The sequence below is a fragment of the Magnolia sinica genome, chromosome 7 (genome assembly GCF_029962835.1).
Source record: "Magnolia sinica isolate HGM2019 chromosome 7, MsV1, whole genome shotgun sequence".
Lineage (NCBI taxonomy): Eukaryota > Viridiplantae > Streptophyta > Magnoliopsida > Magnoliales > Magnoliaceae > Magnolia > Magnolia sinica.
Genome location: NC_080579.1, coordinates 80804670 through 80876758, shown reverse-complemented (window position 1 = coordinate 80876758; position 72089 = coordinate 80804670). Strand labels below are relative to the sequence as shown.

The window sequence follows — 72089 nt, the reverse complement described above, 5'->3', positions numbered from 1 at the left end:
CACATTGCAAGTATAGTGTGGTTAAATGTCCGCATTCTGACATTCCCTAAGGCCCATTGTTAGGCTCGTGCGTAGGCCGTCTAGGCCCACCTTCGTTATGTACATCATCCATCCTATATAGCATGTTTAATTTCATGATTCATGATCATATGCATCATACGTATGCTTGATATGAGAAATGACTGATCATAGCATAGCCTTCGGGCAGATTGTTTAGGGGCTCCCGTACAGGGGGTGTTGCCCTACATGAGCGCACGATACGCGCATGATTGCTGTATGACTGGATAGTGTGATTCATGCATTTGCATTGTGTGATATTGTTACTGTACGCCCTAGCGACATCAGGGCCATAGCCTCCACAGACGCATCGTGGTTGGCAGGATTGGATACCGGAAATACTGTTCTACATGGGGTGTGATAGATATCCCTGGGTGAAAGTCCCTAAACCCTTATGGTACCAGGAGGTTGCTCCAACGTCTAGACCGAGTGGATGCATGAGCGCTGAGTGCCGATTACCAGACGGTTGCGCTTTCCACTGTGTCGTGGTCGGTTGGAAGGGGGTGCGGCCTTACCCGCCCGAGAGTAGGGGGCAATGCTAGGCTGAGTCTGACCAGCTCGAGGAATGGGTCCGCTATTGACGAGCCGAGCCCGATATTGGCAGGCGGATAGTGAGGTCTTTTCCACTCACCTTATTGCGCGCGATGGGGCGGCAATCTGGCTTGGAGTGTACTAGACCCCGGTGATATTCCAGACTTGAGCCGTATTGACATGTGGACTTAGATGAGGATTTGTATGCTTGACTTTGCATTGCATGGCCTTGGTATGGCCGACATCATTCTTTGCACCGCATGGCCTTGGTACGGCTAATGGGATTCTTAGCATTCATCAGCATGTTCCGCATTACTCTGATACTGCATGACTACATTATCACCTTGAGCATACACTTTCACCACCCTCTAAGCTTTCTATAAGCTTATGCATGACCGTTGTGTGCAGGTGACGTTGGATCGCAGTAGCGCTGAGGCTTGGACGCGTGGCTGATCTTCTTTTGGAGTTTTGGTCTATCTTCATTGTATTTCCCTTATGCTCATTGTACTTGGAAAGTTTTTTATTATAGTGGAAATGTGATGGAGTTTTTGGTTGTTGTTTGTGGGTTATGCCTTTGGTTATGCTTATTACGAATCAAACTGATGTACAAAATCCTCCTTGTAGCATCCCAGGATCGGAACCTGGCGAATGGGCGCTGGGAGCCGAGAATGGGGTTCTACGGAGGCTGTCGGCGCCGGATTCGGCGATCGGGAATTTTGTGAGCCCGGTCTCCGAGTTTGGGGCGTGACACCCATGGTGTTGTATATTTGGCCCTTATGGGAGGCCATGAGTCCACTGTATGTTAGGCTCTATATGGGTCATTCCTTGGGGGCAATGTTAGTTAAATGTCCACCTTGTCGAGGTTGATTGTCGATGCCAGTTATTGATACTGATTATAAGTATGTGATACCATAGCATCATGATACATGCCTGTACGCATTATCTGCATGTTTGTTATGAGATATGGTTGACCATTGCATATGTCATTGGGCAGGTTGTTATAAGACTCTCTAATAGGCGGAGGTTATCACACATGAGCGCATGGTATGCGCAGGATTGATGCATGACTGGATTGTATGACTCATGCATCTTACATTGTGTGTTGTGATTACTGTATGCCCTAGCGACATCAGGGCCGTAGCCTCCACAGGCGTATCATGGATGGCCAGATGGGACACTAAAAATATTTAGTTCGAGCATCGGGCTACCATAGATGGCCCAGGGTGAAAATTCCTAAAACCCTCTTGGTACCAGAGGATGCACCAACGTCAGGACCGAGTGGATATATGAGCGCCCGAGTGCTGGATACCAGGAGGTCGCGTCTCTCACTGTGTTGTGGTCAATTGGGAGGGAGTATGGCCTTACCCGCCTGAGGGAGTAGGCATAGCTAGGCTAAGTTTGACCAGCTCGAGGAATAGGTCCACTATCGACGAGCCAGGTAGGTATTGGTAGACTACTGGCCAGGTGAATAGTGAGGTCTCTTTCACTTACCTAGTTGTGCATTTGATGGGGCGGCAGGTAGTGTGGAGTGTACTAGACCCCGGTGATGATCCCAAAGAGGAACCGTACTGATATGCGGACTTATTGAGCAGGAATTGCATATTCATTAATTCATTCATTCACTATCCACTCAGGTTGGTGATGCGCAACTATTTGTTACGTGTATCTTTGCATGGCCAGGATTTTGCTTGGGCGCGCGACTAACCTAAGACCAGGAATTTACCACATTGAGTCTGACTATCCAAATTTAGGTATGGGACTGGTTTGGATAAAAGTTCCTTGTGATGGACCCTGTAGCCTACGATACTACGTACTATCATCCCGACCTCACACTCCAGCTTGGTCATTTCATTCGTATCGCATATTGCATCCGTATGCATATGGCATTTTGGGTCGTTATGTTTTTTTATATTTATATGGCCTAGACGAACTAGCAGGATTTATATATTGCATTGTACACTCAACATCTGATATTTGGCTCTCTATGACTCCTCATTTGTATAGCCGACCCGCATTGCATACTCTGATATTATATAACTCATGGACTTACCAGTATATGTCTACTTACTTTGATTTCGTATGATTTATGATCTTGTCAGTATTTTCGCTTATCCCGATGATGTATGATTTATGAGCTTTATTGTATACTTGAAACTTACCTTACACACACTTTCACCACCCTCTAAGCTTCTATAAGCTTATGCATGATACATGCGTGCAGGTGGTGTTAGGTTGCAGCAGCGTTGAGCTTGGAGCGTGCAACTATCTTCTGGAGCTTTGATTTCGATATATGTAGTTCCCTTTCAGCATTGTATTCAAATGATTATATTAGTGGATATGTGATGATGATGTTGCCTTTATGATTTGGGTATACTTGTGGTTATGCTTCTTATGAGACAGATATATGTTGGAAAATCCTCCTTGTAGGATCTCAGGATCGGAATCTGGCGTATGGACGCTAGGAGCCGAGAATGGGGTACTACGGAGGCTGTCCACACCAGGTTTGGCAATCGGGATTCTTGTGAATCCGATTTCCGGGTTTGGGGCGTGATACCAATTGATCCAGACACTTTAATGTAAACACTCGGTCCTACTTTACAATCGACAATCACTTATGAACACCTTCGCAAAATCGAGCATATCTTCCTGAAGTATCCCGATGAAGTTCTGATTGTTTAATTAGACGACTTTTTAGATCCCTCTAATGCATTCAATTCTCTACGAGCATGACCAAAACCAATGAATGGATGGGCTGAGTGTTTGCTCATGTGGAAGTACAACATGGTGATACGTGGAAACAAGGAAAATTTTATGAATGCATTAAACTCTCTCAGCAGGAGTTTCTAACCAATCCTTTCCTTCTTATAGCAACGTCGACCTTCTGAAGTCGATCGACCAATAAATTCCATTTCGGATGTGACCCCATGGGTCCATCGATTATGGATATATGTGCATTCACTTACCTTTTCCCTTTTGGCGAAACTATCTACCCGGACTTCATTATGAAAAATCCCCATCCATTATTCACCCAAGCAAGACCAACAGGGCATATTCTACTTTCATGGCACTTCAGTGCAAGTCTCAGGATGAACTAGATGAACAAGAACACATGGTATTTCTATTTATATAGATCTATCAATTTCTGTTATGTGTGAGCACTTTGCAAATTCCTAAAAAATATATCCAGGTGGCCGAGGTGCTTGCTAAGGGTCGTCAACTTATCATTACTCCATTTGTACTCGGTCATCTTTACCGCAGCATATATGAAGCAATCTAGAAGCAAATGGGTCCTTGCTCTTGCTCTGGTGGTAGACTCTTAGGAGTTTCAACACCTGGTCAAGGGTTCGTGTACACATAGGTGGTGAAATCCCACTACGGCATGAGTGTGTGGGGGTGTGTGTGCGTGTGTTAAAAAAAAGCATATATGAAGCAATCTATCTAGCTTGTCCAGATGTAGTTTTATCCATATTTTAGAACAAATCTCATTAAATCCACCCTAACAGGTATTAAATTCACCTCATTTGTCTAAAACTAGAGAGCAACATTGGAAAGCAGTGAAATGTCTACTTCAATATAGGGTTGGGCATTGAGTCGAGTTGGACTGAGTTTGGGTTGACCTGACTTGATTAGGTTTTAAAATAGGCCTGACCCAAACTCAACTCAACTCAGTACTGACTCCAGCATGTGTAACACCCCGTACTTTTAGTACTCGGGTGTTTCCATTTAAATCATAAAAAGAAAAGTATTTTAGGCGTATGGGAACACAATATATATATCATTGCCAAATAATCACAAAGAGAACATCTTTATAACCCATGATCAATTCTAGAAAATTCTATTAGATTACGACTCTCATCGGGTCAAGTCTAAGGTCATTTTATAAGTCCATTGATATTTAAAAAGAATCCTACTCACCAACCACTTTATAAAATCAAAAATATAAAACACCCAGAAATCTCATGTATACATCGTAGGGCACCCATCTATCTATCAAGATCACAATCCAACCATTAGATTGCCTAGCATCAATGATTAATTGTCTAAACATTTATCGGGTAGCTCTTTCAAACATAAGAGCTACTTATTATTAGGCAATCATACTCAATTTAACAATCCATCACTCGATCATTGCAATTGGACCCTAAGATCACCCAATCTACTAAGGATTTCCATGTGGGTTGGGCTAGAAATCATAAGAATCACTAATAACCAGATCTATAAATGATCTGACCGTCGAGTCGATTGGAATCCACAAATAAAACCCAAAAATATTATAGTATGGCCCACCTAAGCCATGAATCAGCCGAATGATCAATATGGTAATCTAATAATACCATTGGAGTCCAATCTTCCCCATCAATCTTCTTGATCGGTTCAAGCATTTTGAGCCGCATGGTGAAGTCTAAGTCTAGGCTCCTCTAGTCGTACGGAGAGTGAAAATGGGAGAAGGAAGAGGGAGAAAGAAAGTAAGAAGAAAGAGAGTGAGAGGGTGGGTGCGTTGTTGCACCAGCTCAAACTGAGTTGAGTCTGCTGGTGAGTGCGGACCAAGTCCAAGGCTTCACCTGGTTGTTCCAACAGAGAAAGAAGAAGGAGAAGAAAAGCACAAGGAAGAGAAGATTGAGAGAAGAGAGGGTGCAGGTGCGTCCCTGTCAGTTTGGGTTTGGGTTCTGACTCGATGCGATTCGTATGTTTGGTCTCGAATCTGGACTAAGTTTAGGTCATGTTTGGCTATGAGGAAGAAATAAAAAGAGAAAGAAGAAAGGAAGGAAAGATGAAGAAGGGAGAGTTGTATAGATGTTGTTGTAAATGTGGGGAGGCCGAGTGCTTAACTCGCTACCGAGTTTAGATGGATCGACTCACTGAGTCGGTTTGTCTTGCAGGGTTGGTTCATGACCAGCTGTTACTGATCATCTTAGGAAAAATGTGGAAGAAAGAAAGAAGAAAGGAGGAGAATAGTGTGTGAGAGAGAGAGACCCGACTGTCCACCATGTTTGCCGATTCACCATGTTGGGTTGAATCGAGTATTTAACGAGTCAAATGGATCGCCAACTCGCTGATTCTTCGATTCGGTTGGGTCTAGCAAGCTGTTGGTCGTAGTTGTGTCGAGGGAAGTAAGAAGGAACAAAAGAAGGAGAAAGGAAAGGTTGGGGCGGAGTTGATAGCTGAATTGACTCGATGAGTCGACCCACTGTTTTAGTGGTGAGTTGGGCCAAGCGTGGGTCAAGTTCAGTTCAACTTGGCAGGTGTTATTGCCGAAAAAGCCAGGAATTGGGTCACAACGAAAGCTATTTCGACATCCCTTGGGTTTTGCCAAATCTCACCAAATCAAACCAAAGTGGGTTCGACTCGATTGGGTAAGCCATCTTATATCATTTTAGGAATGGAATTAATTTATTATTCTAAGCTTCTATGTTTATTTTGAATGTGGGAGTCAAAATCCCTAAGAATCAAACCTAGGACTAAAACATAGATTGAATATCCTAATTCTACTTGATTGAAGCATTAAGGTTGATCTTAATCGATTGTAGGATGTAATGTTGTGGTCTAATCACACAATTCTTGTGATTTATGGTAGGATTCAACACCAAAATGAGAATAAGTGAATCTAACAACAACAAGAGAGGGATTTGACTTTAAGGTGAGGATCACCCGTCAAGCTTTTCTACATCAATGTAGTTAGCTTAGTTCATTTATTTTGTTGATTACTTGATATAGTGCTATGTGGAAATAATTATGAATGTTAGTTCCATTTGAGTAATTCTTTATAAATGTAATATGCTTAAATCTAAATTCAAGTAGTTTAACATGTTATGGAACTCTAGTATTCCTATTCTGATTTAAGATGCGTACTTTATATGTGCAAGTGCTAATGATATTACGTGTGGCTTGTTTTGCCACTTGTGCTTACCTAATGGTGGCTTCAGAAGTCCTCGAACTAGTGGCCACTTTTTCTAATAGGTTAAATGGAATGTTTGTTGTGAATTTACCATCTTGTGGTTCATTTAGGCCCTTGTGGCTTTTAGGAAATAATCACTTCTAATCGCATCATTGATTAGAATATTTGGCCCTTACAGCTTTTATGGAATAATTGCCTTATGTTGATTTGATGGATTAGTTTTATATAACCATGTGATGGTAAGTTCCACTTGTTGAACAATGATTAACCACTAGTTGATGAGGTCACCTGTAAAATATCTTATTTATTAGATTCCCATGAGTTGGGGGTGTTGACATGGGATATTATGCTAAGTTATTAGCCTATGTTGGGTGACGAACCCTCATAGTGACCTTTAAGTTTTCATAACTCGACTGTATGCAATTGGAATAATAATAGTTGGGGCTAATCATGCATCTCATGGTATGTGGACTTTACCGGGTAGTCGATACAAGACACGGGATTTTCTTGGGTCACTACGGACAGTACCATAGAGTATTTTACTTAGTGATCCTAAGTTTTCGGCGCATGCATTCGACTACCATGGGTTGTCCTTTTCGCATAGACTTTTCTGGGTGTCTAGTTTTCTTTGGGCGTATCATAGAATACTTTCCCAAGAAGCTAGGTCACCTTGGGTGTCCTAGTTGCATGGTCTTTTCTGGGTAACTAGTGCCCCTTGGATATACCTTATGTACTTTTTGGGTGGCTAGTTCTCCTTAAGCAACCTTTTTCCAACTGGATGAGCATCCCCTGGTCTGTGAGCATGTGCATGCATCCATGCATTTAAATAAGAATATCAATGTAAAATTTATTTAATGCTGCGCATCTGATGAATTTTTTCTCATTATTTTGATGGTTATTGTGAAATATTCATTATATATTGTTCTTGATAAACTATGCTTAAATATCCCGATGTTTCGATAAATCTTGGGGGTTAAACCTCAATAGGATAGCCATTGACACTATCAAATCATATTAAGTGTGCAGGAGATGCAAATGATGTGCTTGTTGGTATTCGCGTAGAATAGGAGGAGCCAGATGATCTTGCGACTCTCTATTGCTAATTTCATTCGTATTTAATTTGTATTGTCATATATTGTAAAAACTTAAGACATTGGTTTGTATAAGCCTTTGGGTAGCCACTCAAATATTTTGTTATGTGTATTTGGACTTCCCTCTTATACTTGATTTATTTTTATTTCGCTAAATTGCTCACTCTAATAAAGAAAAGAAAAAAAAATAAGCATGAAATTTTGGCTATCTTTAAAGGTTAACACTCGGGTTTCAAGAATCAGAGTGTTAGATCATGCCTAAACTGATCTGAATCTGGGTCTAGCTTGCACTAATCCGAACCAAGTCTGACCTAGTAAAAAGTACCAAGTTGGTTCGAGTTGACACCAATTCAAATCGAGAGATGAGGGAGGGAGGGAGAGAGTGGAGAGGAGAGAGAGAGAGAGAGAGAGAGAGAGAGAGAGAGAGAGAGAGAGAGGATGAGGGTGGTGATGGAGTGGGTGGCTGCCGGGCTTGGAATAGGGTGGGATGGAGTGGAGAGGAGAGAAAGAGAGGGGAGGAGGGTGGTGATGGTGGTGGGAGGTTGTCGGGCTTGGAAGAGGAGGATGAGGGAGGAAGAGAGAGTTTGGGATGGGGTCGGGGTGAGGTCGAGTGTGGAGTATATGGTTAGAGATACTTAAAAATTAGAATTTCTTATTATATATACCCGAATCTAAGTCAAGTTAGTTTCGGATCGACTCGAGTCTGACCGGATCAAGTTTCGGGTTGAGTCGAGTCAAGTTACTGGGTAACTCGACTCGGTTTGAGTTCAGATTGTGCGAAGCCTACTTAGTTCGGACTGACTCACCCATTTGGTTCGGGTCGAGTCGGGTCCGAACGAGTTGGATGAGTTGAGTTAGGCAAGTCGAGTCATCCCGTGCCTAGCTCTACTTCAATACATTCAAGGTACGCAGGACTACTTTTTACCTCTTGAGAAATAAGGGGCCAAGTGAGTTGGGTATGTGGATTCTGATTACGCAACCAATGTGGATTCTATGAGGTCGATTTCAGGTTACTTTTTTGTGCTAATGGGTGGAGTGATCAGTTGGATGTCGAAGCTTAAGTATGTGGTGGCTATTTTTACAACTGAAGTTGAGTATATGGCAATGACCGAGGCTTTCAAGGAAGGTGTTTGGTTGAGAGGGATGATAAATCAGTTGGGGCTTTAGTAGCATGCCGTGCTGGTTAATTGTGACAGCGAAAGTGAGATCAATTTAGCTAAAAACTTAATTTATCACTCACGTACTAAACATATTGATATTTGTCACTATTTTATCAGACAGGTGCTTGAGGAAGGAGGAGTGATTTGTTGACGGTCAAATATTGCATATTATCCCCCATTTATATCTTGGTTTTATGAGCATGATAATGCTTAATATTCTATTTTACTCATATTTGTGTTGCAAGGTGAATTTAAGAGCTTCGATTGAAAAGGGTGCTAAAAGCATGGATTTGATGCTCAAGAATCACCAAGGCAAAGAATGGATCTTATATAACCAAGGTTGAAGATTTCAAGACCCAAATATCCAAGGAAACCAAGTGATAAAGGAAGAGAATTAAAGATTTGAAGTGAAGAAAAGGAATCCTGAAATTGTCTTGAAAAAGCATATTCTGAAACTCTAGGTCATTTTGTAAAATTGCGCAGAGTGAAGTCTATTTTGAGAAACTGTGCAGAGTGAAGTCTATTTTAGCAAACTACTTAAATTTGAGGCGGTTTCTAGAGTTTTTCAACTAGGTGCGAAAGTTGCTAAGAGTTTTTCTTCTTCTTCCTTCGTTATTTTCATGCTTTCTTCTAAGGTTTTAGATCCAACCATGTCTATGGTTAGCTAAACCACTTAGATAGGGCTAAGAGGTGAAAGTTGTAGCATGATGGGATGTTTACATTACTTTGATTCATGTTTATGTTGAACTACATGTATTCTAATTTGATATTTAAGGAATACTTTCAGTTTTTAATGGTTTATTGTGACTCAAATTATAATAGATCTGTAATAGCTTTGAGTATCTTCTTTTCCTGATTTGAGATTGTGAAATTAGTAAGTCCTGTTGTTCACCATCGTCCCTTGGGCATGGTAGGGTGATGGAATCCTTCCTAATCTTCATAATTCTCCCGCTTTGAGATTATGGGATTGGTAAATCCTGTTGTTTGCCATTGTCTCCTGGGCATGGTAATGGAATCCCTGTCAATTATCATAGTTCTCCTTCATTGAGAATTAGGTCAATGAAAGTTCAGATTTGGTTTTATTGATATATTTTCCAATTGTATAAGATAGGACTCCAATTCTAATTGTGTTACTTGAATCAAGCTAGAGGGCTCCCTGATCACTACAAGTGGATCTTTGGTACCCTAGGTCCCACTTTTAAATTCTTAGTTTTAATTACTTAATTCACAATTACTCTCTCAATCACTTCAAAATTAGTTTCACATCTTCTTATAGTTCTACTTCTAGTTAATTTCAGAAACATAAAAGATCAGTCCCTGTGGATTTCTCCTTGGTCTTACCGAGATTATTACTACATCGCGACTCTACAGTTGGGGTTGTGAACAAGTTTTTGGCGCCGTTACCGGAGATTGACGGTTGTGTTTTCTGGAGTTTATTAGTTTTGGAATTAGGTTAAAATTAGGATTTATTTACTTTCTATTTTTAGGTTAAGGTTCTTTCTAATTTGTTTTTAGAAACTAAATTTTCTTTATATTTTCAGATTTAGAAACTAACTTTTCTTTCTATTTTTAAATTTAGAAATTTTCCTAATTTGTTTTTAGGAACTTACTTTTCTTTCTATTTCTAGATTTAGAAACTTTCCTAATTTATTTTTAGAAACTAATTTGTTTTTAAGACTAACTTTTTGTCTTGTTTTTAGATTAGGGTTTTTTATTATTATTTATTTTTAGAAACTAACATTATTTTCTGTTTTGTAGGATCTAAACATAGAAATCTCCAAACCGGTAACTCCTTCTAACTTCTCCTTTACTTACTTTCCATATTCCAGTAGGAATTTTCTTTTATTCTATTTTAAGATTAGATTCAAGATTAGGGTTCATCATGTATATGCAAGAGTGAGAACATCAGTATGCTGAGCTAGTTTTAGAGAATGTGAGAAATTGTGTAAGGCTGTCAAATGATTATGTTAGGAAACAACCTATGTCTCAAAAAATTTCTGAAACCATCATCGAGAACCAACCAGAATACAATGCTCCACCGGTTAAGAAATCCTTACGCAATCATATGCGAGAGAATAATTACAACCCACGGATTAAGAAAACATTACGTGATTGTTGGGGTCATCGTGATCATATTCTTTAGGTTGCACTTAAACAATCTTAGAAACCACTAAAATTGTTCAATGAGGACTATGGCAGGCCTTGACCTTAAGCCATCTTAAAGTTTGATCTAATTCACCAAGATCCATCGTTATCAGGCTTACGCACTCAAGTTCACAACTCACTATTTGATCATCCTTACCCCAGCTTTTGATAATTGAATATACCATTGAGATGCATTTAAATAGGCCCCGAGATCACTTTAACCGATGATGTTTAGATTGGGAGTAATCTGACCATCCACTCAACATAAATCGACAATAAAACATAATCATCACTAAGTGTGGCCCACCTAGGCCTTTAATCTGCCTCATCCTTTGGGTTGGCGCTAATTTGAGTTGACAAAACAGATGGAAGGAGTAGAATATTTGAATTGAACCCTAGATTAATAGATCCACCATCCATCTAATTTACAATTAATATCGAGAGATCTAATACTTGAATACTACAATTAAATTATTTCACGCCCCAAACTCAGAAACCGGGCTCACAAAATTTTCGATCGCCGAATCCGGCGCCGACAGCCTCCGTAGTACCCCATTATCTGCTCCCGGCGTCCATCCGCCAGGTTCCGATCCTGGGTTGCTACGAGGAGGATTTTCAACATCAGTTTAATTCATAATAAACATAACCAAAGGCATAACCCACAAACAACAACCAAAAACTTCATCACATTTCCACTGATTAAAAATTTATAAGTACAGTGCGCATAATGGGAAATACAATGATGATAAACAAAAACACCAAGATGATCTGCTACGCTCTCCTGCCTCAGCGTTGCTGTAATCCAACGTCACCTGCACGCAACGGTCGTGTATAAGCTTATGAAAAGCTTAGAGGGTGGTGAAAGTGTGTGCACAAGGTAGTAATACAATTATGCAGTATCAAAGTAATGCGGAATATGCTAATGAATCCATGAATACTATTAGCCGTACCAAGGTTATGCGATGCAAGGCATGAACGATGTCGGTCATACCAAGGTTATGCGATGCGAGATGCAACTCAAGTATACGAATCCTCATCTAAGTCCACATATCAATACAGCTCAACTTTGGAATATCACCGGGGTCTAGTACACTCCATCCAGATTACCGCCCCATCGCACGCAACAAGGTGAGTGGAAAAAACTCACTATCCGCCTGCCAATATCGGACTCAGCTCGTCAATAGTGGACCCATTCCTCGAGCTGGTCATACTCAGCTTAGCTTTGCCCCCTCCTCTCAAGCGGGTAAGGCCGCACCCCCTTCCAATCGACCACGACACAGTGGAAAGCGTGGCCTTCTGGTAATCTACACTCTGCGCTTATACATCCACTCGGTCTAGACATTGAAGCAACCTCCTATTACCATAAGGGTTTAGGAACTTTCACCCCGGGATATCTATAGCACCCCATATAGAACAAGATTTTCGGTATCCAATCCTGCCAACCACGATACGCCTGTGGAGGCTATAGCCCTGATGTCGCTAGGGCGTATAGTAACCATGTCACACAATGCGCAATGCATGAATCACACTATCCGGTCATGCAGCAATCCTACGCATATCTTGCGCACATGTAGGGCAACACCGCCTATCGGGGAGCCCATAAACAATCTGCCGAAGACATATGCTATAATTAGTCACTTCTCATATCAAGCATACATATGATGCGTATGATCATGAATCATGGAACTATACTAAACATATTATATGGTGATGGATTCTTGTTCGTAACGAAGATGGGCTTAGATGGCCTACACACTACAAGTATAGGCCTAACAATGGGCCTTCGGGAGAGTTACAATGCAGATATTTAACCACCATTGCTCTACAATGTGGACGTCAAACCATCATTGCTCCCAAGGCATGACCGAATCGAATGGGCCGATTCAAATGGGGCGATCACATGGGCCGAATCAAATGGTCCGATTCAAATGGGTCGATCAAATGGGCCGAATCGAATGGGCCGATTCAAATGGGCTGGTCAAATGGGCTTAATCAAATGTGCCTAATCAAATGGGTCGAATACACCTCACAAAGAGGGGCCTAACATACATCAAGTGAGTCGCACCATCTCCCCATTCATTTAACCTTAGGGATCATTTAAGAGCATTTCAAATAAATCATAACTCAAGATTATCTGGACCGCACTCCAAATAACAGTGGTGATAATGATTTCCACCATTGAAATCCCTAAGGTCCACCATAGCATTCATTTTCCATCTAATCTGATCATAAGGTCACACAGACCTAAAAAAAGAAAAAAAATTTCATGTTGATCCAGATTCTCTGTGATACCAAGAGGATTTCATTGGTAGATGTCCAATGCTCCACCGTATTTAGCAGTGGCCCACCTAATAAGTAGATCTATCTCATTTTTGCCTCAAGCCATAAAATGATATCTTAAATGGTTGGACGGTTTGTATACAAAATATGCGTCATGATGGGTCCCATAGATAAATGGCGTGGATGGAATAGGTAGGACCCACGGAGCTTGCTGCCGTGTACAGCAACAGGTTACACAGCAACATGACAGCTATATTGCTGTCTTAAAGCAAGGCAGAGGTGGTCCCATGTAGGGCTTACCCTTGTGCATATTATATAATATATATTTAAAGTATAACTACTGCCAATGCAGCTTTATGCATTAAAGGGAGAGGTGGGTCCCACGTAGGGCCCACCACAACATTCCAGATATAGTTATAATATAATATATAATATATTATATTATATATTAATATAATATAATATAATATATTAATATTATAATTAATACACCAACCCATCCAGGCCCTGGACGGCCTGGACATACATACATCACACGTGGGTGGGTCCCACGTAGGGCCCACCATCTTAGATATATATATGATATAATATATAATATATAATATATATAATATAAAATATATAATATATATACAATATATAAAATATATAATATATATGACTATACTGACGTCAGTCACATGCATCAAGGAGGGCCCCACACGTGGGGTGGGTCCCACCGTCCAAGGATGGTGGACACCACACATACATGATTGTGTGGCCCACCCCAATGGATGGACAGCATGGATGGGTCCCACGTCAGATCACACTTCACTGCTAGCCACTCCCAGTAGGGGAAACGAGGTATCTTTCACTTTCCCTACCACTGAAGCTAGGGATCTGGGCCCCAACGTTGAAACGAGGTGTCTTTCACTCAGCCTACCACTGGAGCTATGGATCTGGGTGTGGACAGACGTATCAAGGAGGGCCCCACACGGACATGGGTCCCACCGTCCAGGGGCAGTGGACGGTCTGGATAAAACCCATACACCATGGTGTGGCCCATAGAAAGGGCTGGAGGGCATGGATGGGTCCCATGGACCCCACTTTCAGCCCACACTCTACTGTTAGTACACCCACTGTCAGTCCACACTCCACTGATAGCCCACGTCCAGCGTCCCTGGACGTTGGACAGTGGATACAACACAGGCATCATGGTAGGTCCCACTTGGACGTGGCCCACCAGATTTGGATCAATCTGATATTTGTGTTCCTCCTACATCTAAGCCCACCCAAAGACGGTTAGCAAGGTGGGCCCTACGGATGGGACAGCGTGGATCAACATCATAGTGGGGTCCACAATACATGTGAAAGAGAGAGATCAGTGAGGATGGAGGGGCCCCGCCACTATGGGCCCCTCTTTGATACAAAGCCTACATCAAGGTGGGTCCCACCATAAGTGGGCCCTTACATCACAAAAATTAAAGAGATGAAGATCCAAGATCACCCACCGCCTTCTTCTTGCTCCCTTGGCTTCCTTTGCTCCTTAGCTTCGATCCCAAAGGAAGAGATGGAGTTTTGATGGTTGAGATGAGAGATGAGAGAGTGGGAAAGTAGGCCACACTTGTTGCTTGGGAGAGCTTGGAGAGGCTTGGACGTATGGAATTTTTATGCATTACTTGGAAAGTGGTTTGAGAATGAGAGAGAGAGGGTTGTAGAGAGAGAGAGAGAGAGATATGTGTGTGATGGATGTAGTGAGTGATGGGTGTGTAAAAGCCTTTTTTGACTTTAGGGGTAGATGGTGTAAAAAAGGTATGGGATGTGTAAGAACTTTTTGACTTTTGGGGTTGCTTAGGGATTGGTGTGATGTGATGGTGTACTTGACATATACTTGACCCTCGATGGGATTGATTGCTTGATGGATGTGACATTCGGTAGAGATTCTCTTGGGTTTTGCAACGCGCGGTGTTTTCCTTGAACTGAACGCGGGCCCACATCTCCTGAGTTGGGTATCGCCTCGGTGCGCGAGACGCGGCATCGGAACCATGGTAACGGCGCGGTCGCTAGGGTACAAGTCTCGAGTTGAGTCGACTCGGGTTAACGGCATGTAACTCAGGGTCGTGTACAAACACCAATTATAGGTCGTGGGTTGCCAAAATTCGACAGGAAGGATCGCGGGAACCTACGGAATGGTACGTGTTAAGGGTCAAATATTGTTTATCAGACCCCAATTACTACTTGGATTTATGAACATGATACTGTTTAACAGCTTATTTTAATTGTGTTTGTGTTGCAAGGTGACTTTAGGAGCTTGGACTGGAACAGGGTGCTAAAAGCTGAGATTTAATGTTCAGAATTCACCAAAGCATGGGACGGACCCCAGGAGACCAAGATCGACAGATTTGCATGTCAGGGATCCAAGGAAATCGAGAAACTGAAGCTCAAGTGGCCTGAAAGACGTCTAAAATGCAAGATCACAGGGTTCCCACCATCCGTTCAGCTCAAAACTCTATATGTGGCATGAGGATCATAAATTAACCGTACAAGTCAAAAATCATCCATTGGATCACTATGGAAGTGACCCAACGGACAGATTGGCCCTTAAATCCTTAAGTGGGCCCCACTCGTCATCATTTTGCAAGATCTGGACCGTCCATTACGTCCATAGGGGAGGCTGGACCCTCTCCTAGGTGTCCTTATGTTCTCATGCGTGCACACATATGTAAATCGCGATCAAACGCAGGATGGACGGCAGAAGAAAAACATCACTGAACCGCACCAAAATTTGACCAAAACTACCCCTTCCCACTGGCTTTTCGCCAGTAATTCAATGGACGGTGTGGATTTCACAACCGATGTTAATCAGGGGCCCCACTAGCAGCACAGCGGAAGAAATCCGCTTTTCTCTCTGTTTACGCAAGAACAGAGCCTGCGGAGGAATCTTGTGGGCCACCACCGTGCTTCATCGGTCGGATCTGGACCGTCCATCAGAAGCCCACGCTCCCTATCATCCTAACCTAGATGACGAAATTTCAAGAAACAACGAAGATCGGTTTTCAACCGTCCAAACGGAGGACGAATGGTGCAACAAAAAGTTATGTAGGCCACACCAAAATAGAAGAAAAACGGTCATGTGCGACCGATTTTTTATGCTGATCTCACTGAACGGAGTGAATTTTCTATCAGAACTCGTCTGTGGGGGCCACCAAACATCAGCGTAAAAGCTACACGCAGGGTAACTACGTAAGTGGCCTACTGCCTCTCCTAACGCCGACTTCAGCACGGACTCTACACCACTCAGGCTGTCTATAAAAAGGGAGAGAGAGCGGGGCAGTTGGAGGCAGCCATGGAGCAGACAGAGAGAGAGAGAGTAGTATTTAATTTTTATTTATTTTATTTCTACTATTTCTTTCAGGATGTTTAGCCTAATCATGTTGTTGGGCTAAACCTCTTAGCTAGGGCTAAGAGGTGAAGCTTGTAACATGATGGGAGATTTTTTTTCTTGTACCTTTTGTTTAAACTGAACGTATGTTGATTTTAGTTTAATTAAGGGAATATTTTTTAGTTTTTAATGGTCTATCGTGACTAAAATTATAATGGGTCTACGATAGCTTTGAGCATGTTCCTTTCCTTTTGATGTTTATGACGTCAGGAAGCCCTACTGTTCACCATCGTCTCTTGGGCATGGTCGGATGACGGTACCCTTCCTAACCTTCATACATTGTTGATTGGTTAGTAATTAGTTTAATTATGTTGTTTACTCTGTCTCATGGGCATGGTTTGGTGATGGAATCCATTCTAATTCATATACCTTTCATCTCTTAAAAACTATATCAAAGGAAGTTCAGTCTTGATTTTCATGAAGATGAGACTCTAAGTCCAGTTGAGTTCTTGAAACAGGCATAAGATCTCCATAATCTCTACAAGTGGATCCTCTGAATCCCTAGTGTCCTTTCCCTGAATTCTTTAAGTTTTAGATAATTATTTCATCATTATTCCTCAATTTACACTCGATTCAGATTTCATCTTAGTCTAGTTCTAGTTCTATTTAGTTTCAAGTAACGTACAGGTATCAGTCCCTTGGGATTCGACCTCGGTCTCACCGAGTTTATTACTACATCACAACCCTATACTTGGGGAGTGAACAAGTTTTTGGCGCCGTTGCCGGGGATTGACGGTTACGTTTTTATGAAATTAACTAGTTTTAGGATTAGTTTAAAATTAGGATTTTTTCTAAATTTAGGTTTAGATTTTTCTAATTTCTATAAACTAACCTGTTTTCCTATTTTGTAGGATCCTGACATAAACTTTTAAATTGGTAATCCCTTTCTAATTCCTCTACTTTTTCTAATTTTAGAATTAGGGTTTGAGTTTTAGAAATTTTCTAATTCTAGTATTTTTCTATTTTTAGGAAATAGTTTATTTTTAGAAACTTTCCTCTTTTGTTTTTAGAAACTAGGTTAGTTATTTCCCTTTTAGAAATTCTTTCTAATTTTAGAAACTAACTCATCTTTCTTTTATTTTATTTTTAGAAACTTTCTAATTCTAACTCTTTTAGAATCTAACTTTGTTTCCTAATTTATTTTTAGAAATTTTCTACTTGTAGACTTTTTTAGAAACTAACCTTCCTATTTCGTATGTTTTTAAGATAGAAATTTCTAATTCGGTAGGCTCTTTCTCTACTTTTTAATTTTTAGATCTCTTTTAGTAATTTACGTTCTAGTTTTGGACTTTCCTAATTTATTTTAGAAATTTCCACTTTCTTTTAGGAATTTCTTCTTTTAGAAACTTGTTTACTTCTATCTTTCTTTTTAAGGATTTTCTAAATTTAGTCCTTCTCTTTTTAAAATCTAACTTATTTTGTTTCGTTTTCCAGGTTTTCAACTTAGGGACTCCAATTTGGTATCTTCTTTCCAACCTTCTTTTTCTAGATTTTTATTTCCTTTCTTAGGATTAGGTTTCGAATTTGATTAAGGGCTGCGAGTGTTTCATGCCCAAGTGGGCCCATGACAACACTCGACATCTCTTGACAGAAGGAGGATTGGTTGAGGGGTTGACTATCCATCGCAGGACTAGACACCACTCGCAATCCCCTGAGTTAATTGAAGTGATGGCTGAGAACCAACCTCTTCTACCCCAACCTAGGGTGGAGGACATTCAGGATGAGAATGAGGTGCATCAAGCACCCCCGCCTCGTACTTTACGAGATTATTTACAACCAGCGGGGGTGAGTACGCCCTCATGCATGATTTTTCCTGAAAATACAGGACATATGGACATCAAGCCAGGGGTTATCCAACTCCTTCCTAAGTTTCATGGGCTTGAATCTGAAGAACCATATCTACATTTGAAAGAGTTTGATGAGATCATAGCTACTTTATATTTTAAAAAAGTGTCTGAGGACACAGTCAGGCTGAAACTCTTTCCTTTTTCCTTGAAGGAGAAGGCTAAGACATGGTTACATTCATTGCGTCCTAGATCCATTGGCACATGGAATGATATGCAGAGGGAATTTACAAAGAAATTTTTTCCACATCATAAAACGATTACCCTTAGAAAAGCAATCATGAACTTCACCCAAAAGGAGGATGAAACATTTTACAAATGTTGGGAAAGGTTCAAGGATTTGCTCAGTTCATGCCCACAACACGGCTTTGAAACGTGGCGCATTACAAATTTTTTTTACGATGGACTAACATCTTCCATGCGCCAAATGGTCAAGACAATGTGTAATGGAGAATTCATTAATAAAAATGTCGACGAGGTATGGGATTGCCTCGATAGTCTTGCTGAAAAAACACAATCATGGGACTATTATCCAAAATCGAACACCACGTCTAGGCCAACTCAATCTAAGGAGAAAGGTGGATTGTATCTCTTAAAAGAAGAGGATGATCTCAAGTATAAAGTGACTACGCTCATGAGAAAATTTGAGGCCATGGAAGGAAAGAAGGATAAGGTTAATGAAAGTGTTTGTGGCATCTGTGATTACAACATTCATACAACTGAAAATTGTCCTACAATACCCGCCTTTCGAGAAGTGTTAAATGAACAATCCAATGCCGTAAATACTTATCAAAGACATTTCAATGGACCGACCTCTAATACGTACAATCCTGGTTGGAAAAATCATCCAAACTTTAGTTGGAGAAATGGACAAACTGCTACCCCTCAAGGTTTCTTCAATCAAATTCCAAATCAAGGGAAACCTCAAGAGGATCCAGTTCAAAAGCATATTCGAGAACAAGAGCTACTTAATCAAAATTCAGTACAAGCGTTTCATGATGTCCACACAACATTAGGAACGCTTGCATCATCTATTCAAAGGATAGAATCACAATTAACAAGTAGAGGGAAGGGGATGCTTCCTGCTCAACCTCTCCCCAATCCCAAACCACAATATGAAATAAGTGACCCTAACTCTTCAAATCAAATAGAGCACGCTAAATCCATCACCACTCTTAGGAGTGGGAAGATCATTGATAAAACTCTTCCGGTTAGGCCTGAAAAGCCTCAAGAACCAGAAGAGGACAACAATGATGGATCTAGTGAGGCCCCACAAAAATTAGAATCGGAACTTATAGAAAAGTCAGTTGCTCCATTTCCCCAACGGTTGGTCGCACCAAAACCTCTCTCTAACTCTCAAGATATCCTAGAGGTGTTGAAACAAGTGAAAGTCAACATTCCTCTACTTGATATCGTAAAACAGATACATTCATATGCTAAATTCCTGAAAGACTTATGCACGACCAAACGACGGTAGAGTATTCAAAAGAAGATCTTCTTGACCGAAAAAGTGAGTGTCATCCTAAAGCAAGACGTGCCACAGAAATTCAAAGATCCCAGTAGCCCAACCATAGTGTGTAATCGGGGACCATCGAATTGATCATGCACTTCTTGACTTAGGAGCGAGCGTCAATCTAATTCCCTCCTCGGTATACAAACAATTAGGTTTGGGTGAATTAAAACCCACCCTAACCAAACTACAACTTGTTGATCCCTCTGTTCGTGTACCAAGAGGGATAATTGAGGATGTGTTGGTCCAAGTTGATAGATTTTACTACCCTGTAGATTTTATCATCCTGGACGCCGAACCCATCAAAAACATAGCACTCAGATTCTTGTCATTCTTGGTCGCCCATTCCTTGCCACTTCAAATGTAATTATCAATTGCAGGAATGGTGTCATGACTATGTCTTTTGGAAATATGACATTGGAGTCAAACATCTTTTTCAATAACGGCAGAAACTTAGAGGATGATGACGATTTCCACGACATTAACATGATTGACTCTTTAGTGGAAGATACGATACCTTTGACCTTATCCTCTGACCCTCTAGAGACGTGCCTGGCCCACTCCCATGATTTTGATGATGACATGATTAGGGAGATGTGTGCCTTGCTTGATACTGCACAAGTACTTGAAGTTAACCGGTGGAGGCCACAATTTGAAGAGTTGCCCCAAATTGATGTAGTGCCTCTACCGTCTAACCTCAAGCCGCCGAAGCTTGACCTAAAACCTTTGCCCTTTGATTTAAAATATGTCTATTTAGGTCAAGATGAGACATACCCGGTGGTGATCTCTACCCACCTAGAGAAAGAACAGGAGAGTATGCTCATATCTACTCTCATTAAGTATAAGGGAGCCCTTGGATGGACGATAGCAGACCTCAAGGGAATCGACCCCTCGATTTGTACTCACCGCATATATCTTGAGGATAATGCGAAGACCGCTCGGCAATCACAACGTAGACTAAATCTAAACATGAGAGAAGTGGTTAAGGCCGAGGTTCTTAAACTATTAGATGTGGATATCATATACCCCATATCCGATAGTCAATGGGTGAGTCCAACTCAGGTGGTTCCTAAGAAGTTCAGGATCACCATCATAGCCAATGCCAATAATGAACTTGTGCCAACTAAAGTTACTATTGGTTGGAGAATGTGCATTGACTACAGGAATCTGAATACTATCACGAGGAAGGACCACTTTCCTTTGCCCTTCATTGATCAAATCTTAGAAAGGCTAGCTGGTCATTCCTATTAGTAGATCAATTGGTGTGTTTAGGTTCTAGTAATGATTAGAAACCATTCCAGTATTAATGAGAACTAGGGAATTATCTTCCTATTTCTATTCACGGTGGATCATTGCATCGTTAGAAAAACCTATTTTACGATTTCATTTTCATAGACAGACAAATCTAATTGACAATCTTAGAATTAAAAGTCTGAACCACGAGATCCACCGCTCCTTAGATCTATAACATCCTGTCGGTCGATCTAATACTTGATTTCCCTAATCCAAGCATTGGATTATAAAATAAATCTTTAGGTTGCAGTTAGACAATCCTAGAAACCACTAAAATTGTTCAATGAGGACTATGGCAGGCCTTGACCTTAAGTCATCTTAAAGTTTGATCTAATTCGCTAAGATCCATTGTTATCAGTCCTACGCACTCAAGTTCACAACTCACTATTTGATCATCCTTACCCCACCTTCTGATAATTGAATATACCATTGAGATTCATTTAAATAGGCCCCAATATCACCTTAACCGATGATGTTCAGATTGGGAGTAATATGATCATCCAATCGACATAAATCCACAATAAAACATAATCATCGCTAGGTGTGGCCCACCTAGGCCTTGAATCTGCCTCATCCTTTAGGTTGGCCCCAATTTGAGTTGACAAAATATATGGAAGGAGTAGATTAGCTTAATTGAACCCTAGATTGATAAATCCACCATCCATCTAATCTACAATTAATATCGAGAGATCTAACACTTGAATACTACAATTAAATTGTCCGATCGATAGGAGTGTCATTGAGGATCATTTGAACTGAACTAGGGATCACTCAGAATCAAATTTGGGGTCAATCTAATCGTCGAATTAACTTGAATCAACAAAATAGCTCGAATTGATCGAGTATGGCCCACCTAAGCTTTAGATCTGCCCTTTTCTTAGGCCGGATGTCCTAATAAGGCCCACAGAACTAGATGGAAGGTGTGGATCTGTCGAGCTAGCCCTCTGGGCCCTACTTTGGGTCAAGCGTGTGCACAATGCACACGCACCAGTGTTACACCGGACCACCAACCACGGTCAACTTGTGTTGACCCAACATTCCAAAGGAGGAAGGATCCTTCCCTCCTTTCCCGCTCATGCCAGTTTTAAACGCACTGATACCATGCGATCATCATCTGGCCCACCAAGACTAGCCACCCGAGTGATCTGAACCGTCCATCGTGTTGGGCAGATTGTCCCGGCCAAAACTACATAGGCCCCGCACGTGATATCGCACGTGCTTGCACACGAACACTAGCACAAAAAGACTCGCGCATGCAAAAGTTTCTGAAAATGGAAACCCGTTTGCCTGCCTTGCTAGCAATCGGCGTGCGACCCTCATCCTCTATCTCGGCCATTCAATCCCAGGCAATCCTATCCCTCCACTTAAGGTAACGCGGTTTAGGGTTCTCTTCCATAGCCAAAAGAAAACAACGGCTAATTTTGCAATACCGGCCATATTTAGAAGTGGTTTTTAACGAATCAAATCATTGCCACTCATTATCCATCCAAGGGTTGTGAGGGAACCAGGGTGCTATAAAAATGGAGAGAAAATGCCTCTCCACCTGCCTCTTTCAAAAACCCTAGAAACTCATCATTTTTTCCTTCATTCAGACCCACCACCCAAACGAATGTGGAGCTTCGAAACCTCTCATCTACAAGCTCCACGACATCCATACAAACCATCCCACGCAGTCAGAATGAAGAAAGAAGCAAAGGAAAGAAATCCATCATTGCTGCCCAGTCATCTTCCTCGTTTGGAGCTGCATCGAGTCGTCGCGAGTTTGGGGCGATGTCTGTTCGAGTCTGGACCTCATGAAAGTCCATAGAGAGAGAGAGAGAGGAGAAGCATGGAAAAAGAGAGAGGAGGAGAAGAAAGAAAAGAGAAGCTAGAGAGGAAGATGAAGATGAAGAGAGTGTGGGTGGTGCCGCCACATTGTAACGATGCTCTACCCACCAGGTTGCTGACTCGGTCATGGTTGGGGCAGGCCTGGTTCGGTCCAATTCACCCCAAGGAAGAAAGAGAAAAAGAAAGAAAAATTAGAAAGAAAGAAGAGTGAGAGGGTAGGTGCGTTGTTGCACCAGCTCGAACCAACCCGAGTTTGGGCCGATTCAAGATGGGCTTGGCCTCCATTGGCAAATGTTTCCAACCGAGAAGGAAGAAAAGGGAAGGGAATTAGAGAGGAAACAATAGGTGAGAGAGAGAGAGAAGGAGTTGTCGGGTGGGTTGTGTAGCTGCCGAGTTGACTCGACTCACCTGAGTTGGGTCAGGCGTCCATTGCTGGACATTCTAGTATTTGAAGAAAAGAAGGGAGAGAAATAGGAAGAGAAGAACGAGAGAAAAAGAGAGAGAAAGGGAGGGAGATTGGGTCGCGAGTTGCTGCCAGGTCGACTCGTTGACTCAAATCCAGTTGCCGACTCATTTTTGAGATTGGGTCTGGTATGGTATTGCTGGGTTTCCAGCAGGAAAGAAAGGAAGAAGAGAAGTAGAAAAAGATTGAGAGAAAATAGAGAAAGGGAGAAGAGAGAGAAGGAGAGAAGCTAGAGAGAGAGGAAATTGAGTTGACTCAGTGGAGTTGTGCGGAGTTGGATCAACTCAGTTGAGTCAAGTCAGGTTGAGTCACGGAGCGGGTCGTCGGTTTGAATTGAGGTTGAGTTGAACTACTGAGCCAACTAATGCAAGTCAACTTTCTCCCCAACGTAAATTGTTTTTAATTATTATGGTTGATATTACCAAAATTATCATGATTATTAAACATGATTAGCCACTAGCAGATTTCTTATAGTAGTACTAGTTATTATAAATAAAACTACAACTATTAGATATTAGAATTCTACTCACCATTCTTAAAAATTATCATTAATAGTAGGAGTGTATTGATTTCTACCATTATAATGATTATTATTACCATGATGGGTTAATATTAATTATATCATTAATGTTAGTAATTATGTTATAGTTACTAAATTAACATGATAATTAAATTTTACATCAACTAGCATTTAAATCCTAAAATCTAGCCTAGACCTAAACTCTAGGATGAAATCCTAGACTTAAGTAATCCAGACCCTAGGTCAATACTCTAAACATAAATAGTGCGTTAGGTTTGGATCTAATTGTAGAATTTCATGATTCATGGTAGGATCCAAGTCTAAGGGCGTGCGCACTACCTAATGATATTAGTGGATGATTTGACATATAAGGTGATGATTTCTTCCCCTTGAGCTTTCCATTTTTTCATTAGCTTAAGTGATAGTTTATGCTTTAATTTTGGTTGATAATTGATATCTCTATCTCATAATTATTTGTACCAATTGTTGGAATTAAATTCTAGATTATGTGCTCAATATTTATCCTGCATGAACATCTATATGTTGCACTTGTATATTTTCTCATACTTGTGGATTGCTTATGAAACTTGAATTGGTACATCGTGGGGAAACCCCACTTATAGATATACATCCAGACTTGGTATGTAACTTGATTGATCGTGATTATAATGGGCTTTGACTTGGTGGTTACTTGAATGATGGGTTATTGGAATATTGATGTAGGCCTATCATCCATGGGTTGTTGTGTTTAAGTAGTTTTTGAAGATGGTCTTTTATCACATAGTTTTGATATCTGCCCTATGTGGCTTTGTTTTAACATTTGCCCTATATGGCTTAGTGTTGGTATTTGCCCCATGAAGGTTTAATGTATTATTTTTGTGCAACCATGCGATGGTAAGTCTCATATATTGAATTATGAGTGGCCACTAGTCGATGGGCCTCCTTTAAACCTCCTAGGGTGGAGGTCTTATGAGGCGGGGATGGTAGGAATGGGACGCTATGCCTGAGCTGTCGGCCTACACTGGGTGATGAACCCCTTGTAGTGACATTTGAGATTTATTAAACTGGCTGGTTGTAAATGGAATAATAATAGATGAGCTAATCATGCATTCATGGTATACGGGCGATGACAGGTGACTAATTCTGGATGTTGTAGCACGTGCCTATAGGATTTAGTTGGGGTATCATTTCGATAGCTCCCAGACCACCAATAATCGGCCTACTTTCGGTGAGTTTGGCACTACGCATGTACGCTGTACTTTCGCTAGTGACCAGCCACATGCATAGGTTTCGCCAAAAGCTAACTGGATAAGCATCCCTAGTTGATATGTACTCATGCATCCATGCGTTAATTTAATAAGACTGCATCATGTATTATTTTGAATGCCTTTTTGTTTATAATTATGCTTACCTAATACGGCGGTGTGTAATCTTGAGAGGAATTCACACTAAGCTAGTCACTCATTCATCAAATATATAACCACATAGGTAGTGTAGATGGCTTAAATAATATCCATGATGAAGAGTAGGGTACACTTATCAGGGGCGCATGACTGTATTTGCCAAGTATAGTTGCACAATCTTGTGGCTAAAGTTTATATACATTTTATTATTTCTCATGTATTAAATTGGACAATTCTTACATTTGTTAATATAAAGACATTAGTTTGTATAAATCATTATGGCAGTCGCTCATATAATTTGAATGTATATGCAATTTCCTTTATATCTGATTTGTTCCTATTCTGCCTAAATGCTCATTCTGAAAAAGAAAATAATAAGAAAAAAATAAATATGTGGAATTTAGTTATCTTTAAAGATTAACGCTCAGGTTTTTTGGAAAACGAGTTATATACTCGGGTTCCGAAAACATGGGGAGTTAAAGTTATCCTAACCTCATCCCAATCCAGAAACACAATGCAAGGAGAGTGATCCTAACTCACTTGTGGAAGATACTGAAATTGAGAATGAGGAGTTGGATTCTGTTAATGATTGGGAAAAAAATACCTAGCTAAAAAAACAGCTATCATCAAAAAGGGCCACCTATCAAAGATATTTAAAAAGGGTGACATAGCATGAAAGCCATCGATGGAAAATCAAAAGCTGAAGGAATAAAAGAGAGAACTAAAAGATGAACAGTAAGGCAAGTTTCGGTTTAGGTTTTGGTTGTCTTAAATGCTCTTTTAATTATCAATGTTATCATAAAAGTGACGAATTGAACCTTGGATTGTGATAAGTCTAGACTTCACCATACACCCATGAAACTCAATGTTTGGAATTGTTCTAATTGAAGGATTAATGCTTTGAACTTGATTATGAAACTTGTCGAGTGCTAGAGTTTAGAAGAAGGTAATGCACAACATTGATATATTTTAGAATTCTATTATCTAGATTGTTTTTTTAAACCACTTGAGCTTATAGAAATTATCTTATAGTTCTCGAAATATTTTTCGCATACTTTGCTCGGGACTAGCAAAATGCTGGTTGGGGATTGTGTTGATAGTCAAATATTGCATATTATCTCCCATTCATATCTTGGTTTTATGAACATGATAATGCTTAATATTCTATTTTACTCATGTTTGTGTTGCAAGGTGAATTAAGAGCTTTGATTGAAAAGGGTGCTAAAATCATAGATTTGATGCTCAAGAATCACCAAGGCAAAGAATGGATCTTAGATGACCAAGGTTGAGGATTTCAAGACTCAAAGATCTAAGGAAACTAAGTGATGAAGGAATAGAATCAAATATTTGAAGTGAAGAAAAGGAATCCTGAAATTGTCTTGAAAAAGCATACTCTGAAACTCTAGGTCATTTATGAAATTGCGCAGAGCGAATTCTATTTTGAAAAACTGCGCAGAGTGAAGTCTATTTTAACGAATTGTGCAAATTTGAGGCAATTTATAGAGTTTTTCAACTAGGTACGAAGTTGGAGTTCCACAACTATAAATAGGACTCTCTAGGATGCTCCAAGGCATCTTCTAGGGTTTAAGGAGTGAAGCAAAATGGTGGAAAAGCCGTCACGAAGAATTTTTCTTCTTTTTCCTTAGTTGTTTTCATACTTTCTTCTAGGGTTTTAGATCCAATCATGTCTATAGTTGGCTAAACCTCTTAGCTAGGGCTAAGAGGTGAGCTTGCAGCATGATGGGATGTTTCTATTGCTTTGATTCATGTTTATGTTGAACTCCATGGATTCTAATTTGATATTTAAGGAATACTTTCAGTTTTTAATGGTTTATTGTAACTCAAATTATAGTAGATCTGCAATAGCTTTGAGTATCTTCTTTTCCTGATTTGAGATTGTGAAATTAGTAAGTCCTGCAGTTCACCATCGTCCCTTAGGCATGGTAGGGTGATGGAATCCTTCCTAATCTTCACAATTCTCCTGCTTTGAGATTATGAGATTAGTAAATCCTGTTGTTTGCCATTATCTCCTGGGCATGATTGATGATGGAATCCCTGTCAATTATCATAATTCTCCTTCATTGAGAATTAAATCAATGGAAGTTCAGATTTGGTTTTATTGATATATTTTCCAATTGGATAGGATAGGACTCTAATTCTAATTGTGTTACTTGAATCAAGCAAGAGAGCTCCCTGATCACTATAAGTGGATCATTGGCACCCTAGTTTCCACCTTTAAATTCTTAGTTTTAATTACTTAATTCACAATTACTCTCTCAATCACTTCTGAATTAGTTTTACATCTTCTTATAGTTCTACTTTTAGTTAATTTCATAAATGCACAAGATCAGTCCATGTGGATTCGACCTCGGTCTTAGCGAGATTATTACTACATTGTGACCTTACACTTGGGGTTGTGAACATGATTCATATCAGCGTGAATCTAGTGGACACGCTCACAAAGGTGCTTCCCTCAAAGAAGTTCAAATTTTGTGCAACTTCTTTGGGCTTAGCGAAGGCGTAAAAGGAGGACGGAGGATCACGTGAAGCGTGTGGAGCTATGATGCAAGGCATAAATAGAGAAGGAAAAAAAGAAGCTATGAAGAATGACGATTGAAGACATGGTGGAGATTGTTGATTAATGTCTTAAATATGTAAATCAACAGGTCTGTTGATGATAGGTTTGATGCCATTAAGCAGGACTTCGATGTCATCAAAGTCTGCTCAATGGCATCGTATAAATCCGGAATTTCTCATGTTGGTTGCTGGACACTGTGGGTGTCCTGTTCGATTTCATCGAGGAGTTCAATGACATCGAAGTGTCATCAAGAAAATCCAAAAAATCCAAGATTTATCACTGGAAAGTTTTGGTGTTAGTTCGATGACATCAAAAAGTGCCATCGAACTATCGCCATAGTTAAGCAAATATGCATATATGCGGGATTTGTTTCTGATTCCGATTGCAATTCTCCTATAGGCTATAAATATAGGTGTAAACAGGATTAGGATGTATCAAAAAGTTTCACTTTAATTGTTAAATGATACCTTAGTCACTTATGATGATTCGAAGATTTGTTAACAATACCTAATTGCTATGTCACTTCCACATACTATTGAATTGTTTGCAAGATGCCCATGGAATTGAAATCTCTCCATATAATAGGAGAATCTCCACCTATGAATGAGAGTCCACGCTTGGGGTGTAACAACATTGGTCGTGCTAAGAATAGACCCACAACTTGGAGGTTATTTTAGTGATGAACTATTTATGGGATTTACCATCCATGGGGTGATTTCGCCCACATGACCATGGGATGGACTATTTATCGTTCTGATTTGACGTTGCCTTACTGTTTCCTTTTAGTATTTGATGCATACCTCCTTTTGTCATACCGACTCATTTTTAACCATTTGGATTTGGCATTTGCCCTTATGGCTTCGACAATTCATTCCCACTCAACCATGCAGTGGTAAATTTCCCTTATATTAAAAACTGATTGGCCGCATGTTGATAGGTTCTATTAATCATTCTAAGGTGGTAGACTTATGGGCTGGGGATAGTGGTATGGGACATTATGCTCGAGTCGTTGGCCTACACTAGGCGACAAGCCCCCCGTAGTGACCTTGAGCTTCATTAAACTAGCTAGTTGTAAATGGATTAATAACGGTTGGGCTGATCATGCATTCAAATCATTTGGGCAATGACGGCCGATGGCTAATTCTGGATGTTGTAGCACGTGTCCTTAGTCGTGGTATCATTTTGCTAGCTCCCAGACCATTGATTATCGACCCACCTTCGGTGAGTTTGGCACTACGCATGTACTATGTACTTTTGTTGGTGACCGGCCACATATATGGGTTTTGCCCAAAAGCCAACTGGATGAGCATCCCCAATTGATGTGCACTCATACATCCATGCATATAATAAGACTGCATTTTGTATTGTTTTGTATACCTTATATGCTTTCATGATATAATTGTCTAAGGTGGCGGTATGTAATCTTGAGGGGAATTCACCCTAAGCTAACCACTCATTCATCCAATGTTCAACCGTACAAAGAATGCGAAGCGGATCCCCGGGCTGAGGTGGCAGGATTGGAGGACGGGTACTATGAGGCAGAGCCGCACCAGGACGCTGTAGAATACTATGGGCTCAACTAGTAGTTGTAGTGTTTGCCTTCTTAGTTTACCTTGGTACATTTTGGAATTTAAGAATTTTGTAATTAAGGTCCATAGCTGAGTGGACCAAAATATTAATGTTTGGTTATATGGCATTATCTACGCTCGGTTTCGCTACCGTACTTTGATTCTACTATTGTTGCCAATTATTTAATTATTAACTCTCGGATTTTTAGGAAACGAGTGTTATACTCGAATTCTGAAAATCGGGGCATTACACACTAGGCAGTAGAATTCTTCTGCGTAATCTTTTATCGACTGACTACCCTGCTGAAAACTTTGGTATTATTGAAATAGTACTTGATCGTACTAGCTAGGGAGGAATCACACACGTAGCAGCTGCTTCATCTACTGTCATGTACGGATATGTGTTTTCATCTGTCTTATCCATGTGAGTTGCAGTTGCTCCCACCAAGCTGAAGCTCTGCCCTTCAACTTGTAGGCCACACAAGCTTAACATTCTTTGCTTCAAGAATTTCCATATAGTCGAAGAATCGCTAAACTTCAGAAAGTCAATCAGGAAATCCTCAATGTGAAGTTGATCATTGAAGCTAGGGAGATTGACCCTTATCCTTGTTCACTCCCCAAGTATAGGGTTGTGATGTAGTAATAAATTCGGTGAGACCGAGGTCGAATCCCAAGGGACTGAAACCTGTACGTAATCTAAAACTAAGTAGAACTAGAACTAAACTAAGATGAAATCTAAATCGAATGAATTTGAGGGAATAATGGTGAAATATTAATCTAAAATTAAAGAATTTAGAGGCAGGAAACTAGGGATTCAGAGGATCCGCTTATAGCAATCAGGGAGATCTATGTTTGATTCAAGAACACAACTGGACTTAGGGTCCCATCTTCATCCAGTTGGAAGATATTACATTAAAAATCAAATATGAACGTCTTTTGATCTAGTTTTCAATAGATGAAAAGTATATGAATTAGAATGGATTCCATCACCAAACCATGCCCAGGAGATAAAGCAAACAACAAAATTAAACTAATTAACAACCAATCATAAGATGTATGAAGGTTAGGAAGGATACCGTCATCCGACCATGCCCAGGAGATGATGGTGAACAACAGGGCTTCCTGACATCATAATCATCAAAGGAAAAGAACATGCTCAAAGTTATCACAGACCCATTGTAATTTCAATCACCACAGACCATTAAAAACTAAAAACATTTCCTTAATTAAACCAAAATCAACATAAGTTCAAACATGAATCAAAGCCGTAGAAGTCTTCCCATCACGCCACAAGCTTCACCTCTTAGCCCTAGCTAAGAGGTTCAGCCCAACATGATTGGACCAGATCTCAGAAAAATCATAAAAAGACTGTAAATAAAACAAATAAACAATTCAAAAAAAAAAAACTCTCCCTTTCTCTCTTACTGACGTTCCCAGCTACTCCCAACCGATTTTAATGCCACGGCTGCCTCACCTTTTAAAAGAGCCCCAGGTCGGTCGGTGGAGTGCAGAGAAGGTCGAGTGGAGTGGTTTCGTGCGTAAGTCTTCCCAGCAGAAGGCGGTGGCTACGTAACAACGTGCGAAAGGACTTTCACACCGAAAAGACGACGCTGCACTCCCTTTTTTCCCTTACTTTCTTTCTAAAAGGATAACGTCCCTTGGGACGTTTTTGGCAAACCTACACGATGGACGATCCCGATCACCGTCAGGATTACGCAACAGGCCGTAAAAACCGGACAGCATCCGGCCGCAAAAACAGGGGTGCGCTGATTCTTAATGGGGCCCACTTCAGCTGATGTTTGAGAGATCCACACCGTCCACCGGATTCATATCGGAAAACCCATCAGGAATGGATGGTCGTTGACTGATTTCAGTGTGGCCCATGGAATCTTTTGCTCTCCCGTCCGACTTGCATTTGAATCCCCATATTCATGCACTATCGGATAAAGTCATACCGCCGACCAGCGTACGGTAGGTTTGATCACCTGGTTTAATGAATGGTGCGGATCATCGAATCAGGTGATGATGGTGGCCCACTTGCACCCGTCCGTAAGTCCCTGTTCGGCGTTACGTAGCTGGAATGGAGAAAGAGCCTTCCTTTCTCGGTCAAAGACGGATTGACCGTCTTTGCTGCCTTGGTACATAGCGAGTGTACGGGTGCTATGCACACGCACACTCTAAGGTGGGGTTCACCTTGATTTTTGTGAGAAATTCATTCCATTAATCCGCTTTGCCACCTCCTTTAAGGGGTTGAGACCAAACTTGAAGCATGTCTAGGTATCAAGTGGGCCCAAAATCGACGGTTGATGGGCTGATCTGTCTGTTGGGCCATTTTCACAGGGATCTAAGAGCTGAAATTTGATGTGTACGGTTAATTTATGGTCTTCAGGCCATATATGAAGTTTCGAGCCAAACGGATGGTGAGAAACTTGTGATCTTGCATTCTGGACGTCTTTCGGGCTACTTGAGCTTCAGTTTCTCGATTTTCTTAGATCTCTGGCATGCAAATCTGTCGATCTTGGTCTCTTGGGGTCTGTCCCATGCTTTAGTGAATTCTGAGCATTAAATCTCAACTTTTAGCACCCTGTTTTGATCCAATCTCGCAAATGTACCTTGCATCACAAACACGATTAAATCGAACCGTTAAACAGTACCATGTTCGTAAATCCAGGCAATAACTGAGGTCTGATATGCAATATTTGACTCTCAACACAACCCCCAACCAGCATCTTGCTAGTCCCGAGCAAAGTATGCGAAAAATAAATTGAGACTTAGAGGTCGATCTCGATAAACTCAAGTGATTTTTTAGAAACAATCTAGATCATAGAATTCTAAGATTCATGAATGTTGAACATTAATTTCACCTGAACGCAAGCGTATGGTAGACTTCATAATCAAGCTCAAAGGTATTAATCTATCAATTAGAACAATTCTAAACATTGAGTTCCATGAGTGTATAGTGTAATCTCAGCTTACCATCATTAAAATTCGTTTCGCTATTTCATGATGTCATTAGTAACCAACAAGAGAATTCATGACAACCAAGACTTAGACCATTACATTTTTATTCTTTTAGTTTTTGATTTTTTTCATTACAAGTAATGCCAAGGAGGGAAATCAAATCTTCACCTATAGGGAGTAAACCTATGGTGAAGAACAGTCGCCCAACACTTTCTGAATGTCATCATTGGGGAATTGAACCTTCACCTATAGGGATCAAACCTATGGTGAAGACCATTCGCCCAATTGTTCACTCCCCAAGTATAGGGTTGTGATGTAGTAATAAACTCGGTAAGACCGAGGTCGAATCCACAGGGACTGATACCTGTACGTTATCTGAAACCAAGTAGAACTAGAACTAGACTAAGATGCGATCTAACCAAATAGAATTTTAAGGAATAATTGTGGAATAATTATCTAAACTTTAAGGAATTCAGAGGAAGGAAACTAGGGATTCAGAGGATCCACTTATAGAGATCAGGGAGATCTTATGCCTGCTTCGAAAATCATGGAAATCAACTAGACTTCCTTTGATATAGTTTTCAAGAGATGAAAGGTATATGAATTAGAATGGATTCCATCACCAAACCATGCCCAGGAGACAAAGTTAACAAAAGAATTAAACTAATTACCAACCAATCAACATGCTATGAAGGTCAGGAAGGGTACTGTCATCCTACCATACCCATGGAACAATGATGAACAACAGGGCTTCCTGACTTCATAAACATAAAAAGGGGAAAAAAGGAAATATTCAAAGCCATTGCAGACCCATTGTAATTTCAGTCACAATAGACCATTAAAGACTAAAAACAGTCCTTTCATAATCATCAAAGAACAAATTCAGTTCATGCATTCACATTAAAAGCATAAAGTAGTCTCCCATCTCGCTACAGGCTTCACCTCTTAGCCCTAGCTAAGAGGTTTAGCCAACCATGATTAAGCTAAAATCCTTAGGGTTCATAAGGAAAGAAGAGAATAACAGCTCAGAAAAAATAAGAAAAAGAAAAAGAAAATAAGGCAAAAACTTCCCTTTCCTCTTCCAGTCTTCTCGTTTACCCAAGCCAAGTTCTCTCACGTTCCAGCCGCCCTTTCTAATCCTCCACACGCTGCCAGCAACTCTCTCTCCAGCCACGTCCAGCAACCAAAAAAGAACTCCCGTATTCCCGTGCTCTCTCTCTCCAGCCACGTCTAGCAGAAAGCCCAACCCCCTCTTCTCGTTTTTTTCCTTCCTTTTTAAAGATGAAAAGCTTCCTCCTGGTGCTATGGAGTCCCACCAGAAATAGGTTGCGGAAACAATCCTTCCGCAGCCAGGAACGCACGTCCCTATTTTGGTGCAGCAACACTTAAAAACCGACTTGCGTCGGCTCGGAATTGTGGCGGAATGATGGCCCAGATTTCTGATTTGGCTTCATGAACGGGATCAGGACCCCCCTTGGCATCCTCTGGACGGATCAGATCATCAATCCGGTCATCCCCTTGATCGCTCAGTGGCCCACTGCGGCCGGTTTTTGCGGACGCAGAGCCTACGCACGATCCTTCGCTGGGAAGATCGGTGGGCCCATGATCTGCATCAGTGGTGAAATCCAGTCCGTCCACTGGTCTCAGCTCGAAAAACCGTTTTGAGATGGGCGGTTTTGGATTGGGTTGATCGCGGCCCATTGAACTTTAAATCGGCCGTCCGTCTTCCGTTTGAACGATCGAAAATCGATCTCTGATGAATCTTGAATTTTTTCCACCTAGGCCATGGTAACATGGACCCTAGGAATATAATGAATGGTCCAGATTTGCCATCTGGAGAGCGAGTGGGGCCCACTGCTGAAAAACAGACGGACGCTGTCCGTCCGCTGTTGCTGCGAGAGAAGAAGACGGGTCAGCCCGTCTTTGACCAGGCTGACCGTCCGGTGCACGGCTGATTGCCATTGATGTTGTGCACATTTATCACAGGTGGGGCCCCACAGAGATGTTGATGAGAAATCCGCTCCGTCCATCAGCTTTTCACCTCATATAATGGGTTGAGAAAAACTTGAAGCATATCCAGATCTCAAGTGGGCCCAGAATCAACTGTTTATGGGCTGATCTGACAGTTGTGCCACTTCTAGAGGCACTGAACGGATGAAATTCGACCTGTATGGTTAATTTATGGTCCTCAGGCCACGTATGGAGTTTCGAACTGATCAGATGGTGGGAACCCTATGATTTTGCATTCTGGACACTTTTCGGGCCACTTGAGCTTCAATTTCTTGATTTTCTTGGATCCCTGGCCTGCAAATCTGTCGATCTTGGTCTCCTAGGGTCCGTCACTTGCCTTGGTGACTTCAGACCATTGAATCCATGCTTTTAGTACCCTTTCCCAGTCCAGGCTCGTGAATACGCCCTACATCACAAACACGATTAAATCGGGCCGTTAAACAGTTCTATGTTTGTAAATCCTGGCAACGACTGGGGTCTGATATGCAATATTTGACCCTCAACACCAATCCCTTCAATTTTCGCAGGTTGGTTCCTTTCATGCTTAGTGATTACCAAGTTACTCCTTCCATATCAAACTGAACCCTCAATGAGTAAGCGAGATGTGACGTGTGAAATCATGGTTCAATCAATGTTTACAACTTCTAATCATGGATTAATAATTCGAACGTAACGGTAAAATCTACCAGATAACTAAATCCAAGAGTCATAAATTACCAACATCACGTATCTTGTAATTCTAAATCAAGGATATCCGTCAAAATCACTTCAAATTCACAAAAAAAATTTGAAAAAAATTTGAAAATTTTTCACAAATTTTTGCTCAAGACCAACAAAATACTGATTAAGTAACCTAATCTCCCACCCCCAACCTAAAATCTACATTGTCCTCAATGTAAAAGATATGATCATGCAATGCACATGGAACAAAGAAAGTAAAGGAAAAGTGATGGGAAGATAATACCTGAACGAGGGAATCGAGAGAGACTTTTCTACAATGATCTCAACATAAAAGCAGGTCAGCAAGAGAGTGAAAACAACTAAATTAAACTATCCTAAAACAATGACATAAAACCGTCTAACCTAGAACAGTATAAAGCAAACTACCGTAGTCCTATGTAAGCAGGGAAAAACTACTCAATCATGCTGCAAGGTTCCTCTTCCGGCTAGTATCTTGATAAGTTTTGCAGTAAGTTCCTCAACAAGATCATCCAAAAGCCCTTTTTGCAATAGGCTTAGACGCCCTGGAGCATGACTTTCCAGAGAAACTTATGTACCTCATTAAAAAAATTTCGTTGAATTGCTTGAGGTATCCAAAGTATATATGATTCACTTATAACAGAAAAAGTTTTAACGTTAGTATCCCATAGTAAATCAGAGACTACAAGTAAATAAAGTTTAGAAAACTTCGCAAGAAGTGATGTAGTCTCAACTCATTTCGAAGTATCAGACTTTAGTTCCATTGTCAGCTCCTCCTCCTTTAATGGTACACAGTGAGGATCTGGTGAGGGAGGGGCTTTAGAATAAGGGTTCTCTCGGTCAGTGATGACTACCGAGATGTTGTCTTGTGAGGCATCTATTATTTCTTGTATCATGGGATCATTAGAATCTGCAAAGTGTGCCAAGCAATCATCAAAAGAGTCGGGAATTTCAGCTGAAAGTGACTTGTTTTCCTCATTGAAGTCTATAATGAGATGCTCAAGGACTCCATCACCCTTAAAAGTAGATGGAAGTATGCTCTCTTACTCCAGCCCTGCACACACAAATTGAGGGTCAGTAGACGAAGTATTGATGTGAGAACTCTGTCCATTGATACTACTCAGAAGAGCCATTGAATCGTCAAAAGTATATATCTTAGATGGTGGCCTTAACTGGATGGTTTCAACTTTTAAAGTCATATCGAGCAGCTCGTCCCTCTCCCGAATCATATCATCATTCAATTCAGGGGAGTGTTCTAAACATGCCTCACAAAGGTTGGAAGGTTTAGGTGAAAGTGGTTCATCCTCCATATTTAAATTGGCCATGTCAGATAAGTGAGTAGAACTTCCTGTACCTCGTGATTACCTTCCTGGACCATAATTGAAGTTGATTCCAATGAAATTTGGGTTGTGCTCTCATGAATCTCATCCCAATACTTCTTAGCTTCTAATTTAGTGCAGTACATACTTGGGATGGGATTGCTTTCCTCACATTCTATTCCTAAATTCGGTTGAGGTTCGAATAAACTAACCTCTACCTCATCATTGAAATCTTGTGTGTCATGTGAGTGTAGTGTGTCACGATCATTATATTTGAAAGACACCCACTTCTCTTGACCATTCCTTTGGACCATCATCGAGATCGACTCATCAGGAAATTGAACCATATGCTCATTAATGGACTCCAACTCCTCATTCGTAATTCCAGAGTTCTTCAAAAGCGAGTTAGGATCACTTTCCTCGCATTATATTTCTGGAATGAATTATGGCTAGGATGAATGAGCCTCCTCTACCTTATCAATGTGTGAATTAAGCGCTTCCAACGACTTTCTAATTTCCGCAAGACAGACCATACTACGCTGAAATGCATTCTCTTGGATCGTTTCTGGTTGGATCTCAAAGGTAGGGGATTCAAGAGAATAATCATTATAACATGTTGATGGTTCATTTTTCCAATTTTGATGTTTTCACTTATCATAGTTATATGGGTCATAGGTGGGAGAGTTTGATGGTTGTTGGTACACATTATCACCCCAATAATCACGATGACTCCAATAATCACATACCGTTTTCTTAATCAGTGGGGTGTAATTATTCTCCCTCATATGATCGTGTATAGACTTCTTAATCAGTGGAGAATTATATTTCGATCGGTTCTCAATCATGGTTTCAGAAAAATTTTGAGACATAGGTTGTTTCCAAGCATAAGCATTTAACACTTTTTCACGGAACCTCTTGTTTTCTATAAATAGATTACCATACTCACGTGCCCACTCTAGCTACTCTTGTTCGTTCATGGTGAAATCTTAATTCTAAATCTAATCCTAAAAATTAAAGAAAAATCCTACAACGGTATGGAAAGTAAGAGGAGAAGTTAGAAAGAAGTTACCAAATTAGATATTGCTAAGTTAAAACCTGAAAAACAAAACAAAATAGGTCAGTCTCTAAAAATAGAAAGTTTCTAAAGGAATGTTCTAAGCCTAGAATTAGAAAGTAAGTTAGCTTCTAAAAATAAAAGAAATCCTAGAATTAAAAAAAAAAGAATTAAAAGTACAAAAACAGAAAAACTAGAAAGAGATTACCAATTTAGAAAGTCTATCTCAGAATCCTACAAAACTCAAAAAAAAAAAAAAAAAAAAAAGGTTAACTTCTAAAAATAAAAAAAGAAAAAAAGAAAAACCTAATCCTAACCTAATCTTAAACTAATCTTAAAACTAGTTAATCTCAGAAGACGTAACCGTCAATCCCCGGCAACGACGCCAAAAACTTGTTCACTCCCTAAGTATAGGGTTGTGATGTAGTAATAAACTCGGTGAGACTGAGGTCGAATCCCAAGGGATTAAAACATGTACGTAATCTGAAACTAAGTAGAACTAGAACTAAACTAAAATGAAATCTAAATCGAATGAATTTGAGGAAATAATAGTGAAATATTAATCTAAAACTTAAATAATTCAGAGGTAGGAAACTAGGGGTTCAGAGGATCCACTTGTAGCAATCAGGGATATCTACGTTTGATTCAAGAACACAACTAAACTTAGGGTCCCATCTTCATCCAGTTGGAAGATATTACATTAAAAATCAAACATGAACGTCTGTTGATCTAGTTTTCAATAGATGAAAGGTATATAAATTAGAATGGATTCCATCACCAAACCATGCCCGGGAAACAAAGCAAACAACAGAATTAAACTAATTAACAATCAATCATAAGATGTATGAAGGTTAGGAATGGTACTGTCATCCGACCATGCTCAGGAGACAATGGTGAACAACAAGGTTTCTTGACGTCATAATCATCAAAGGAAAGGAACATGCTTAAAGCTATCGCAAACCCATTGTAATTTCAGTCACCACAGACCATTAAAAACTAAAAACATTCCCTTCATTAAACCAAAATCAACATCAGTTCAAACATGAATCAAAGCAGTAGAAGTCTTCCCATCACGCCACAAGCTTCACCTCTTAGACCTAGCTAAGAGGTTCAGCCCAACATGATAGGACCAGATCTCAGAAAAATCATAAAAAGACTGTAAATAAAACAAATAAACAATTCAAAAAAAAAAAAAAAACGGACTCTCTTTCTCTCTTACTGACGTTCCCAGCTACTACCAGCCGATTTTAATGCCACGGCTGCCTCACCTTTTAAAAGAGCCCCAGGTCGGTCGGTGGAGTGCAGAGAAGGTCCGGTGGAGTGGTTTCGTGCGTAAGTCTACGCAGCAGAAGGCAGTGGCTGCGTAACAACGTGCGGAAGGACTTTCACACCAAAAAGACGACACTGCACTCACTTTCTTCCCTTACTTTCTTTCTAAAAGGATATTTGGTAGACCTACATGATGGACGGTCCAGATCGGCCATCCGATCACCGTCGAGATTACGCAACGGGCCACAAAAGCCGGACAGCGTCCGGCCGCGAAAACAGGGGCTGCGCTGATTCTTCATGGGGCCCACTTCAGCTAATGTTTGAGAGATCCACGCCATCCATCGGATTCAGCTCGGAAAACCCATTGGGAATGGATGGTTCTTGACTGATTTCGGTGTAGCCCATGGAATATTTTACTCTCCCGTCCGACTTGCGTTTGAATCCCCATATTCACGCACTATCCGATAAAGTCAGAACTCCGACCAGAATACGGTCTGTTTGATCCCCTGGTTTCAATGAACGGTTCGAATCATCGAATCAGGCGATGGTGGTGGCCCACCTGCAACCGTCCGTAAGTCCCTGTTCGGCGTTACGTAGCTGGAATGGAGAAAGAGCCTTCCTTTCTCAGTCAAAGATGGATTGACCGTCTTTACTGCCTTGGTACATAACGAGTGTACGTGTGCTATGCACACGCACACTCTAAGGTGGGGTTCACTTTGATTTTTATGAGAAATCCATTCCATTCATCCGCTTTGCCACCTCCTTTAAGGGGTTGAGACCAAACTTGAAGCATGTCCAGGTATCAAGTGGGCCCAAAATCGATGGTTGATGGGTTGATCTCTCCGTTGGGCCATTTCCACAGTGATAAAAGATCTGAAATTTGACGTGTACTGTTAATTTATGGTCTTCAAGCCATATATGAAGTTTCGAGCTGAATAGATGGTGGGAACCCTTTGATCTTGCATTTTGGACGTCTTTCGGGCTACTTGAGCTTCAGTTTCTTGATTTTCTTGGATCTCTGGCATGCAAATCTGTTGATCTTGGTCTCATGGGGTCTGTCCCATGCTTTGGTGAATTCTGAGCATTAAATCTCAGCTTTTAGCACCCTGTTTCGGTCCAAGCTTGTAAATGTACCTTGCATCACAAACACGATTAAATTGAACCGTTAAACACTACCATATTCGTAAATCCAGGCAATAACTGGAGTCTGATATGCAATATTTGACTCTCAATAATCCTGAATTCTCAATTTGTCCAACATGCTCAATTGTCACCTTGTCTAGGATATTGGAGAATCATGTCATGGGCCACCTTATCGCTGGATCTCATCTCCTTAGGGATGATCCTATGGTTTATTGTCAGCACCGTCATGCGATTAATAAGATTACGAGTTCTAGCACCTGTTGAGGGCAGATCACTATCGTGAACACGGAGTTGCCCTAGGGTCCCAGTCATGCGATCAATGGCCGCCTGCAACCCCTGTATAACTTGTTGATTCTCTTGTTGTACTGCTTCGAAAGTCGCCACTATTAAATAATAATTTCATATAGCACCGTTCATGGGATTGTGACACAGGGATGAACATGAAGAGGTCGATCACCGTCTTCCTCAAGGATAACTACTCCGAATCCATGAAGCTTCTCTAGACTCCTCACAGAAACTTCTCGAATCCACGAGGAAAAGAAATAAAACTAATTTTAAGATATATGAAAGAAACTTGTTGAATGATTGATAGATAATAAAAACGAATTTACAACCCTTTAAATAAGGATACCAAGACTTGGAAGAAGTTTGAGAATTAAACTATAACTAAAACTCCCTAGAATTCGTAAGTTACTATAAATAGTAAATTTACTATTTATAGTAAGTATCCTATGTGGTTTAACCACGTTATTCTCCTAATTTTTCAAAAGACTTTTCATGTTGGACACAACTCCTAAAGCCCAATGGATGAAGAGTTATAATCAAATTAAAACTTACTATTTATAGTAAAAACAGAATTAAACATGGAATCTCGCAAATTCGGCATAGGCAACCCGGCATAGCTGGGTTGGTTGGCTAAGGTTGCTCGTCTTACCCCAAAATCATATATGGTACGTTGAGTAACTCATTCCAGTTTGCGAGATATGCCAGTTTTAAGGTTTTGATAGTCTTGATGATTTCTACCTCTGATCAAGCCTTCTCTAATCCATCTTTGGACATGAAAGCGTCCACAACCTGCTCTACATCAGATTGTTACACGACCCATCGTTAGAAGCCAAAAATGTAATGATAAAGCCTCGCTCTGATACCATAGTGATACATGAATAGACGTGATGAGGTCAAGCATCATCTTCCTCAGGGGATAATTACTTCGAATCCACAAATCTTCTCTGGACTCCTCACGGAGATTCCTCGCGTTACAAGAAAAACGGGCAAAGGCTACAGCTAAAAACCGTAGCTAAAGACCTTTTGCTACGAATCTAATCCGTAGCACGTTCGTCGCTATTGGTGGGGTAGCTAAAGGTCAAAAACCAATTGCTACGGATTATATCTGTAGCAATAGATATAAGTAACTACAAACAAAAGCCGTAGCTATAATTTCTGTATCGAAATGTACCTACAGCTACGGAGAACATCAATGGCTAAAAGTGGAATGAAATCCGTAGCAATATGCTAAGTTAGAAATAGCTACGGTTTTCAGACCAATAGCTACAGCTAAAATCCGTAACTATTTTTAATAAAAATTTAAAAATATATATAATAATGGCGCCTGTTTCCATTACAAGAACTTGCTGTAATTGATAACTCATCTACGATTAATGCTAATAGGAATAGTACATAAAATGCAATCAGGGAAAAAAAAAACGATGCATTTATTACAAATAGCAATCAAATCATACAATGCATCCCACATTCACATTTCTAAATAAACAATACTTCACTTTGCTCAATCTATCATAAGAATTATAAAAAAGGAACCTATTCGAACTTTAGCTTCGACTCCATCTCCAAATACTTCCTACGAAGTTCTTCCATATCTCACTGCACATGAATGAGATGGGAAATAAGAATTATGACAAGAAATTAAGAGTAAACCCGTCTTTCATAATTGTTCTGGCGAGTACGCCAGCATAGATGCTCCTTTTCAAGATCTTCCTTCAAAGAAGAGATCTGAATTTCCAATTCCACTATTTGAGACCTACAACAAGAAGAGTGGTTGCATACAACTAAAGCGTGCCCTCATGTGCAAGAAATAAATACACTCCAACACAGTAAACGCCCTCCATATATTGCAATAATGACCTGAATTTCCAATTCCACTATCTCTTCCTTTGCTTTCTGCATATCCTCAATAAGCTATTACATATATAACTAACAAAATTGAAACATACTTGTAGAAACATTACATAGTAAGAGAGAAAGACATGAGTATGAAAAAGAGGAGAGAAAAATCAGGCCAAAATGTTTCTAATATATATATATATATATATATATATATATATATATATATATATAGAGAGAGAGAGAGAGAGAGAGAGAGAGAGAGAGAGAGATCAGGTTATAGGTTACAGGTTTAGGAATTCGGGTTCGGGTTTAGGTTTAGGTTTAGGTTAAGGTTATAGGTTTAGGTTTAGGGATTTGAGAATAGGTTATAGGTTATAGGTTTAAGTTTAGGAATTGGGGTTCGGGTTTAGGTTTGGGATTTAGGATTGTAGGTTATAGGTTATAGGTTTAGGTTTAGTTTATAGGTTATAGGTTTAGGAATTCGGGTTCGGGTTCGGGTTTAGATTTAGGTTTTCAAGTTTTAGTTTAGGGTTAGGAAATCATTTTACCCACTATAAATATGTAGTTTATCTACACCGTCCATCTGCTTTTCCAGATCATTTAAGGGGTTGAAACCAAAATTGAATCATATCTAAAACTCAAGTGGACCATACCACAAGAAACAGTGGGTATAATGATTTCCATCATTGAAACCTTTCTAGGGCCTATAGTGATGTTTATTTATCATCCAACCTATTCAAAGATCACACAGACAGTGATGAAGGGAAAAAATAAATATCAGCGGTTCCCACCTTCCAGGGACCCCCGCTCAACATCCAGATAGCTCCGACACACATCCAGATCTGCTTCATCAATTTCGAGATAATACATAGACACAAGCCTGTCCAAATGGCTAGGCCACCTATATTGCTGTCCATAGGAAATAGACAGATTCATCATGGTCATAACAGCAGTTTCCACCTTCCGGGGACCCCCGCTCAACATTCGAATAGCTCCGACGCTTACAGAAACAAACTAATTAGGAACTTACAACAACAAAAGTTTGTGACTGAAATGTGATTTTCTAACTCAGTTAAAGTAACTACTACAACTTTTTTTTTAAAAAGGTTTGTGACTGAAATGTGATTTTCTCTGAGTCTAGATATAACCAGACTGAGTCAACTCCTCAAGTCAGGTCAAGCTTTCGAACTACGATTCATCGATTGGGTTCTGACTTCCAACAAACAGATTCGAATACAACGCATCATTGTCAAAATAAAAAATCCATATCCACAGCCTGCAAATGCTAGTAACTAATGATGCAACCACCTCAATTTAAGTGGAACAGATTATAAAGATTAGTAGGAAAGGGAGCGAACAAATTCCATTGTAAAACATCAACTCAAATGATGAAAAAAGCCCATTCTTGCACCTGATTGGAGCTAGGTACATAGTCTATGCATAAATCAAGTGTTAATACCATTACAAACAGAACAAAGAGTGGCTTGAAGACTGTCAGCAAAACAGAAGTAACAATGAATGCAGAAAAAAAAAAAAAGCACCTTTGCCTTCACCACCATATCAGGCTTGACATCTGCATGGGTGAAAACAGGCCCTTTGAATGCACTAGCCTGCATATGAAAAAAGATGTGCCTTAAGAATTTTGTTTCCAATTGGACCCTAGCACAAAATGCTTGTAAAAGTGGATTGTGTGTTGGGTAAACTACAGCTAGTTGGTCACCAGTTCCCTTTTCAACGTCCAGCTAAATAAAAGCAATCAATCATTGTGAAAAAACAGAAAGAAAACCTATATGGAATGATTGCATTGGATTATGCAATTGGAATTAAAAACCCAAAAATCCAAAACAAACCCAAATCAATTTCCTAGTGATTTTGGTAGATTCTGCTTGGATAAAGCTTTTGTAGTGGCAATAATCCATTTGCAACCTGAAAATCAAAAGACGAGTATGGACTCAAATCTACAGTATGAATTGATTCATCCTACAATGAATATCATCATACAGAAAAGTTGTGCCCCAAAACTGAAGAACTAAAAATATAGAAAAGGACAAGGATGAGAAGTAATAAAAATAACAAAATAATAAAAAAACAAAAAAACAGAGACAATACTTCAAGAGCACATGCTCATCTACTCAATTATAAACTCTGAAAAACAAAGCAAAATATGCATCATCTAAAAACCAAATAAACATCCAACAATTCATGGGAGTGAATGCTTCCCCATACTTTTGTTAAAATATTAATCTTCCCATCTCTTTCTTTAGATCCATAGGTGCCTCAACTTGTTGGACAGTCATGGCCTGAACAAAATCAGCAATACATAGCCTCCAAAACAGATAGTATTCAATTATCAACTTTCTTTCAAAAAATTTTAAATCTCAAGTTTTTAACACTAGAGTAAAATTCGAAATATCGCATGGACATTTCAAACATGAGAATTATCTTCAAATTACCCCACATTGTGATCCTAACCATTGAATGAGTTGACCTTTCTAAAACTTGCTGTCCAACTATTTTTGGACACTCAAAAACATCCAATCAGTAAGATATTACAATCTAGTACACCTTAAAATAGCAAACCTGGCATTATTGATGATGAGATGAAGCCTCAAATCACAGAAGTGCCCCTGTTTTATTTTCTTACAAGAACTGCACACCAATAAGAACTGCAGCATGTGCAACCAAAGCCCGTAGAAATCAATCCCTATTCATTCATCTGATCACAAGATATGAATGTCTCGGACAACCTAATTATAAAATACCAACTCAAGATCAACCATCATAATTCAAATTTCAAGAGCATAAGAATTCAAATTTTTTACTTGGGATGAAGAAACATGAAGAAACATTTCATGGCATCAACTCTATGAAGAATCATAGTCCACCAAAATTCAGTTATGAAACAACAAACCACGGATAAATAAAGAGGTATTAATGCAATGCTAGGGCTGACATTCTGGAGAATAGACTAGGTTTCCATTTTGTACAAGTGGGACCCACGGCTTGAGTGATCCAAACAATTGATATGGTGGGTCCATCCATTGATGGCTCATGCACTAAAAATCTCCTGGACTGCAAGATTATACATAGATAATATACAACATTTTCTTGCTTGAAAACAAATTGTTGCAGCATATTCTTACTTAAAATGGTTAGGTTTTCCCACCTGGGAGATTTCCTTGCAATGTTCATCCGCAATGGAGCACATTATATCATCGGCTTAGACCACTCAAACATGGACCCCACAGGTATGAACTTAAATTGACAAATTATATCACATCTTTTGACGAAAAGATTATTCTTTGCCATCTCTGCGTGAAGAACATACTTGGATTCTGCATCAAAAACCATGTCCTGTAAAACCCAAAAATTTAACCATTCAAAGATACTTATTGTGAGTAAAGAGGATGGCATGAGCGGAATTTTATTTTCACCTAAGGAGATTGTATTATACCTGAATGTCGGCTTTGGCAGCAAGTGAAAGATGGGCAGTGGAGGAGAGGGCAAAGCCCATTGGCTGTTCACCCTTGAAGTTCAGCTGAGAAGCCTCATAGCCCAGCAACCATCTCACCTGGTTCTGGAGTTCTCTCTCTTTGAGATTGGTCGGAAGACCAGATATGAAGATCATACAGACCTGCAAAGAAGGCATAGAAATAACATTTCTAAGGAAGAGAAAAAACAAGAAGAAAGCATTATCCTCTACCAAAAGCACCTAAATTCTGTTATTCACGCCACAAACAAGAGCAATAAGCACAATTGGTTCACACAAAAACATGTGGTATAAGAATCCTGTATCTTAGAATAAAAAAGAAAGAAAGAAATAAATTGTTAGAGAGTATCAATCACAAAGATTCGTGGTTTGAGATACTAAAACCCCAAGTTCTTGTATTGGTGGGTCGATTATCAGAAAGATGGCTGCATTTTCATTTGTAATATGCATACATTTGAAACTTTGTTCTATCTCCACTTTGTTACTGCTGGAGAAATAATGCTGCCAATGTCCAATGTGGCTCAAAATGTTGAACAGCTTTGTTTAACTTTAATCTGAGGTCAATATGAGCACATTCAATGAAAATTTTGCAAGCCCTTCACAGAATATCCTTTCCTAACATTTTCAATCTGAAAAGTGCACATTGCTGATCCAGCCATTATGAAAAACTGAATGGCAGTATGATAAATAACATCGGTTGTGGAATGCTCCAGAAGAACATCACTAGAATGCTGAGGAAATTCAGGAGTTGCTGCACATGTTTCAGTGGGTACATCTATGAAGGATCCGGGCCATTGATCAGGTGGGGGCCCTCTGAGCCAAAAGGCAAGATGGTCTGCTCGTCAGGTGGCCAGATGTCTATGTGGAATATATTCAATCATCTTGTCATAACTTTCTCATCCATGTGCAGCCACCTGAAGAGTGGACTAGCTTGATTTCTGGGCCATGGAAATGTTTGCATTGACCCCTACCTGATGAATCACCCAGATATCTCACATAAATGCCATGAATCACCTCTTCAATCTCTCCTCATATGAATTACCCAACACTTTAAACATTGAAACAGTACAAGAAGAAGCGGAACAGAAATTTTCAGTTTTTGCCAACTACCATGAACCAGAGGGGAAATCCTCAACAGTATACAGAGAAAAAAAAAAGGAAGAACAAAGTGACAACAGATGGTATAGTTGAGTGGAGAAGAGGCAACTGTTGTAGCAAAGAGGTGATGGGAAATCAAATTGTCAAATAACATTAAATTCTAGTTAAGTAGTGCATTCTAATTCAGTTTAGCATGATATACCATGTCATGGAATTGCAAAAATTATCGTAAATAACCAATATAGAGTAAGTTTGTGCACCCATTTATCAACCATGGGGCATGAATTGTTACCAGCACCACATCTAATCAAGAACAATAGCCACATTTAAAGCACAATTTGACTTCGTGATGATATGACAAGAGAGTCCCTCTTGACATCTAAAAAGTTCAGTCGAATACTTACCTTGAGCCTCATGACAGCATCTACGGCTAGTTTAGCAGAATGCTCCTTGTCCTGGGAAAGTATTTTTGAACTCAAAGTGGTCATAGCTACCTTCATCAAGTCTGATTTAAACTTCTCTGCATTACAGCAATGGCAGTGTGCGTTAGAGACATACCAGAAGTAACACGAAAAAATGTAACATCATTAAAATATTAATTGCACCTTCCTTGCTTTTTTTTTTTTTTAATTATTATCAGCACATCATCAACGCTTCTATTAAAGAAAGAAAAAAGTTTGAAAGAAAGAAATAAACGACGAAGATGTGTATGTATCGTACCTCTAAAATCCTAAATCTCAATAGCATCTTGGGTGAGTCTTGAATGGATGTTCGTGGGAGAGTTAGGGAGGATAAAAGCTCTATAATCACCGTCGATATCTTTTCTCCTCAAGGAATTCGGCATCTCTTCCATAGACAAAGTAGAATCAACTAGTGGTGGATAACCTAGGCAGTTTAAGAAACCCTAATGTGGGTGAGATCTATGATATTATCCATGAGACCAGGTGCTGTTCTACTTCTTCCCAGTTATGGACTTTGGTTATCAGAGGGTGTGTGGTCTTAGAGCCAGTCTTGCACCAAAGGTACGAGTTGTCGTAGTCAAAGAGTAGAACTTTGATGCCGACTTCTGCGCATTCAACTGCATATCTAGGGTTGTCGTCGATCAAGACTTTTGCTCCCAAGGACCTGCAAAAGACAGGACTTACAGTAAAATGATATGTCATCTGTGGGAGATTTAGACAAATCACTGCATTGGTTTCATTCATGGAAGTGACATGTTGGACATGGTGTTGTGCCTACATGCCTGCACACATGCAAGATCCAAGCCTTTGACCAGGTGTTACCTTCTATGTACATAACCTAGCACAAAAGTTAGGCCAGTGTACAGAACTAATGAACAGATTAAAAGGTTCTTTTAGCTATCCTGTTTTCTACAGCGTGGCTTAGCTGGTGACTTGACCAGGCTGATTTTTGGGGTCAGGGATGCACCTGGTAGGGCTGGATGTTTACCACACGTGCCAATATAAACCGGCTGGCCAAATGTGTGGGATTAGCAAACCTTGTGAAAGGCATATAGCATCACATTCTTTTATGCAAGTATAAAATATAGAAAGATGCATCCAACAAACACGTTAAGATGTGTTATCCAAATATAACACCAAAACCAGGAATAACAAGAGTCATTTTGTTCAGATGGACATGTTAATGCATGCCCAACACATTCACAACATGCTTGAGAAAAATAAAAACACACATTCTCAACATGGCCTTTTTTTTTTTTTTTTTGGTAATTTTATAACATAGTGGCAATTTTTCTTACCACAAAAAGGGTGTCAATTTTTCAAAAAGCTGGACTGTCCTTGTCAAACAGGTCTCTGCCACTGCATGACTCACACAGAATTTCTTTATTAAGAAATTGAGCATGACTTCAGCTAACAGAGTGAGCACCGAGAGGCAGTTCATGTTCTTTCTTTATTTCTTTGAAAAGCTAAAGGTCAGTGCACACATTGTCTCTTGCCATTTGAAGTATGCAGGAATCTCACTAGCATTTCATATTTGCATTTTCAAATACCTATTCAAAAAATGCCCGCCGATCATTATTAGATGGGGAGAGATGTGCATGACTCTCAATGAAAACTATGCGCACACAATAGTTCCCAGAAAATAAAAAAAGAAAAAGAAATGTTTCCCTATTCTAACATCAAGTCTCTTGAGACTCTTGAGGTAGCCCTGTCCAACACAACATATACATGTCAAAAACCAACACATGTTTAAAGTTAGATAGACGTGGGTATACGAAGCATGCCCAAATGGCTTCATCGAGGTTTTCAGACTTCAAGACTCGGGTTTCATGGTCACCTTTTGTGAACCTTAGCATTTATCAGAAATTACAAGATCCCAAGGAGGGAGTGGTTACCTGCAAATCTTTGATTTGGATCTTGATTGCCCATCCAAAGCAAAGTGATTACCAAAGTGGATTTCCTGAAACAGTCCTGGATAATGCTTCTTGATCCATTCAATTGTGTGGTCTTTGATAGCATTCTGGCGAGATCTATTCAAATAAACAGTTCAAAATCAAGCAAATTCAAAAACTGAGAGACCAAAGGATGTTGATTTCATTAAAAAGATATCTTAAAAATGAGTACAAACATTAAAGCACTCACGTGACAACCGACAGATTGCAAAATGTAGACAATCTAAGAAGAGCCTGGTGAGCCCCTGGAATGGGATGAATTCCTTTCTTGAAATAAGCTGTCTTAAAGAACTCGTGAACACGGATATTAGCTGCCACAATAAAAGAGCGATACTCTGAATTGAGTCCATAGAGCAACCTCGACATTACATGTATCTTAGTCAGCATGTAATTGTTAGGTATAAGAAACTTTCATGAAATGTATTCCCCACTCTGCTTTGAAAACTTGATCCAGTACATGAACAACTCAATGATTAAATTAGAACAAATGGAGACTTGGATTGAATTAAAAACCCAAGAAAACCCAGTTAAGTACTTCAGCCAGTTTCAAGTCAACTTGAACTCTGGCCACTGGTGCCTATCAAGTCCGTAGCGAATTTCAAGTTTTTAACACTTGATTTCACTACATCAAAGAAAGAAGAAATAAGTTTGACTAAAGATGCATGATATGATGTGTAACAATCAAATAAAGCATAAAAATGTATTGAATGGTACCTTCTGTGCGAGAACACTTCCATATCTGTGGCAGAACAGAAGATAAAACGAATCACGCACAAGTAATAGATGTCTAAAACAACCACCAAAAAAAAAAAAAACTCATTGCCCATAATCCATCTAAAAAAGGCTTCCCTATACTGGACTAAACACCAATAAATTCCACGAGGCTATCATCACATACCCTGAAGAACTCGTATACATAATACTCTGAAACCAAGTGTTTCGAAGCATAGCAGTCAGCAATAAATTTGTTCAATGCTGAAAGGAAGCTTCCAAGAACTGCAGAGAAAAGAAATGGGAGAGAACTTGCATAAAAAACCAGAGATGGTAACAAAAATTCGCTAATGTTGAAGAAAAAATCACCACATTCATTAGGCACCATTGATACCTCACGGCGTGTGTTTCTTCGGGTAGGAGCTTCACGGCTGCTGCAATGGAGAGAGATAGAAGAGACGCCAGAGATGCATTGGAGAGAGATGGAGCAGAGATCGGGAGGGAGAGAGAGAGGATTGGGAAATGGGGAGATTAGAGAGAGAGAGAGAGAGAGAAATAACCCCTTTTTGGCGCGGCTCTGTTTTGAGCGCGCGCCCATATTTGAGCGTCGTCTCACGAAACGGACCGTGGACGGTTCCTAGTAGGGGCTCCGTGGGGCCACTATGATGTATTTTGTTTATCCATTTCAACCATTAATTTTATTAAATTATTTTATTTCATTATCTCAAACTTAAGTTAGATTGAAGGCCTAAGTGGACTACACCATAAGAAAAAAATATGATTTAATCTCCATGTTTCCTACCGTGTGGTCCATTTGAGCCTTCAATCTAGGTGACTTTTTATTTTATGCTCTAAAGTAATATTTAAAAATATATGGACGGCTTAGATAAAACATATAGTTTTTTTAGGCTTTATAGAGCTCTTTACAACGCTATTAATTATTAATAGTGTATCAACTTTTTAGCTACGGATTAAAACCGTAGCAACTATAGGTAACGTTTATACCCAAAATAAATAACTAACGTGGTGTGAATTCTTTGCCCCACTTTTTAGTAGTACGAATCCATGAGGAGAGATAGGAAATAGAAATAAATTTTAATAAAATCTAAAATAAATTGATTAACATAAAAATAAAAAAATAAAAAAAATTTACAATCCCTTAAATAGTGATATGAACAGTAGGAAAAGGTTTCGTAATCAAAGTCTTAACTCAAGCTCTCTAAAATCGTGACTTACTACTTACTATTTATAAACGGTCATGATTTCCGCTAGACTTTATGGTTTTCGACCAAAAATAGTGTCCTATTTGCCTTAATTATGTTATTCTCCTAAATTTTCTAAGCATTTTTAATGTTGGACAAAACTTCTAAAACTCAATGGATCAAAAGTTATGATTGAACTAAAATTTACTATAAATACTAAAAATGGAAATAAAAGAGACTTTCGACCATCGATCTGATGGAATCTTGTAAATTCAGTGTGGGCAAACCAATGTAATAGGTTGATTGGCTAAAATAGCTTCTCCTACCCCAAAATCATGTATGGTAAGTTGAATAACTCATTCCGGTTTGTACGATAAGCCTGTTTTAAGGCTCAGACGGTCTGAATCACTTTTGCCTCCAATTGGGCCTTCTCTGGTCCATCTTGGCCATGAAATTGTCCGCAACCTACTCTACATCAACATCCCACATATCATTCAAAAGCTTCCGGGTGTTGCTAACATTCACCACAACATTCACATGAAGGTGGAGATGTTAGCAAAATCCTATATTTATTGTTTAAAATTTTTATAAAATTTAACAAGATGTCAGGTTTGGATCCATTGGTAAGAGTAGGCAGATAAACTTTAGGTCCTGTTGGCTCCAAGTCCTTTCCAATCTAAGTCTACCTCTGGCTCTTTCGTGCCTACATCATTCAATCAAGTCTAAATCCTGATTAGATCTTTGGATTTTTAATTTATTTTATACACACCCACACCACATACCATGCACTCACATCACAGTGAAATTTCACCACAATGGGTACTCCAACTCATGGCCTTGTGTTGAAATTCCTGTGAGTCTACCACGGCGGCATGAGTAAGGACCCATGCCTCCGTGACTTGGGTGTGTGCGGGGTGTGAGTGTGTGAAAAAAAGAAAAAAGTCCTAAGATCTTTGCACGTTAGGCCGAGGTAAATTTGATTTACATGCCAGACATATCAATGAATGGATTAAATTGCACAAGCGTGTGCCTCTTTAGCATATGTACGGTATGTAAACGGACTCTTTTAGATGCACGCGGCTACATACACCCGAGTTTAGCCACCGTTACCACCCGTCTCCATACTTAACTCTCCAGCTTCCTGGAAACTCCCACGGACTCTTGATCAGCGTTGTAAATTGCACGTGGCTTATCTGTTGGGGTCAACCCAAAGACCTATCTCTTTGTACTTCCCTGTAAATTGCTTCCAGGACGACCAGCATCTACCAAGCTTATTCCAACACTTCCACTGCCTCTATCAATCTAGGCAATTCAAAGCTGCAACTAACATTGAGCCCAGGAGAGCCATAGGAAAACAAGAATACCAGAAGATGGGTAGGTATAATTAGAGGCCACCTCCTAGGCAAGAACCAGGTTCCTCTTAGGAGCAAAACTGCAAATGGCTGTTATGCCTACCTCCTTGGTGCTCGATAGCGGGTAAGGAAAGCTGATGGAACTGAATCTGTGGTTCCAGTCCCATCTGTGACTGGAGCATACCCTCTCTGCTTAAGAACCCTGTAGCAGCAAATATGCCTCCTTAATATGCTCTCACAGGGCTGTTTATGGTGTGACTGTCCCTCCAGCCTTGCGTAACATATTCCACTCTGAGGGAGTGTTATAGTTCCTTGATATACATAGATACACCGTCCTCTAACAGCTCGAATTTTCAGAGAACGTGGTTATTTGACAAACCCTTGTATTAATTGAGAGAAGATTATGCACAAACACAACGTGCAAACCATCCCCCTCCACTTGCTAGTTAGAATGGGCATTGTTCACATTACCTTCCTTAGGTTGGCCATGATCATTGGCTCTTCCTGGAGTGATCTCCATTATCTCCTGCTAACCATATCTACAAGCCAGCCTAACCTCTCCCAACATCTATCTAGCATTGATCTTTTGATCTTTGACAGCCAAACGATTGGGTCCCCATGACCTATAAATTCTGTACCTCCAAGACCACGGAGCCAGGATTTATAGTCGTGGGCTTCTCTTGATTGACACAAGAAAAACATTTTAGTTCAACAAAGATGGGGAAGGTGAGTCCCTCAACTCTCCCTCGAGCATACATCATGAAAGGTTCATCAACCTTGCCCTTATTGAATTCCATCCCCAAACCAAACGTCAAACTGATATCAATAATCACTGATTCACATCAAACATGGGCCAGAATGCTAAAGATCATAATCCTAGAGTTGCATATAGTGCCCACCATTGAAGGGTGGATATAGTGCCCACCATTGAAGGATTCCACACTTTCATCTTGCTCAACAATATAGTTTTGTGAAGATCCATGTTCGTAGCAAATGATATCATCTCTAACTTGTGGTTAAATGGTATGAGAGTATAATTTGGAGATGAATGCCAAATCGAGACCCTTGACTCTTTCCAGTGCACAGGTTCCTCGGGATGAAGATCTTGACAATCTGGCCAGAATGCCCAAACATGACTTCTAAGCCATTTGGTGAGAAATTGAAGGGAATGTTTCCAATGAAGATAAGGTCCTTTCTTCTTCTTACCAATGACAGGAACCCATTTTTTTTCTTTTACTTTTACTATGTCCAAACAAGTTGGGATCTACTTCTTCCCAATTACATTACTAAAAGATTATGAAAATCTTACCATGAAATATCCATTAATGCACTCTGATGCATCAATTGCAACATATGGAAATCCAATTTTGCAAGCTCAAGCAGTACATCATGACACATCTTGATGTCTTGGTTGATTGAAATCAGTTTATTAGCTTGCTAGAGCCAGGTAACCTCCTCTTCATTTCTGAACCTGTTTTTCAGTTCATGGCATATAACATTTGCATTTCAAGACATCTGTTTATTTTTTAACTATGTTTTATAGTTCTTGGCACACAACATATTGCATTACAAAACACGAAGACACATTGACACTTGCCTTAACATCCAAATGAAACATCCACACCACACAAATATTACAGTCTTACTGTCCTTGGAGTAGAGAATTTCACACCATTACATGCCTTAAAAATCCGAAGTATACTGTCCTTGGAGTTAAAGAGTTTCACATTAACACGCATTGGCATACATGCCTTAAAAATCCAATGTATACTGTCCTTGGAGTTAAAGAGTTTCACACTAACACACATTGGCATACATGCCTTGAAATCCAAAATAAATGAGGGAGAAATGTGGAAACAAACCTATACGGTTGCTCCACCTTCAGCCACACCTTACCGGCTGTTATGACTTTCGGGCATCAGTGTTGATTGGAAGTGGAGTATCATTTGATGGATGATGTAGATTGATTGATGCAACTGCACAATGGGACTGAATGAGGAGTTAAAACACAAGAACATGGTGACCAGCTTAAATCAACCACCAACTCAAAAAGATGAACCTCTTTAGCCCACTATCTGAGGGCAGTGTTGGTAAGCTGGTAGTCAAGGTCTAGATCAATCATGAGTAAGCCGCATCTTCTTCTCTCTTTTCTCCTGTCTGTTTTCTTTCTTTTTTTTTCCTTTTTTCTTATTTATTTATTTATTTATTATTACTATTTTTTTTTTTAGAGAGAGTTGTGGGCAGTGAGAGGGATGGTGTGATATGGTGATTAGATTGTGAACGACAGACCAGAAAATTTCTGTTCAAAAGGCCTTGTAATGAAGGGATTTTATCCAATTTCAAGGGGGAACAGGCAATAACAGATGCAATCTTGCCGGTTCTGTGGAGAGAAGGCCTCAATGGATAAATGGCATATGTGTCTTCGATGCCCAATCACACTCTAATCACAATGTCATAATATCATCACAGTATAAAGATATTTTCTATTAGTAGGTCCCACTAATGGTTGCTCTGCCAATCATACGATCAATGTATTCAGTAAATTCACAAATCGCTTTATCAAATACTCAGGCTGTTCAATTATTAGGCTGGCTATGTTTTTCAAAAGCAATAGCCAGCAGCTTTGAAAAAAAAAAAAAAAACACTGAAAGAAAGAAAGAAATTTTATCAGGGGGTCCCCTGCTTTGGAGAAAAGGAAAAAGTTCAGCAACGTGATAACCAAACAACTTTAGTATTTTGTCAAATGCTTCAAGATGATATGTCCTATCCCATACATGGCTAGGATGTCCTGCACATTTGCCATTTTGACACGCCTGGCTGTGTGCTAAGGTCAGCACAGAAATGTGCCCATGAGGCTACAAAGAAATAACAAATAACAGAAGGAAATAAAATTCCATACCTGTCAGACTATGGTCGAATCCTTAAGGTATCATTCGTCCTTCCGCCACTGCTCCATATCGCGGAAATCAAAACCGAAAAGTTTTACATCAGATACGAGAGCGAGGAGAAATGATATGCACAGTTACACCCCCAAGTACCAACATGGCAAACATGTGCTGGACCTAGACTGTTTGTTAATCAGGACCCACTGTGGTCCAAGATCAGTCCCACTTTACTCTCATCTGTGGGCTACGACACACGTTTACTGTGCATGTGGACCCCCTATTACTTCTCACACATTTTAAAAATCATTGGAAAAATCTGGGGGAGGGGGGTATTCAGCAAAACCTTCATTTTAGTCATTACCAAAATCTGTAATACATGATTATTGTTACCTAAAATGAGATGAACTCAACTTTTTCGTGTTGGAACCTAATAGGACCTTAGAACATAGATCTACCATTTGCTTTTGGATTTAAATTATTTTCCTATTTCTGGGCCATTTTTGATACCTTTCGAAATTTTTGTTTTTCTCAAAAATTCCTTTGGGGGGAATGATAATGATAAATTTATGATGTTTAAACATAGATCGAAGTTCTTTGAACATAGACATATTTTTATATGTTTTAATGTTACTTTTAATGTATTTTTGCCCTTTTTTTGTGGAATTTTTTTTCTTATTTTTCTTCAAAACTTAGATTGGAAAAATGAATAATCAGTATTGTTTGAACATAGATATACCATAAATGAGTTGTAATCTTTTATATATATGAATACTTATTTTCACTTCCTTTTTTTTTTCTTTTTTATTTATTTATCAATGTTGGTAAAAAAAAAAAAAAAATTATATTGACAAGGAAAAATACTTGGTCTTAATCTTCAACACATAAATACATGGTAGTGTTTTTTGTTTTTTCTAGAAAATACATGGTAGTGTATATCAATAATAATATATGCATTTTATACTTGTACTATTATGATTTAAATCATTTGGTAGCCCAATAGTTGATAGATAATTGTATAAGTAATATATGATATCAACAATTTATACCCAAAAGACTCAACGTCGTAATTTACAGTAGCTCAACCCGATATAGATTCTTGAATATCTCTCTTCTTCTTTTTTTACTAATTTTCTAATATATTTTTTAAAGGTTTTTGGCTAAAAAATGTTTTTCAGTCCGATACGGGGCTGATATCGATATGTGATCCCATATTGTATCAGTTTTTTGATGGGCTGATACACCCGCTGATACTGATATTTAGAACCATGATTGTATGGAAACAACAAAGGGGGCTTAAAATGATGAAGAAAATTTCAAAGAGAGGGAAAGATCTAGCATGGAATGCTTATATCCAAGCCAGTGTTTAAATTATCGGAGACAATATTGAATTGTTGCCGGTAATATCAGTATCGCTGGCTCAGCGATACCGAAACCCTATTTATTCGTTTCGGTGCTAGGTTTTGCCGCTAATCTCGTCGATAATTTCGGTATCGTCAATATTTTCGAGATGTCACCGAAATTTCACTATTCCCACCAAAAGGGGAATGTTGTCGGCGATAAAATCGTCAAAATCAAAAACAAAAAATAAGAAAATACCTATTTTTCACCCTGTTTTTCACTCGAATCTGTTTGAAGACACGAATTTTAAGAGCTTCATGGCTGTTGAGTGCAGATTGGCAACCTTTCCGGTAAGATTCAACCCCAAAAAAATGGTTTTTCTGTCGTCTCGACATCTCGTTGGAAAATAGAGTTTTTTTTTTTTTAAGGATGAGGGAGAGGGATTTTCGAGTTGAAAATCCAGAGATTTTGGTGGGAAGGAGAGGAATTTTTGAAATTTTGGAATGAGGGAGAGGGATTTTCAGGGTTTCTAAGCATTTTGGGGATCGGATTTCAGATGAAATCGGATTGCGTACTAAGTCACGCTCTTATCGTACTAAGTAAACTCTATTGGGCTCACAGTAAATGTATGTGGTTAATCTACACCGTTCATCCATTTTTCCATTTCATTTAATGGGTTGAGACCAAAATCGAAGTATATACAAAGCTCAAGTTGTCTGTACCACAGGAAACAATGGGAATAATGATTTCCACCGTTGAAACTTGACAGGCCCCACGGTGATGTGTTGAGGGTCAAATATTACATATTAGACCTCAGTTACTACCTAAATTTACGAACATGATGCTGCTTAACGGTCTAGTTTAATCGTGTTTGTGGTGCAAGGTGAACTTTGAAGCATGGACCGAAAAGGATGCTAAAAGCATTGATTTAATGCTCAGGAATCACCAATGCAATGGACAGGACTCCAGGGGACCGAGATTGAAGAGTTTACATGCCAGGGATCCAAGAAAGTCAGACTGTTCACATTAAAGAAGCCTAAAAAGTGTCATGAATGTAAGATCATATGGTTCTCACCATACGTTCAACTCAAGATTTCATATATGGCCTGAGGACCATAAATTAACCGTACACATAAAATTTCAGCCATTGGATCTATGCTAGAGTGGCCCAAAAAATAAATTATCCCATAAACTGATGATTTCAAGCCCACCTGATACCTGGATATGCGTTAATTTTGGTCTCAACCCCTTAAACAGGGTTATGAAACGGATGTTCGGAACGGATTTCATATATACATCACAGTGGATCCTGAAAGTACAGTGCGTATACATGGGTTACAAGCGCCCACGATGCACCGGATAGACTGGTCCGGTCAAACAGACGTTGACTGCCTTCTTCCGGCACCAGCATCCAGCGGACGGACGCTGGTTGGCTGGGATTTGCTAGTGGGCCCCACCCATCATCAATTTTGAAGATCTGGACCGTCCATTCACTCATGAGGGTGGCCAAAACTCTCGTCTAGGTGGCCTTATGGCTCCATACACCTGTATGCACGTGGATCGTTGAAAAACGCAAGATTAACGGTGATTTGTTTTGATAGAGTAGACCGCACCAAAACCCGATAAAATCACTCCTTCCCGATTGGTTTTTCGCCAGGAATTAATGAACGAGTCATATTTCTCAGAAAACATCACTGTGGGGCCCACTGAGCATCACAGCGTATTCTGTTTACGCAGCCCCTGCGTCCGGGAAATCCGAAAATTCGGGGGAGTTGTGGGCCACTATCTTTGATCATTTTGATGATCCTGACCGTTCAGAAGACGCCTAGGCCAGGTACAACCCAAACCATGGAGTCAGAATCAACAGATGTATTGATCTCGCGCCGCAAATCCACTCCAAACGCAACTGTATTTGCGTTTTCTGCGAATTGGTTGCGTAAACAAGGTCGGTGCAAGGACTCCAGCCAACCGAGCTTGCTCCTCTTTGCTGCCTATATAAATGGGAGAGAGAGCAACGTGAGGGGGATTCAAGGAACCGTGGAGGCATCCAGGACGTGTGAAGAGCACGGGAGAGAGAGAGAACGAGCGTGGAGGCGGCCATCTTCAAAAGAGTTTTTCCTCCATCCTTTGTTTTTCTAAGAGTTTTTAGTTTAATCATATCCATGGTTAGCTAAACCTCTTAGATAGGGTTAAGAGGAAAAGCTTGTAGTGTGATTTTTTTAGTTTAATCATATCCATGGTTAGCTAAACCTTTTAGATAGGGCTAAGAGGTGAAGCTTGTAGTGTAATTGGGGTGCTAGCTTTGCTTTGATTTATATTTATTGAACTCTCATGGATTTTAGTTTGATTATAAAAAATGTTTTTCGTTTTAATGGTTTGTTATGACTCAAATTATAATAGATCTGCGATAGCTTGAGATATTCTCTCTTCATGTACTAAGATTGTGAACTTGGGAATCTTGTTGTTCACCATCGTTTCCTGGGCATGCTTGGGTGATGGAACCTTTCCTAACTTTCATAATTCTCTCATGATTGACTGTGAGATTGATAAATTGTTATTGTTTGTCATAGTCTTATGGGCATGGTTAGGTGATGGAATCACTTCCAAATCTTCGTCATTCTTATCTATTGATAATTAGACCCACGAGAAGTTCAGAGATCTGATAAATCTTTTCCTACCAATTGGATATGATAGGACTCTGATTCCAGTTGTGTCCTTGAATGAATGCAAGGTAGCTTCCCAATTACTACAAGTGGATCCTTAGTACCCTAGTTCACTACCTTTGAATTTCACGAGTTTTAGTTAAATAAATTCACAATTATATCCTTCCTTTTACCTAATTTAGATTTCATCTTATCTTAGTTCTAATTCAAGTTATTTTCAAATTACGTACAAGGTTGAATCCCTGTGGATTCGACCTTGGCCTTACTAAGTTTATTACTACATCACAACTTTATACTTGGGATGTGAACATGATGTTTATTTGTCATCCAGCCTGTTCATAAGATCACAAAAACATGGATGAAGGGAAAACACAAATATAAGTTTGATCCAAAACTTTAGTGGCCCTTAAAAAATTTCAACGATACATGTTCAATTCACATTGTTTCAGGTGGTGTGGTCCATTTAAGGCTTGGATATTCTTCATTTTTGGGCTCAAGTCCTAAATTTATCTGGTAAAATGGATGGAAGGAGTGGATATAATATATAAATCTTGGTGGACCCCACAGAGTTTACTCAATACGGTTAGCATACTGAGTTACTCACTACACGATCAACTTCCGTTTTAAGGGGCGTAGATTGGATACTGACAAGGTCAGAAGCCAAATCACTACTGAAGTGACGTCACCATGCTCTGTGGACCCCACCATGATGCATGTGTTGTATCCATACCGTCCAACCATTTGTAGGGATCGTTTTATAGCATTACAAAGAGAATGAGAATGATCTAAATTTCAAGTGGACGCACCACAAAAAACCATGGGAGCAGTCACACCCACCATTGAAACATTTATAGGGCCCCCGTGATGTATTTTTGAGATCCAACCTATTCATAAGTTAACATAGAGATAAATGAAGTGAAAACAAAAATATCAGCTTGATTGGAAACTACTGTGGCCCCAGGTAGTTTTAAATCGATGGATGTCACTATCCTAACTATTTTCAATGGTGGGGTCCTCTTGAACTTTAGATCTATCGCATTCACTTCATCCAAGTCTGCATGACCTTATTAATAGGTTGGGTGGTAAAAAAAACATCACAGTTGCCCTTAGAAAGGTTTCAATGGTGGGTGTCATTATCACTGCAGCTTCCTTTGATGTGGTCCCCTGGAGTTGTATATCTGCTTCATTTTTTGTATAATATCTTAAAATGATATTAGAAAAGCGATGAACGGTGTAGATAAAATACTTACATCATGGTGGGCCCCATAGAACCCTACCGAGACGGATCCATCTGAGCGGGGGTAGGACACAATCCGCGTCCACTTTTTATAAAAATTGGATTGCGTACTGAGTACGTAGGGACACAATTTAGCTAGTGACGTTGATCATTGCTTCATGGGCCCATTATGAACTATGTCTTTAATTCACACCGTCTATCCATTTTTACACATCATTTTAATATTAAATGTAATAAAATATGTAGATAAAAATCTTAGGTGGACCACACCATGGGAAAAAGGTAGTGATTGAATTTCTACCATTAAAAACCTCCTAGGGGCTAGGGCCCACTGTAATATTTATTTGACATCTAACCTGTAGATTAAGTCATACAGTCCTAGATGAAGTCAAAAAATAAATATCAAGCGAAATATTAGCTTGATCCAAAACTTTTGTAGCCCCAAGAAGTTTTTAACGACGAGAGTTCAATTAACACTGTGTGGCCCACTTTAGATTTTGATTTAACTCAGTTTTTAGTTCATACCAAAAATTATCTCAAAAAATGGATTAAACGGTATGGATGAGACACATACATCATGTTGGGGTCCACATAGCACCACTTAAGCGGATTAGCTGCATAACATGTGGAAGCTAATTGCGTACTGAGTAACTCAGTATGGTTAGTGTACTGAGTAAACTTTATGGGGCCCACCTTCATTCATGAATTTTATCCACTCCATCCATACATTTTACCAAATGAATTTAGTATGTTAGCCTAAAAATGAAGCATATAAAAATATCAAGTGGACCACACTATTGAAAAAAAGTGTTAATTAAATGTGTACAGTTGAAAAGTTACTGGGGTCCATAGAAGTTTTAGATCAAGTTAATAATTGTTTTTTCACTTCATCCATGTCTGTGTGATCCTATGAACAGGTTGGATGACAAATAAACATCACTGGAGGCCTTGTAAAGGTTTCAACGGTGGAAATTAATATTTCTACTATTTCCTGTGGTATGGTCCACTTGAGCTTTGTATATGCTTCAAGTTTGTGCTCAACCCCTAAAATGATCTAGAAAAATGGATGAACGGTATGGAAAAACCACATGCATTCACGGTGGGTCCAAAAGTGAAGAATATCCAAAGCTCAAATGCACCACACCACGTGAAACAGTGTGAATTGAACTTATACTGTTGAAAAATTCTTGAGGGTCATAGAATCTTTGCATTGAGCTTGTATTTATTTTTTCCCCTTCATTCGTGTCTTTTTTATCTTATTAACAGCTTGGATGACAAATAGACATCACTGTAGGGTTTGGATGGGATGTCGTAGATGCACATGAACCATTAGGCAATGGCAATGTAACGAAGTACACCGAAATTATCATGTGGCCCACCTGATGATTAAGAATGATGTCTCTACCTATTTTGCAAGTCATTGATCTGATGGTTAGGATTATCCTATTACTCTTTTATTTTTTCAAATGCCATGTGATGAAGATGATGATCGAAATCGACGATTCAGATTGATTGTTTGATTATCCACAAGTCCATAATCAACTGCTACCATCATGGGCCATTGCCCACCTACATCACTTGTGCAAGAGCCAAGTCCACCATTTGCACGGCCTCTCTCAAACAACTCATTGCATGGGGATGATATGGTAGAACCCAGAGAACCCGAATGTGGTAGATCCATATCTCTACTCTACAAGTAGCAGGGAGATGTATTGATCAGGCTGTCCATCTAGTGGGATATATCATGGATGGATATTTTTGAAAAATATCACAACAATTAGAAAATCTTGTCTATCACATTTCATCAATTTAATTGGATGAATGTTTGTCCATTAACTATTTTCATCTCACACCATCGCTTGAAGGCCATCTTTCATATGGATATGATAACTAGATATTTATAAATTTGGATAAACCAACCATCCAAAGTAAGGAAAACTAGATGGACGGACCAGATTGATTCATTTTCCTGCCACTTGTTCCAATATTTCTATAGTAAGATAAACTTGATCTGTAGTTAGCAGATAAAGTACATAAATCACTTTGGGCCCTCAGAATTTACTCAATACGCAAGCTGCGGACTCTTTCCTCAATTGTAAATTACATGAAATTTTGATTTGATTTAACATTCTAGCCATTTAGTATTCTTGTAAGCTTGCATTTGTATTATATAAATTCAATTTTGTTACTATTTAAGTGATTTCTTACGACATAGCATGCCTTTTAGCCCCCCTTAAATGAAAACTTATTATTTAATGCATTTTTTTTTTAATTTTTGTAAATTTTTCATTCATGAATATGTAAATATGTGTATTTGGGCATGTTCTAAAGTTTCACTGAAAAATTCCACCATTTTCTCCATGTTTCCTCATTTTTCCCCGCATTTCCGATTATCGGGGATAACGATATTATATCTTTATCTTCGGCCAGCGAAACTTGTAACGATACCGACAACTCGAACACCGATGCAAGCACAAGTGTAAAAGACCCAGGCACGTCAGGCTAGGAAACCTCCCATTCATCTCAGAACCAGTTTTCAGAGATAGATGTCACATTCCAAAATAATAACATTACAAGAATACATAAAACATCCAAAAGCCATACAATGCATGCAAATATTACAATCTTATGGTCCTTTGCAGTCAAGAGATTCCGCTACAACACAAATATCTCTCAGTTACATACCTTAAAAATTTCCAAACTGATGCAAAAACATAGATATGCTATTCAAAGATGCAACCAACACAATGCAAACTGATACATCTGATTAAAATCGGTTTGGTGTCTACCGAGGGATCCACCGTTTAAAATCATTTGATGAGAAAACTCATGCTATTTAATTATGACGTTGGTGTCACACATTTAGAAACGCAACGGAAAAAAAAAAGTTCCAAAAGATTTGTTTTTAGTCGTCCATTGCTTTTGTAAATGTGTGGCTTCCCTAATAATTGAACACCCTATGTTTTAGCCAGATGCTTTAGACAGTGTATACCACCTGATACATGGATAGGATATTTTACTCACATGCCATTTTGACAGCTTGGGTGCATCTGGGGTTCACTGTGGGTAGAGTGTTTTGATGGAATGTGGGTGCAGAGCCCAGAAACAGAGAAGAAAGAAAATCCGAATCGTGTCACACCTTCAATATTTTGGCCAACCTGATGACTAGATCAGATATGCACAGGAGTGGCCATATTTTGATGCATGGGGAAAGTACAGATGCAATGTAGGAGTCAACATAGCACTGCTGACAATCACAAAGAGAGGTAAAGGACTCTTACCTTGCTTGTCCAGCCACTACTCGCCCATCTCGCTTAATCTCTTTGTTGCCAATCCAGACATTAGGGATGTGTGACATTGCTTGTAGCTGATCGTCCTCAGCGTATTTGTCACACCATTTTTCTAAAATCGAGCAGCCCACGATCTTCAGTTGGTGAAGGTTATGGAGGTCTTTGAGCTCCTTAGGCAGATGTGTCAGTTCTGGGCAGTCTCTAATGTGGAGCATCTGGAGCCCACAGAGTTTCTGTATCCCAATGGGAAACTCCAAATGTGATGAATTTTTAATCACCAAGTACTTGAGGTTGCAAGGGAATGGCAGGTGGACGAACATCTCTGATGTCTTTTACTTCCAAACACTCGACGGATTCTGAAACGAAGGATGTCCAGTACATGTTTGGTGCTTCAAGATCTACTTTCCACAGTTTACCATGAAGGAACAGGGGCACTTTTCGTTAACCTGGGGCAATCTGCAATCTGTAGTTCAAGGAGGGATGGCATTTTTCCATCTGGTCTCCCAAACATTGCCACTTCCCCATCTTCTCTCCCAACCCACGCCATCAAAGAATGCATTCTCCTCAAAATGAGTGTCTCCAACTTACGAAATGCTGCACATGCACCTGTTATTTCTCCACTATCATTGTTCCCATAGAACTCCAGACCAATGAATTTCACCTCATGCATTTCTTCTATTGTAAGGTATTTGAGGGATGGTAGTGCCCCAAGTGCTGGTAGTTTTATGCAGTTACGGCATTCACGAAGTGTCACATTAACTAGGTTGGAGAACGATGCATCTTCCATCCATCCCAGGAACTTCAATCCTGTGTAACACGATATTTTCAGTTCTTCTGGGTTTGTGTGGGGTCGAAGTCCTTCAAACACACCCTCAATCCTCGTTACTTCTCCTTGTAACTCTGCCATACAATTCCAAAAGGCGAAGGTTTTTCTTATTCATTAGTTCTGCTTCCTTGGCTTCACCCTCATTTAACACCCTTTCCAAATGGTATATTGATAACTCTCCTTGGAGGAGATTGAGGTTTTTAAGTTCCCCAATCCTGCATTCCATCCCATCCCCGACAATAAACTTTGACAAAGTTCTAAGGGAAGTTAATCTTCCAATCCAATGGGGTGAAATCTGCAATAACAAGGTACCGTTAATTTCCAGATGTCTTAAACTCGCCAGTTTCCACGTCTTTGGGAACTTCAAACAGTTTGTGGCACTCGTTAAGTTTCAAGGTTTGCAACAAATACAATCCGCATATGAATTCAGGCAGCTTCTGTACTCCAGTGGTTGATAAGTTGAGGTATCTTAAAAGTTTCAACTTCTTCAAGGATGATGAAAGGTTAGAACAATTTGTACCACTCAAATCTAATGCTCGGAGGAACCTGAAATTTTCAAATAAACCTTCGGTCAGCACAATGATTCTTGACCACCCAATGAATAGGAGCGTTCGCAGATTCTTGGCTTTGTGCAAAGTTTGAGTTAATGAAATACCACCACTGCATTTCAATGAGACATGGCGCACATGTAAGGGGATATCCTTCTGCAATTCCAAGTTCATGGTATCGCATTCTCTCATGACAGTTTGGAAGAAGTCATGAACAATATCCATCATCTTACAATGCAGGACGTTACCAAAGCAATCTGTTATTGGAGCATCAAACAAGGATCACCCTAGTAAATCGTAAAAATACCCTTCACCTATACTTTCCATTGCTGAACTTTCCTCAGGATGAATGAAACCCTGGGCCATCCACAACTTGATTAATGTCTCCCTCTCTATAACATGATCCTTTGGAAACATAAAACAAAAGGCAAAGCAACGCTTCAAGTATGGTAGCATATTTTCATAACTTAATTGAAGGTCAACTACGATGCCTTTTGTAACATTTGGAAAATCCCATGTTTCACTCTCCAACACAAGCTCTCCACTCCCTTCTCGTCCTCTTGAAACGCAATCCATTTGCTATCCTCTTTATAATAAGAGGCAGTCTGTCACACTTTCTTGAAATTTCTTTCCCAATCTCTTCCAACTCTGCACGTTCCTCTGTATTCATATCCCTAAAAGCAATGTGACTGAACATTGACCAAGAATCCCTTTCTAATAGGGGTGCTAGTTCATGCCGTTTCGTGGCACCCATAGTTTTTAGCACGGTTTCATTGTGAGTCGTGATGAAAAAATTCTACTTCCACTTACTCCGCCTTTTAGAGGAAGCCTCAATCGATCCCACATTTCTTGATTTTCATTCCACATATCATCAAGCACAAGTAAAAATTGCTCCCCTTTCAAGACGTTCCATAGATGATTTTGCACCATTTCCCATTCAGAGTAACCAGGGGCAGGTCGACCCTCCGCGGCTTCAATGATTGCTTTACAAATCCTAGTCACATTATTATCATCCGAAACATGAACCCACGTCCTTTTCGGGAAGTGTCGAGTAATTCGCTCATCATTGTATATTAATTGAGCCAGAGCAGTCTTTCCTGCTCCCCCCAAACCAATTATAGAAATGATGGGAATGTTGTTACATGACTAGTGTCACTTACCAACCAGGGGTACAATCCTTTCCTTATCTGAAGTCCTACCAATAATCTCCGATTCATCAATCAAGGAACTAGTTTTCCACTCCACTGTCTCAATCTTACTAGCTATGATTTCTTCCAAATGGAAGTTAGTCTTCTCACTACATATCATCTGAAGCCTTTCTCTAACAATTTTTAATCTACGCCCCGTCTCAATGCCCAATTTAACATGAAATCCCAATTCTTCGACTGTTTCATCAAAGAGTTGCATACCCGCTTTGTGGAAGGTGAGATTCTGCTCTCTTCATTTTCATATCTGATGGATTCGGCTCTGCATTCATCCAGCATGTCTTCAAAGTCGCTGGCCACATCTTTGATCTTCTCCAGCCAATCACTCAGAGCTTCTTCCTTTCTCTGTCTCCTCTCAGCATCGCGAAGAACGGCTTGGATGGCTTTGAATGCACTGGAAAGGTCTTGTAGCTCTTGGCGACAGGAGAGTACCGATCCTAGCTCGGATTGGACGGCGGAATTCAAGTGACTCAGAACCGATGGAACAAGTCCATCTGCCATCAGAATATAAAATTAGAGATTGAAAGCAAGAAAGCCGGAAAGAAGTTTGTTCTGATGATAGATCGTCTTGCGGGAATTTCAGAGGCAAATGCCAAGTTTGTGGGCGTGGTTTACAACTGCACACAGATAGCATTTTTATCGCGATATTAACTACAAGATTATGTAGAAACATATATTTAAATTTTATATTTATTTAAGAATTTTAAAAGATTTTTATTTTTTGAGAGATTTACCGATAATATCCTGAGAAAAACCTCAAGTTCTTAAAATCTGGAACACGACGAGATTGGGTGGTAAACGCACGTAGCTGAGCTAATTATGAAATATTCAAAATCGCCATACATGTAGGTAACACGCACCAATCCTGACCGCTCATCAGTTGGGTCCTACCTTGGATTGGCCACATATTTGAAATCACAATGATTGTTATCATTGGAGATGCACATTGGAAGGTTTTGACCCATAAAATGGTGAATGCTAGTTACGTCTTAGTTACCGTCTATTTTTTATTCACTAGAGTTTCTCAATCATTTTATAAGATGTTTTGGATATGACCCATCCATGCTAGGCCCAAAGAACGAAGGGTTAGGATTATATACAAGCAGACCACAAGGAGGCAGCATGCAGGTGTAACAAACTTCGCCATAATCTAATAGTACCATACTTTTCAGGTGAAATGGGCCACCTGAGATACAGAGATTTGGATCTGCTTTAATTTTTGGCTCATGCCCTAAAATATGCTAGCAAAACCGATGAAGGGTGTGGATATAAACCATACTTCCCGGTGGGGCCAATGGCTTTTTCAGCACCAACCTGCACTGGAGGGGTCAAAATTCTCTACCCTGATTTTTACTCCAACTATGTGGCCGATCTGATTACCTGACTGTTCTGATTTTGGCAACAAGCAAGTTTAATGGTGGGGTCCACCGCTTTCATAAGACAGATGTTATATTCCTTACCAATGGTACGTGCGAGATCATCAAGTTCGATGGTAGGGCCTACCATTTACATGACACTGATGTTATATCACCTACCAATGGTATAAGTTCAATAGTAGGGCTTACTGTTTTCACGAAACATGTTTATAACCTGCCAATGGGCCATCGTTTCTCATTCGTACACGACATTTCCACTGACATGAGCTCAATCTTTCCTCTCCCGAATAGTTTCTCTATTCCTACTACACAACTTTTTAAGGTGTGGAACTTCTCTTACCCCACCATGATTTGTGTTAAATCCACACCATCCATAATTTTTTACAAATCGTTCCAGAGCATCAGCCCAAAAATGAGGCAAATTCAAAACCCAATTAGACCACATCACTGAAAGCAGTGGGAATTGGACAAACGTTCATGGTAATCTTTGTAGGGCCAACAATGAGGTTTATTCGTCATCTAACATGTTCGTAGGGTCATGCAAACTTGGCTGAAGGGAAAACATAAATAAAACATAAATAGCAGCTGACTTAGATCCTTCTATGGTGTAATGTCCTAAAACCCGGCACCCGATTATCAGTGACTCAGGTCCCGAATTCGAAGGTATTAACTTAATAACGAACAATTGTTCTGGTGTCAATGCTCGTAATGCCTGGTTTTTGTTACTTGAGCACAATGCCCTCACAGCGGAAATCCGAGTATCACATTACGAATTACCACACGTAGGTGTGCTTCCCACGAGTTCACATATCAGGCTAGCATCTCATAAATTATAGTGCTTATTCATACGGCAGGTATCAAGATAGGTGAAGTAACCATACAAGGGAATATAAGGGCTAATATCAAAAAATGTATGCAATCCTAAGAAAACCCTCAATGAGCGCCTATACAATCCATAAAAAGAACCAAATGTAAAAGATACCAAAACTGTCCAAAAAGGAATAAAGTGAGAGCCCAACGGTTGAGCTCATATAGCTCAGTCATGCTAATGATCTCCTCCTTGCCGACCAACTGCTCACCACTCTCAAACAGAACACCCTTATAAGGATCACTACCCTCACCTATACTTGCATTGTCTATACAGTTGAAATATGGAAGCATAAGTGGCCAGTTCAGTGAGAAATCCCCTCAAGATTATATGCAAGACATATCAATCAAATATAGTATAAAGGCTAGCATACAAACAATCATAGTTATAATGCATCTTATTTACATGCATGAGTGCATGCACATGTTCATCACTCTAGAGATGCACATCGAGGTGGACCAAATGTAAGAGAATTGATCTTTTAAACAATTGACCCATTCTCAAGAGATTGAATCTTTTAAACAGTCAACTCAACTCAAATGCAAGAAACCGGGTCTTTCAAACTGTCGACCCATTCTCAAATGCAAGAGATTGAGTCTTTCACATAGTCGACTCAATCTCCAAATATAAGAGAGTGGGTCTTTCAAACAGTTTACCCAGCTCACAAAGGGTGTCATGAAGGCATGATTAATCTAACCTTTATTAATCCAATTCACAAATAGTCCGTTCATGCACTGCCTCTACAACTAATGGCCAACCTCGATCCAACCAATAGAACTTACCACTACAATACACATATAAATCCACAAAGGGTTCCTCCTAGCAAAAGCCAACAAGACACAAATGGGATTCCACCCAAACAAAGTCAATAAGGTACAATCAATTTATAAATGGTAAATCTCTAACCAATTTCATTTAATCCAATCACAAGATGGCTAATAGTTCAAGGCACAATCCCATATATGCGGTTCAACCATACAAGTTTCCATTCCGACAAAATCATCCCAGGGATTGTATCATAAATGAGGCAGTCTGAATCACACGAGCCTATCCACAATTGCCCATAATCCTTGTGGATCTCACAAGTGGATTTCAATTTGCATGTCTCACTAATCTAAACCATTTAACTCGCAACACACATGATTTATACTACAACATGTTAAAGAGTGTGTGTGTGTGTGTGTGATTCAACTTGTACAAGATACTAAGCATGTTATGTGTTTGCATACAAGATTCTAAACATTTAAGAATTCTAGCAGTTTATTCCTAAGCTACACATGTGAGATATATTACAAGAGTTATTAAAAGAGTTATCACAAGATTCATGATCCAATAATCCTTAGTTAACACATGCAGCATGATTCATAGGCTAATCAACATAATCCTTCAAGTAATGAGACTATCGCAAGAATAAAAATGTCAAAGGAAAACTTGAAGGGTAGGTCTTCACCTTGGAGTCGAAAGCCCTCAAATCGGATGTGGCCCTAGTGTCAGACATTTGGAGAAAATGATCCAAACCCTAGGTACAATCTTACAGTTAATGACTTGGATATGACCCTAATTAATTACCAATCAAGGGATTATGGCTTACCTATCTCAATTCGGACAATGCCCAACTCGAATCAACAAGTCGGGGCTCAGAATCAGCGTACAACCAACGTCCAAATGAAGACACACCAAATACGACTCCCTCGAGAGAAGAGACCACCACAAATTGACTATCAAGGCCTCAAAACCTAACATGAGCAAACCTTAAGATTAGAGTTTTGAGAAATAAATGAATACGCAGTGTTTTCTAACCCTAATGGCTTCAAAGCATAAGGAGATTGAGAAAAATCCCCCAAACAAGGTTAGAAACCTGTTACATAGCCAAGGGAGGTGAATCCAGCCTAGGGATGACAGTTTTGGCTGAAGAAGATGTTGGGAAGCTCACATGATCTAGATCTTTGGAAAGGAATGGACCAAACAAACGAATCTCCTCCCCCCATTACACCCTCTCTCTTACTTCCCCTTCTCTCTCTTTCACTCTCTCAAAATCGAAAAACTTCGGTGGGTTGATCAAGTGAGAGAAATGGGGTAAGAATGGGTATTTATACACTAAAATTTTCCCCTAAATTAGTAACTTACGCAGCTCATTGGTCGAAGAAATTATTGAGTTCAGTTGGACCAATAGGAATCGATAGGGACTGATGATCGGTCAGTTGAACCAACAGTGTTCATTTCTTTTTTCTTTTGTCTTCCAACTGCTTAAGTTGGTCAAACCGACAAAGCCCGGTCTTGTCTTATAAAGGGTTTCTTTTCCACTACTTAGAGTCCTAGGCACACCTAGATCAAAGAATTCCATTCTAAAAAGAGGGAACTAGTCACTCGAAGTGTGAACCATTAATCATCCATAACTTTTGATCCGGGATGAGTTATAGGACGCACGACTTATGAATTTTGATTGAAACAGACCAATTAGGGTCATATGACCATTGTAAGTGGATCACGTCACTCCATTTCATGAGAAAATGACCCCTTCCATGGCCATCTCTAAAAGCTAACATGAACTATTGGAATGTCAAGTGAAACCTTGCTGTTCGTTTCACCTTATGTATTTCTTGTATTTCCTATATTTCTAGTATTTCAATATTCAATGTAAGTTCCTTACTGGGCCAAATTGGTCCATTTGATTGATAATCCGTTTAGGGTAGGATTAAAATCGCAATCCTGAGTTTAAATTCATGGGATTGGATCTGGTTTTGTTAGCCACCATAGTGACCTCAATCAATGAAAATTTTCATAAATTTGGACTTGTAATATCGGGATTAAGTTACAGGATTGTATAACGTTACATTTATGTTCAATGTGGAAAGTGACGAAAATGCAGACGATCACCATTTGGAAGGAATGTAGACGGTATGGAGTAAACGGTGCTGGTAATTTAAGGCCGAGACACTCATCTTATCTGTAGGTGTTGAGTATCCTAGATTTACATTATTGACATTAGTTAGCTTCATGTTTAGGATAGTCACTTGCATGTTATGATTACCTCCCATAGGAGAAGTGATGATGATGTGACCGATTCTCCCTATGATCAAATGATTGGGCCTATCTTCATCAAGGATAATTCAGTTAAAAGCCTCTATCAACTAAATTGATAAATTTTTCCTGATATTCAGTTTTATTCATGAATTATTTTATGTAAACAATCTGTTAATGTGAGTATATTTAAGGGATAATTAGATCCTCTACGTTATTTGGCTGGAAAATAACCTTGGAACGGATCGAAACATAAGCCATATAAAAAAGGATAACTGCTTCTTTTGCATGAAGCCAGGCCATTAGAAGAAAGACTGCATAAAGTACAAGTAGTGGCTCATAAGAAAGGGTAATAATTCAATTCTGGTTTGTTTTGAATCCAATCCAACTAATGTGTTGG

At 39.6% G+C, this 72089-nt stretch overlaps 2 protein-coding genes, 1 long non-coding RNA gene and 1 other non-coding gene across 10 annotated transcripts; all 4 read right to left on the bottom strand.

Annotated features, from left to right (window-relative positions):
- Positions 1-18687: 18687 nt before the first annotated feature.
- Positions 18688-18794, bottom strand: LOC131252282 (small nucleolar RNA R71). Its single transcript, XR_009174315.1, has one exon. It is a non-coding gene; the product is annotated as a small nucleolar RNA R71 (small nucleolar RNA).
- Positions 18795-43235: 24441 nt separating this feature from the next.
- Positions 43236-47265, bottom strand: LOC131251531 (uncharacterized). 7 transcript variants are annotated; one of them, XR_009173935.1, is made up of 5 exons: positions 45621-46715; positions 45333-45520; positions 44393-44466; positions 43873-44092; positions 43607-43776 (listed from the first exon to the last, which is right to left on the bottom strand). XR_009173935.1 is itself a non-coding variant. In XM_058252288.1 (4 exons), the coding sequence occupies exons 1-4, from the start codon at positions 47252-47254 to the stop codon at positions 43481-43483; spliced, it is 465 nt and encodes a 154-aa protein (XP_058108271.1). In that variant the 5' UTR covers positions 47255-47265; the 3' UTR covers positions 43236-43480. The 7 variants fall into 7 exon arrangements, 2 of the variants coding, with proteins under 2 accessions (XP_058108271.1, XP_058108272.1); XR_009173937.1 differs by having other exon boundaries at positions 44017-44092; XM_058252288.1 differs by lacking the exons at positions 43873-44092; positions 44393-44466; positions 45333-45520 and adding exons at positions 43236-43600; positions 47159-47265 and having other exon boundaries at positions 43708-43776; positions 45621-45800.
- Positions 47266-47425: 160 nt separating this feature from the next.
- Positions 47426-50351, bottom strand: LOC131251530 (uncharacterized). The gene is made up of 5 exons (XM_058252287.1): positions 50066-50351; positions 49882-49906; positions 49358-49478; positions 49111-49245; positions 47426-47879 (listed from the first exon to the last, which is right to left on the bottom strand). The coding sequence occupies exons 1-5, from the start codon at positions 50264-50266 to the stop codon at positions 47675-47677; spliced, it is 687 nt and encodes a 228-aa protein (XP_058108270.1). The 5' UTR covers positions 50267-50351; the 3' UTR covers positions 47426-47674.
- A 3865-nt stretch (positions 50352-54216) lies between these two features.
- Positions 54217-67009, bottom strand: LOC131251533 (uncharacterized). The gene is made up of 3 exons (XR_009173943.1): positions 66629-67009; positions 55332-55379; positions 54217-54408 (listed from the first exon to the last, which is right to left on the bottom strand). It is a non-coding gene; the product is annotated as an uncharacterized LOC131251533 (long non-coding RNA).
- Positions 67010-72089: the final 5080 nt, after the last annotated feature.

What these genes read in the sequence shown, in the direction of transcription:
- LOC131251531 (XM_058252288.1), bottom strand. Translation starts at nt 47,254, where the DNA reads ATGAAGGTAGCTATGACCACTTTGAGTTCAAAAATACTTTCCCAGGAC. An exon ending in ATGCTGTCATGAGGCTCAAG is followed by an intron (nt 45,801 to 47,158) that starts GTAAGTATTCGA and finishes CCTTCTTTGCAG; the next exon opens with GTCTGTATGATCTTCATATC. An exon ending in ATATGGTGGTGAAGGCAAAG is followed by an intron (nt 43,601 to 43,707) that starts GTGCTTTTTTTT and finishes ATTTATGCATAG; the next exon opens with ACTATGTACCTAGCTCCAAT.
- LOC131251530 (XM_058252287.1), bottom strand. Translation starts at nt 50,266, where the DNA reads ATGGTGCCTAATGAATGTGGTGATTTTTTCTTCAACATTAGCGAATTT. An exon ending in ATGTATACGAGTTCTTCAGG is followed by an intron (nt 49,907 to 50,065) that starts GTATGTGATGAT and finishes GTTCTGCCACAG; the next exon opens with ATATGGAAGTGTTCTCGCAC. An exon ending in TCCAAATCAAAGATTTGCAG is followed by an intron (nt 47,880 to 49,110) that starts GTAACCACTCCC and finishes TGTCTTTTGCAG; the next exon opens with GTCCTTGGGAGCAAAAGTCT.